This window comes from Helianthus annuus, chromosome 6, assembly GCF_002127325.2.
Source record: "Helianthus annuus cultivar XRQ/B chromosome 6, HanXRQr2.0-SUNRISE, whole genome shotgun sequence".
Taxonomy (NCBI): Eukaryota; Viridiplantae; Streptophyta; class Magnoliopsida; order Asterales; family Asteraceae; genus Helianthus; species Helianthus annuus.
This window is the reverse complement of record NC_035438.2, coordinates 73549129-73621217: the sequence shown is the minus strand read 5'-3', so window position 1 is coordinate 73621217 and position 72089 is coordinate 73549129. Positions and strand designations below refer to the sequence as shown.

At 36.6% G+C, this 72089-nt stretch overlaps 1 protein-coding gene across 1 annotated transcript; it reads right to left on the bottom strand.

Moving 5' to 3' along the window:
* Positions 1 to 52618: 52618 nt before the first annotated feature.
* Positions 52619 to 58646, bottom strand: LOC118479584. The gene is made up of 10 exons (XM_035974186.1): positions 57978 to 58646; positions 57649 to 57676; positions 57478 to 57543; positions 55729 to 55908; positions 55428 to 55532; positions 55102 to 55338; positions 54776 to 54980; positions 54558 to 54668; positions 53520 to 54463; positions 52619 to 53448 (listed from the first exon to the last, which is right to left on the bottom strand). The coding sequence occupies exons 1-10, from the start codon at positions 58644 to 58646 to the stop codon at positions 52619 to 52621; spliced, it is 3375 nt and encodes a 1124-aa protein (XP_035830079.1).
* Positions 58647 to 72089: the final 13443 nt, after the last annotated feature.

Here is a 72089-nt window from a genome sequence, read left to right as displayed (position 1 = left end):
TCGGATGAAAAAATGTAGGTTACGATCAGAGATGATAGAAGTTGGCACTCTGTGCCTAGCAAGTACTTCTTTCAAGTTGATTGTTGCAAGTTTTGAAAAATTGTCGGTTTCTTTGATCACAAGGAAGTGCACAGACTTGGTTAAACGGTCTATGATCCCCCTAAGGGGCCTTGAGGTCGTGCTGCTTCTTGTTAGAGCCGGGATATATCGAGTAGCAAGACTTGTGTGCTTCGTCGATCACAAGCTCTCGGAGATTTCCGTAAGATGGAACCCAGATACGTTCCATGAAGTAGTAAATGTCATCACCTTTAAGTTCGAGCGGCTTTTTCATGCCCCGCATGGATTCAGCTAGAAGGTTCTCCGCATTCAATGCTTCGATTCGAGCATTTCAGATTTGGTTAGGGAGGTTCGAGTGAATAGTAAGCTGAAAAGCACATACCTGCTTAGGTTTGGTTTCTTTCCTGCTGAGGGCAGCCACAACATTTGCTTTTGCCCAGATGATACTTGATTGCGTACCCGTAATCGTTTAGGAGTGGGCGTTGGTCAGGAATATGCTTGAGACTCTTGTAATCAGTGTAAATCGCGCATTTGGTACCGTACAGGTAATGTCTCCATATCTTGGGTGCAAAGACTACAGCTCCCAGCCCTAGGTTGTGCGTAGTGTAATTCCTTTCTTGCACTTGAGTCGTTGGGTGGGGGGCATAAGCGATGACTCTCTCGCGTTGCATCAACACGTGACTGAGTCCTTGAACATTTCTTTACTAATAGACGATACTCTTTCGAGCAAAGTAGTAAGGGGTTGGTGCACGCAGTCGAGAACAATAGGTCTCATGAAGTTAAAAGTCGCATATTTGAAACTTAGCGTAGAGTCCTTCATTTCATATGAGTTTCCAAGGTAAGGCGTATAGGTTGCTTGGGTTCCTGCTGGCTCTTACAGTAGATTCCAGGGGTTATTAAAGAAACAAGTGACGAACTCGTCAAGGTAGGGTTTGCACAAATGGGTTGTGAGTTTTATGAAGACCGTAGGGGCGTCAGTTAATTCAAACGTCATAACTAGAAAATCATTTGTTCGAGATACCCTCATCTCCGAGGCATTCATGGTTCATTGCTCCCTGAATAATGTACGCAGGGGAAATTCATTCAAGCAGAATTTCAAGAATGATGTCAGACAAAACGATACTTTTTATGAAGCGTAACATGGTAAGACATGGGAAACATTCTAAGATGTAGTTAGATTCAACGCGTCCAACTCGATGTAGTATATAAAATCTTCAGGATAAGTAACAATGGTTTTTCCGATATCGCGGATGTAGTTGGTCGTACGCAAGCAGTGTAAAATAGAAGTGAAGGACACTTTTTGTCGATATAAGTGTCGCGTCAATGATGTTGATACAACAAGAATCAGCCAAAGGAGAATGGTTGTAGCACTAGCTTGTAATGTTAAGATTCGCTGAAATGCCTGTCAAGGTTTTCAAGTTAGGTCGTGCACGAGAGAGGGTTAATTCACCTTTATCCATGTTCTTGGATGAGTTTGCGGTTTATCAAATTGGGAAGTAATCAAATTCTAAGGAGTTGTAGTAAGTCGTGCGAATGAGTTTGAAATAACGTGTGGGTCGCTAAGAGGTTCCAATGCGAGAATGCAAAAATAGTTTTAAAATGGCAAGTTTGCATCCTCAACGCATCGCCGTAGTCACTGTCTGAGAGATAATAACCAATGGCCGGAAGTCAAGCTTGTCCAATCCTCACAGCTAGAATGGAACATCGGTCGATGTAAAGGCCATCGAAAAGGTCCACATATTACGAAAAGGAAATAGTGCAGGTATATTTAAAACAGTTCTAGTCGATCAGTAGAATTCTAGGTTATTCAATCGAACAAAGGGAACGAGTCTCTCCTTCTAGGTTAGGGAAAGGGGTATGTGAACAAAAGAGAGTAAATGATGTCGTCAATACTTCACAACTTAGCTTGACGCTTCGCGTTTCACTTTCAACTCTTGGTTTGCGTGCGGGGATGTCGTAACTGCTTCGCATTCCGAACACCGATGCCTTCAATTACTCTGTGCACGTGGTCAAGGTTATAGTATCCTTGTGCTACAACTGTTTGTTTTTCCTAATAACGCACAATTTAGGGATGACTCCCCCGCGTCGTTTCGCTTTTGTAGTCGCTTTCTGTGATCCGTAGCAGGCTCCCCACTAGTAGGTATTTTGAGTAAGCGTTCATCGCGTCGATTCGTTCTTGTCCAGGGATAAGATATGTGGACGAGGGTTAGGAATAACTGGTTCCTTGCCCACAACATGTCGTGACTTCGAATTAAGGTTAGGAGAATTCACTCCTGCTTAGCGCATATCATGTTTGCATAGTTTTTGTTCACATATGAATCACAGGGTTGAATACTAAACATACACTTACATATTTATATATATATGCTAAATATACACATACACATTTACACATATATGTTATGCACAAGTAAATGCCGATAGCTTACAATTACCAGGTGAGCATCTGAATTTGATGAACCATGCAATCCGGAGTATGGTGTCGTTGTGGTTTTTATTAAAGAACGGTTATAGTCTAGTTTTCATATAAAAATATTTTACGTCTCAAAACATTTTATATCTTAAACCTAGTTCACTATAACCAATGGCTCTGATACCAATCTGTTACACCCTCAAAATCCACACGCACAGTACTACCGCGAGGCGTGTGACTGACCAGGATCCTAACCACTAATCATGTTGAACCATTTACGTATGTTATAAAATGTTTCTCAATTAACACGATTAGTTTCTATGTTTAAATATCCAAAAATGCAATTTAATTTAGCAGCGGAAATGTAAAGAAAACCCATCATAATTTAAAACCACAAGTTCTTTCATTATGCGTTAACTTGAAACTTACAAACCACACATTCCAACCGATTGCAATGTCCGTCCAAAGCTGTAACGAGCAACCTACAAAGCATGCAGTAGGGTGTCAATATAAAGTTGCCGAGTTCATGAGTTCACAGTTTACCAGTTTTATTTCCAAAAATTTTTGTTGTTTAATTACTCATTTATACCATGCCATGGGGAGCTACCCCATATGTAAGTTACTAAACTGCGTGATACGGAATACTTAGCGACTTCATGTTTCGTTGTAGCCCCGTTTGTTAATGTCTATCATCATTGGCGGTTTGCCAAGGTCTATTAGTTCACGATCGATCCTCTCCAAGCACGGTGTGAGGTCGGTGAAACCTAAAGAGCGCTATCAACTAATAACCCGTTCACCAGGCTGTTGGTGCAGTCATCTGTCGACTATGTCTAATGTCGAGTCCAGATTGCGATGCGGATCTGATCAAGCATGATGTCATCATGTTTAATAATGACATCATGTGACATCATCATAATGTGGATATCATCAATACAAGTAATCGACAAAATCATGTTAGAATTAAAAATATGAAAGTAGCCATTTGTTATTATTGGACCTTTGGATGGTCCAATGAGCATCCACCAATTGATGGTCCAATGAGGACTCACCCTTCAAAAGATCCAATGAGATGCAAGCACAAGAGTCAAAAGGATGAAAGGCAATCATGTGATGAATCACTTTTACGGCTTCACATGGATCGCTTATATGAACATTTGTCAGATCGCTTTTATGAACATGTGTGAACCGCCTTTATGGTTATGTCATATGAGCGGTTCTAGTTTACTATAAATAGGATCATTTGTCATTTCATTGGTAACAGAGTTCAGAATTGATACCGAGGTATTGCCGGTTTTTCCTTGTAATCGAAACGTTGTAAAATCAATCTACAAGAGTTTAAAGTGTGAATCTAGCTGTGTACGCATCCGTTTCTTTGTTTCCGCCTCTGAAACGGAGTTGAGCTCTTCCAAACGACTCGTTTAGGTCGGAAATCGATCCTACAATTGGTATCAGAGCTAAGGAGGAGGAGATCTCGCATATACAGCTCGTTTTTCATCATTTTTCTGCTTCTACACTTTTCTTTTTCGGAAAAACTAAACATTTTACGGTCTAAATTGCTTCAAATTTACACATTGTGTGCAGAATCATGATTTAACAAAACCTGGAAATTTTCAAAATCTAATTCGGCTTAAAATTGATTAAAATTGAAATTTTGTTCAAAAGCGGTTCGTGTTTTGCTGACATCACATTTAGAACCGCTCCAAAATTAATTGTTTAGACCGCTTATTTGAACATGTTGGATCGCTCATTGGGTAACAGTTGAACCGCTCATAATACATTTTTGGATCGCTCATTGGATAACAGTTGAACTGCTCATAATACATTTTTGGGTCCGCTCTTTTGTCATTATCTACACATTAATTACCTGATCAACTAAAAGAAGTGGCCCAATCACATATTAAAGTTGTCGCATGTTATTGGTTATAGTTGCCGGCCCCATGTGCCTTGATATATAGGCCAATCTTGATGTTTGTTTCATAAACCATTGCCGCCCATTTGATCACAGCCGAAGATCTACTCACAGACTTTAAATCACCGCTCCACTCATATTTGACCATTAGAAATATTACATCGATCCACGTGTTGTCAGTCCAATAGTTAGTCATTATATGAATTTCATTTCCTATATGTTTCATTAGTTTGAAAATTCATTTGTATCACTTGTTTTGTTTGAGAGGGTTACTTGTTTACATAACGTGTTTGGAAATCCAAGTTGTGTTGTGAATCAGGTGTGTTCTGTCGGCTTAAAAGTTTGTTCCAATTCGTCAAGTGTGTTTTGGTCGCGTGAAATCGTGTGGAAGGTCACATTCGCTTGAACGTCAATTCTAGTTCGTACAGTTTGGAGTTCAAAAGTCTTAAAAGGCTCAGTTCATTTGAAAGATCGTCAGTTTGTACAAAAAAGTGTTAAGTCATCTGTATTTGATCCAAGTCATATCAGTCTGCACAGTTTGTCAACCTTCTGTCCGCAAAGAAAATTCATCAGTTCAAGTATTTCCCTAAGTATAATCTGTTATTGAAACATGGATAGTGATGATGATACTGAGTATTGGGCGAGAAAATACAGAGAAGATATGAAGTTGCTTGCTGAGAGTGATAGTGAAGACGAAAAAGTCAAGAAAGAGAAGAAAAAGAAGAAGATCAAAACGCCGGTGAGTAGTGATGATGAAGAAGTGCCAGTGATGAAAAGGCAAACTGTGAAAGAAGTGCCTAAGTTCAAAGTTGATGGAAGTGTTGATGCGAAAGAGATTCCGGTAAAGTGTGAAAACTGTGAGATTGTGAAAAAGCAGAACAACGAGTTGATGCACAACTTAAACCGTCTGAAGGAGTCTTATGATGTGCTGAACAAGGCAATGAATCAGTACAATCAAACTAGTGAAGAGCAAGCTGTAGCAATGAAGACTCTTCAGGGAGCATTTATGACAAAACAAAAAGTTGTAAACAATTACATTGAAAAATGTGCTGCTTTAGAACAGAAGCTTGAGCTGCAACGAATAGAAACTGAAAGAGTAAATCGTTTATTGAAAAGTTACTCATGTACTTCCTATGTGATTGACAGGATTTATCCGACTGTTGAGAGCATGAAGGCCTGGGAAGAGGATGAGGTAACTGAAGAAAAAGCAGCTGAAGTCAGTATTGAAGAAAAGATTGCTGACAAGAGGAAGAATGACAAGAAAAAGGATACTGAAAAGGCTTCATCTGGTAAGAAGAAAGGTGTCAGTTATAACAGATGTCCACCTCCACTGGAAAACGGATATTTGCCTAGACATCCTAACGATGAAAGAGTCAAAAAGGCTACAAATTTACAGTGGGAGTCAGAGTCGTCTGTCAATCTTCCTGAAAATATTGATGTTGTGTTTACATCATCTGACACTGATCAACAGTCTCAATTGATGAAGATAGTCGTGGATCATGTGTTAGATAGTGATGACAGTGAAGAGTCAAAGTCGGAGTCCGCGTCAGAATCAAAATCTGAGTCAAAAGCTCCGAGGCAAACAGAAAAACAGGGAAAATTGGTTTATGATAGAAAATTCCTGTTATCAAAATCTAATTTGGATGATGGATTGTTTAAAGTTGCTTATACTTTGAATAATTCGGACAAATTATATTCTGATGAGGAATTTCCATTAAGGGGTGTCAAAACTGAATTGATAAACAAGGTTTTCAAACTCACAGAAATTAATATTTCTGAAATTAAAGACTTATGTCTTAATGAAAAACCTAAAAAATACACCTCAAGAGTACAACATAGATTAAACAAGAAAAAGAATTACAGTTCTGGTTCTGGTTTCCAAAAGAGATCAAACCATAGCGGTAATTTCAAAAAGAAAGGATTAGGTTTTACTCCTACAGAAAAACAGAAAAATGAAAAATATGTTCGTGATTTTCAATCCAAGATGTCATTTGTTTCAGGTACATCAACTGATGAAGAAGAAAAGACAAGTTTCTGGAGGGAAAAGAACAGTGAATTTTGGAAGAAGAAACAAGCTGAACTAAAGAAAGACTCGAGAACTTGTTTCAAGTGCAACAATGTTGGACATATCGCCAAAGATTGTTCTCAGGCGATACAATCAAAACAGGGAGTTTTTCGCAAAATCTCAGAAAAAGTGTTTGCGTTCGAATCACCACTTGATAGAACAAAATTGTTCAAAGATTCTATTTTTGAAATTGGTGAGAGTTCAAACAGGTTTTACAAGAAGAGAGCCAAATCTAAAAACCAGAAATGGGTTGTGAAGAAGGGTAGTGAAAGCTCTAGCGATGATTCTGATAGGTCGAAATCAGAGGAGCTATCTTCAGGCGATGAAACTGATTCCACAAAGTCAGTTGAGCCACAAGTTGTATCAAAATGTGAAGCTGATGAAAAAGTTGAGAACTCAGTTCCGAGTGTTAGTGATGATGAGTTTCCATCACTTAGTGCTGAAAATTATAAAAAGAAAATTGGTAAAGTTGAAATTTCTAACCAATTTTATCATGATGAACAGGAATTTGATGCTGAAAAGGTCTTTAACCCCAGTGTAAAACACATTTTTGGCAAGATGATTGATAGAAAAGTCAAAGGGGTTAAGGAATTTTACGAGAAGAAAACAAAGAAAGAAAATGTTGAACCATCCCTGGTTTGTGACTGGGATGGTACATATTATGAACAGTAAGTCTCAGGACTTGCCGGAGCTCCCAGGTTGGTAAGCGTGGAGCATGAATCGGCATCTTTCTTAGAGTTGTATTCGGTAACGTCATTCAAACGGTAAAGAGGTTTGTTTGTGTATTTCTTACAATTGGTACAGAGGTTTCTGAAATGCAAATGGTAAATCAAGGACATTAAGTTGTACTTGTATTTTCCTACATTGGTCGAAAGACAAGATGATGAACCACAACCCCGAACATTTGTTGGATATTTCTACAAATGATAATCTACAATTGGTAAAATCAATCAAACTTATTTTCCGGAAAAACCATTTTGATTAAAACAAACTTAAGTGTTTTGAAATCTAAATGGGAAAATAGTTTGTTGATAGGGGGAGTTCTGATTGTTTTTGCCTAGTGAATGGCGAATTGAGGAGATTCGATATCAGTTGTCATGTTCTGTATAGTTTGTTTTCAATTTTCATTAGATGTATTTGAATTTTAGGGGGAGTAAGAATTTTTAGAGAAAATCCAAAAACATCAGAAAATTTGAAAAAAGTCAAAAACATGATAAAATCAAAATTGAGTTTTTGTTGCGAAAAAGAGGAAATGATAGTACATCAGTGGACTATCACGGCACGCTAAAGAAATGTAAAGTTAAAATGTGATAAACGATCTTACTGCGGATGTGTCGGTAGATTTTCGCACATTTAGTAAATTGAAACGAGATATAAACCTAAATCAAACTTGCTTGATTCGTCGGTAACTATTCTTGGATATATGGATAACCCCCGAAATCTTGTTTGAAAGGTCCCGTATTCTGAGATACTAGGTCTTTATGCTCAGTGATATCTGGGGTATTATCTCGGGACTTCTGCTGTATGGAAGTACTGACCTAGTCCCCGGATAATACTTTCTGCAAATGCTTGAAAAAGCGCCGCCCTCAGCATGCTGATGAAACAATAAAATTGATAGTCGCTGCTGTTGAAATGCAAAAAGATCCTCTAAAGGGGACCCACCAAAAGTCGAGCCGTCATCTCTCTACTGAACGGAAGTTCTGACCTGAGCTCTCACGGTTTCGCATTTAACCCCTTTACAGATATCATCTGTGGTATACTCACCTGTAAGACTGAATATTTGGGATCTGGATACGGGAGTATATTCAAGTGGAGTGATACACAATTAAGTTTATGTCTCTAAAACATTAATATCGTATCTCGAATCGATTGAAATTTGTGTGAAGATTTAAGTGGACAAACATGCTGACAATCTAGGTAAATTGTTTATAACTGAGTATGTTTAAAGCTTAACGGTGTTGGTGATTTGTCTCAAAACTGATATGATCCTCTTGCACGAGCTCACAAAAAATATTGTTTGTAAATAGTTTATTTCTGCATTTTAATTTCTTTATTTCAAAATACAAAAAGATTTTTGGTGTGTTTTAGCATAAATTTTTGAAAATTCAAAAAGATTTTCGACAACTGATGTTGAATAGCTGATTTTCAAAATTCCGAGTGCTAAACATGATGAGCAATACTTGAGGGGGAGTGTGTGTGTGAAATTAATTGATTTCATAATCTAACCTTTTCAAGTGTTTCATCAAAATCTGTGTTTGTTGTGAATGAGAATCTGGATTGGTGCAAGTTCATATGTTTAAAATATGTATGTGAAAGAAATTTACTCTGAGGAAGAGTTTATGCAGGAAAGCCAGACGTCGATCCTGAAGATGTTGCTGAAGATCAAAGGAATGCCAGCAAATCAAGAGGGGGAGTCTGAAGATAGAGAGAGAGAAGCCCAAAGACTGATAAAGACTGAAGTCGTTGAAGACTCGACACTTTAGACTCGTCAACATCTGAGGGGGAGTCTGTTGGTGCAGTCATCTGTCGACTATGTCTAATGTCGAGTCCAGATTGCGATGCGGATCTGATCAAGCATGATGTCATCATGTTTAATGATGACATCATGTGACATCATCATAATGTGGATATCATCAATACAAGTAATCGACAAAATCATGTTAGAATTGAAAATATGAAAGTAGCCATTTGTTATTATTGGACCTTTGGATGGTCCAATGAGCATCCACCAATTGATGGTCCAATGAGGACTCACCCTTCAAAAGATCCAATGAGATGCAAGCACAAGAGTCAAAAGGATGAAAGGCAATCATGTGATGAATCGCTTTTACGGCTTCACATGGATCGCTTATATGAACATTTGTCAGATCGCTTTTATGAACATGTGTGAACCGCCTTTATGGTTATGTCATATTAGCGGTTCTAGTTTACTATAAATAGGATCATTTGTCATTTCATTGGTAACAGAGTTCAGAATTGATACCGAGGTATTGCCGGTTTTTCCTTGTAATCGAAACGTTGTAAAATCAATCTACAAGAGGTTTAAAGTGTGAATCTAGCTGTGTACGCATCCGTTTCTTTGTTTCCGCCTCTGAAATGGAGTTGAGCTCTTCCAAACGACTCGTTTAGGTCGGAAATCGATCCTACACAGGCCCTGACGACTATCGGTATAGAAAGTAGGGACTTCGTGATAGAGTTTCGTTTAGTACACTTGTTGCATCTAATAAAAATAGTAATTAATCGTATTCTAAACTAGGAATAGTAAGCAATCCCAAACCAGGGAAAGTGTTGTTTGTACCGTTCAAGTGTATTCCAAAGCAGGAATAGTAAGCAATCCCAAACCAGGGAAAGTGTTGTTTGTACCGTTCAAGCGTATTCCAAAGCAGGAATAGTAAGCAATCCCAAACCAGGTAAAGTGTTTTTCGTTTCGTTTCCCAACCACCGGGAACACATGCTTTTAGAGAAGTGTGTGAACTCACCTTTGCTTTGCTCGGCAGACAATTTACTTGTGTTAGGTTGGTCAACCACACAACTTGACTGAAGAAGTGAGTAAAGTGTGTTGTGCCAACTGCCCTCTTCCTGCTCTGAGACCCGAAACCAAGCCAAAACCTGACCCGGTTGATTGTTTGACTGGGTTTGACTGGTACCGAGCTTGAACAGGGATCTGAAGTTTGGCTGAATCAAACTCGAGCCAGCTGAAACTAACATCATCCTCGTCACCTCCACGAAGTCGCCGTCACCCCAGCCACTATCACCGGCCGGCCTGAAACCGCCGCCGCTAGCGCCTTCAGCGTTATCAACATCGTCAGTCTATCATCATCGTGCCATCATCACCCTTGTTGTATCATCACCATCATTGGAACGCGGCTGGAGTTATTGCCGACGAGGAGGAGCCGGAGTATAAAGAAAGAGGGGTTAGGGTGTGCGTGTGTGGGTGCTCTCATCAAAAGAGTCGTCACCGGAGTTACTCCGGTCATCGGAGTTGCAGGGAAGAAGAGGTAGAGAGTAGATAAGAGGGTGTCGGCTGAGTTATATGGGTGTTTAGGGTTTTAGATGAAGAGAACGAGGGGCAGGGTGTGGGTGTGCGACGGTAAAGGAACCCGCCGGAATCACTATCTCCAGTGACCGGAGATTTAGAGAGGAGAAGGGGAGTGAGAATGTTATGCGGCTGATGAAGGAGAGAATCTGGGGCTTTTATTTTGAATAAATGGGGTATAAGGTGTTTTATATAGGCTAGGGTTTAGGGAAGTTGGGTTGGGCTAGGCCCATGAGTATGGATTCGCTTAAACACTAGGTGTCTAGCTAAGCCCTATCACCCGATTCAATACACGAATAATATATACGTTTGATTCGGGTTATTCGTTAAACAACTCGTTTCTCTTGACGCGGTTATTATTTAAACAACAACAACAACAACAACAACAACAACAATAATAATAATAACAATAATAATAATAATAATAATAAAATATCCTTCTCTCGACGATTAGGGTCGAGAGTACGGGCTGTCACAATAACCCTGTCGAATAACTATATCACTTAACTAGTACATTCCCCTTTTTGATGGAAATGACTACTATTTGTAACATTCTGCTTTTAAAGATGGAAATGACTACTATTTGTAACATGTGGCACGTCAGCCAATATTATTCACAGTTCACATACATATTTTCACATCCCAAGTGGTGAGTTTCCAGAAAGTCACCCATCATTGAATATTCTTCGTTCAAACACGTTGAACTATGTCGTTCTCTTCTCATCCACAATCAATGCACCCAATACATGTTAGTGATATTTGAGCGTAGAATTATTTATACCTAGTGTCTCTTTTGTGGACGGAACAATGCGTGATTTTCTTCGTGATCACACATTCACACTAGCACTCCATGTATGACATGGTTATTAGTTAGATGACACCAAACACTGCTACTCGGTTATTAGATGGAACCGAACACTATTGTTACCGTTATTAAGATGTAATCGAGTTCTATTGTCTAATTTTCTATAAGAGAACTAAAAGACTTATTCTCATATAATAAGTTGATAATTTATGTAAAAAGGTTTTCAATATTATATCAAATGACAAGTTTCAAACTAAGTTTACCAAATGTATTAAAACAAGTTAAAGCGAACCCGCGCGTTGCGGCGGGATGTTGGTTAAATCCTAGTCGGATTTTAAACCCAAATCACTGCGCATTATCATGGGGACGCGATGGAAATTTGATTGGTATTAGTTCAGCTTCTTACGATATCGACACATATTAAATTGAGATAAACACAAAACTCCCACAATTTCTTACATTACAAACGTATCCTCATTTACCATCCTCTATCCCTCTCTCGGATCCTCTTATATTAAATAAAAAAATAACATTACACAAATTTACAATATTACAAACCTTAACCTTAAGCCGAAAATTCTTATTGGTTAAACTTTACATATTGAAGCAAATTAAGTTTTTGAACCACCGATATCAAGGCATTAATCTTTAGCTTTTGAAAATGGCCTTCAGCAAGAAGCACCATCAACAAAAATATATGCTTTGAACCACCATCAGCAAGAACCCACTCTCGCAACAAACTGGTCGTCACAGCGACATCTATATACATCAACATCTATGTAAAATTGTAGAACATACTTATTAGCCAATGGTGGCAAATATACGAACAACAAAGAAAATTACAATATCTTTTGGTCAAACTGTATTCATGTTTCAACTTCATCTCTATTGAAATCTAAACACACAAACAGAGGATCATGATATGTTTAAATATATGTTATCAAATAATCATGTAACCCAACAAAATAACACTAACGGGTTTAGCAAAATCAATCTTCAAAGCATGACTGTGCAAAACGATGCCATGCAGATTATTCTTCGCCCTCATTGCACCCACCGTATTCTTCAAGTACACAAACCCGTAATCCGCAACAAATAACACATCACAATGCTCACACCACCATGAATCTCAAAACATATTCACATATACGTACTGTATAAGTTATTTATATGTAAATTGTTCCTGAATCTGTGAAATCTCCCCAAGTTATACGTATAAGTTATATGTTTCATGACAACATTTTAGAAAACTACCCAAGAATTTATATATATCTACCAGCGCCAAACCAACGCCACCACAACCACAACACGACCACTGAACCGCTGCTACGCGGCACCACCACCAAGCTATTGCCATAACGATTATCTACCAATTTTCGAAATGATTATGTTTCAGACTTTCCTTTCATCGATAACCGTTATATGTAACAAATCATCAATGTACACTATCAGATCTACAACATTTAATATCGCAAAAATTACAGACAAAATAAGTTTCAAAATCGACTAAAAATCATAAATAAAAAACCTGATTCATCAAATCTAAGCGGTTGCATTCCAAAAGATGTACCAACTAAAAATGAGACATGTAGATCAAATAAAAACTACATTTTAAATAGTTGCACATCAGAAACATACTCTGCTTCAGCGGAGGCGGCGGCAACGGCAGGGGCAACGTCATCTACGGCTTCATTCGATTAGCACAAACAAAATCTCATGTTCTCCAATTACATAGTTCTTATTAAAATGATAATTCATTCCCATAAATCACACCATAACCAAACTCAAATATGAAGAATTCAATTGAAAACGATGGAAGGGAGTGATGGTATACATGTGATTCCAATCCATGGCCGGCGAAAACGTCATGGCCGGAGATTTTTGGGTGGCGGTGGGCTTATATAGAGGCGTGAAATGGTGACAGACGATGGGGAATCGGTGTTGGAGGAGACGAACGACGCGGCGATTTGGTTGTCAGTTGTAGAGTGTCGACGGTTTTTTTTCAATTGTGTATACAACTTTTGTTTGAATTTTTTTTGTCAACGCACCATTTGAATGGAACGGGTGCGCTGTTTGGATATTTATCTTTCATTTTCCTTTGGTAATTGGAACATGGATTGGGGCATGACGGTCACATAAAGATTTTGAATTAAACGGTGTGTTTGTGTAGGACATGACGGTTAAATAAGGTGTAGCCCTGTCTTTTTTTAGTGTTGTATAATTTATTAAAAGGGTGTCTGTATTGGGACATGTTGATTTAGGTTGATATAATATGGTATGTGTTTATTAATGTAAGGCTATTATTTAAGAGACACAACTATTAAGTTAACCTAAGATGCCCCAAGTTACTTTTTGTAGGGTTATATAATATAATAATAAAATGAAAGGGTGTGATTAAAATAAACTAAAAGTTGTGACTTTTAAACAAATGACACATACCCTAAGTTGGTAATTGTATAAGGGTATAATTAATATGTTTCTCTATTATAGTAAAACTAATAATCAGTTTTAACGCTCGCCATGTTAAATGACAAACAAATAGCTCATCAAGATTTTTACCTTAGCTTATCAAGTTGTCATAGATGATGATATACATATGCGTGTCATATGTGCTAATAGTATATATGGGTTTGTTTTAAATCTTGCAACTATTTTTATATAAAAGGATACATGGTTTTATAAAACTGTGTATTTTCAATAATACAACACTTTCAATATATTGACTATACATATTTTATTGCAAACAAATAAATACAAACACTTTCAAAAAAAAAACATTAAGGTAGTGTTTGGTATGCAGGAATGAGACGTGGAATGGAATGGATGATTACGAGGGAATGAAGAAAAGGGTGTTTGGTTGGTTAATGGAATGGAATCACCCATTCCAAAAGACATTCCATTCCCTCAAAATCATTCCTTCCACCCCCCATGTTTTTTTTCATTCCATCTCCTCTTGCACCATTCATCAATAACACCACAACCCACCACCTTCGCCACAACCCACCACCACCACCACCCACCACTGACGCCATTGCCGCCACCCACTGCCACCTCACCCCGACAGCTACCGCCGCCGCCGCCGCTACCCACTCGCCACCGTTATCACCCACAGCTGCAACCAACTGCCAACGCCACTCACCGTCGCCGCCCACCACCATCGTCGACGCCACCACCACCAACCACCGTTGCCACCAACCGCCACCTATGCTGTCACCCACCATCAACGACCACCTTGCTGCCACCGCCACTCGTCGTCACCACCGCACCGCCACTCTCCGCCACCACCACCACCACCCATCGCCGCCACCGACACCTATAACCACCCACAATCACTACCACCGACCACCACCACAACTCACTGCTGATTTTTATTACTCTGTTTTTCTTGCCTACCGAACAATACACAATAATAATTATTCCATTCACATGGTAACCAAACAAGACATGGAATGGTAATGATCCATTGCATTCCCTCGTCCATTTCATTACCTCGTCCATTCCATTCCTTTGTTCATTCCATTACCCCATACCAAACAAACCCTAAGTACATGCTTAACTTACTTGCATGTACTTATTTATATGAATTTGAACTAATATTTGCAACTTACACAGATTTTATATTTATGGCTCAAACGCAATATGTATTGATTTTATCCTAAAGATGTAAACGTTATGTAAATAATGTAAAAAACGCAAAATATTGTTATTTTTTCAAATAATAAGAATCATAATCATATGAGATCTACGACAAACATGTTAGGATTTGAGTTTAACTTGTATACTTTAAAGGAACAAATATAGATGTAATTTAAAGTATAAATGGAAATACGGAATTATATGAGCGTACAAGAGTGGAAAGTTATATCAAAACTGTTTTGCATTAATAATCAAGGGAATACAAATTACAGTAATGATTGTACAAACTCCCCCTTAGTCCGATCACACAACTTTTCTGTTTGTACAAAAGGAATGGTAATTGATAAAATAGATCTCTAACACATGATATCTATTTATACAAGTACTAAAGGTCTGCTTGCAATCGGCTGACATCACACTGATAGTGACATCTAACATTCCTAACAGAAAAGATTTCTCATATGTTAGCAAACATCTGCGAAAATCTAACATCTAATCTATTACATAAAACATTCGTTCTAAGCATTGTAATGTTACATTGATCTAATCGGTGTTCTTTAAACCGTTGTTGACTTGTATCAAACATTTGTTTGGCCAAAACAGACGTTTGGTCTGCATGATCATTGCTTGTCTTCAACAGGGCTTTGGCCATCAAACAGAGGTTTCCTCTTCTTCAGCAGGTGTTCCATGCCTTCAAACAAATCTTTACAATCTTCAATAGATGTTCTGATTAGTGTTCAATTTTCATTATCTTTGGGAGGAGAATGTATCGTTATATATGTTTATTTCTTGATCAGGAAGTCATGTTTTGGCTTTCGTAATCATCTGTTCTTTCGTATGTCCAACAATCTCTCCCAAGAATAGATGATACTAAAACAGATTTTTATTTGATCAACTTTTATTCCTCATCAACCTATCCCTAATTTGACCCTTGAATTGGTGTTCAAATTTCATAGAAAGATAGTCATCTGGATCCTTTTCGAGTTCAAGCCCTAGAAGGACTTGCAGATCTTCATTTTTTAGCCAAAGGCACTGTCCATGGAGATCTTTTCAACTTCTCCATTAGCCCTGAGCAAAGTCAATTCATGACTTGTCCTATCAGACTTCCATTTGAGAATTTTGAGGCTAGATGAATTTATTGGGATAAATGTTATTTGATGAGTTGGGGAAAGTTGTTTTCCAAATACTTGACCAAGTAGACCTTCTGAATTTGCATCTGGATACCCATACATTTGTTCATTCCTGATCACTTCTTTTCTCATTTCATCTTCATACATGTTTATATCTTCAGCTGACATCTCCTTTTGCCTTTTGAGGTAGCTTTTTAGAGCTAAGGAGATGTTCTTTGCTGAAGGAAGTTCTAAGGGATCAACTAGAGATTTGATATGGAAGTCTTGCTCATAGACTAGCTTTCTGAGGACCGAGTGATCTTGTTCTCTTAAAATTTCTTACTTTTTGTAGTTCTCTAAGATTGTTGGCTCATCCTATCTTGCCATTGATTTCTTGATAAATAGAATCAAATGTCATAGTTCCAAAATTGGCTGCAAGCATTTCTTCTTCATCCTCTTCAATGATAGAACCTTTTTATCATTAGGCATTCTTCCTGCTCTAAAGTTAGGAGGTGTTGGTTTTAGCTCTGGATTTAACTTTAGCTTTTTTATCCTCAAGACTTCATCATGTATGGCCTCTGTTGACCATCCTGTGAATTGAGCTCTGGTTGCTTTGTAGGGATTATTTTTCATGATGTATTCCATGTAGTCTTCTCTTAAAGCCCTTCTAAGATCAGGGTCATCAACTGGACCCTAAGAAGCTTTCTTGCTGACATCCTAAGCAAATTCTTTCAAAACATTCACTTTAGTGAATTCTTCAGATAAGATCTGCTGGGCTATTTTATCTCCATTTCCTTGACTTCTTTCTACTGCAATCATTTTAGCCTATTTTAGCTTCAGCTCCAAGTATTCTTTGACATTAGCAGGCTTTGGATAATTTTGAAGAGATGTAAATGAAAGTTGGCTTGGGTCTGTTGACGAGTAGAAAAATTGTATTTCTTTTGAAAAAGTTTCTAACTCCAAAGGATATGCTAATGTAGTTATGGCTGCAGTGGTTGATGAGATAGATGTTGTGGTAATGATGGTGAGTTGAAGTGACGTAGACGTTTGAGTGGGCGAGTTTTGAGGGGTTTCTTCATCATCGTTTGGGATGATGAATTTTGTTTTTCTTAATCTGGTTTGAGATGTAGGTGTGTTTGTTGGTGGTGAAGGGGTTTTGGTTGATAGTCTGAATATAATTCTTTGAGAATTTGAGGGGATACATTAGCAGTAGCTTCCTCAACACAATTAGTGGAACTTTTGGGATCAAGACTTTTCATACTTCCTACACCAACCCTTTCACAAACAACAGTTTGTAGGTTAGTTGCATTCTCAAATCATTTTTAGTATATTTTTCTCCAACAGTCATTTCTTCCTTGAGTTCACTTTCTCCTGCAATAGAATCAAATGCCATAAAACAATAATTCACAGATTCATCATTTGTCTTTGTCAAAAGATCAAAGTTTTCATCATTTAGGTCCTCAGGTACTCAAATCAACAAAGCCATGTGTGGAAGCTTTATTGTTTAGTCTCTATCGGTGTAGGGGTAGGTTTAGTTAGAGGTGCTTGAACATGTGTAACATGCATTTGGACATATTGGACATGAGGTGCAGGTGCTTGGACATATTGCACAGGGACATGACTTAGGGTTTAAGCAAAGTGTGCAGTGTTCTGCACAACTGGTCCAAAGTTATTTTTGGGATTTTAATAAAATTATTGTTTATTACTAGATTGAGGTCTTTCGTTTGGATAGGTTATTATTGGTGTAAAGTTGTTTGTTTGACTTCTACACTCCCTAACAAAATGACTAATCTATTGCACTTAAAACATTTTATCTTTGACTTATCCAATCCCACCCTTGATCTCCCATTAAGTCCGGTCCTGGATATTTTCTACCAGTTTTCTTTTAAAAGTTGTTTTCTCTTATACTGAGTAGGGCTACCTGGTGCAAAACGACCATTTCTTCTAAGTCAATGGGATCAACATGCTTTAGATCATCAAGAACAAAAGATAGATTATTAGGGTTTTGACTGTCACTATTTATTGTAAAAGCAAAGTTTGAGGTGTATTGATCAAAGTTTATCTGAGTGGATAATCAATGAAATGATATGTTGTGTTTTTGTCAATAATATAAAAGTACAAATACTATATAACCAAATACTATATAAAACGTCAACTGCTAAATTTGCAAGCTATCACATTAGTCGGAAAAAAATACTATATAACCAAATACTATATAACCAAATGAAAATTCTTTCAAACGAAACATTCACCCATATAATAACTAAAAAAAGAAAATATGGATGAACAAATTGTTTTGAAAACCATGTAACATAGGTTACAACCACTGTTGTTGAGCCCACAACTCCTGATGCCCACAGTGTACAACACACCACTATGGTACCCTACATTAGAAATTTCCAAAAAAACCATCCCATTCCTATCACCAAATCAAAAAGAAAACCAAAAAGAGGGTATCTCCGGAGGATAAGATGCTAGAGGACCCTGTTGTAACACAAATGTAGCAAACATTTGTTGTTACTTCCTCACAACAAATGGAAACATCTTCACCCAACTAAACTCCTCACATATCCTCACAAAAGAATAGTGTTGTAAGAACAATGGAACCAAATCAAGAGTTAGATGATTCACTTGAACATCTATTATCAAGCCCCCTCCCAGGGTTGCTTCTCTTTCAACTCCACCACCCACAAATACAATCTCCACTATTTTATCCACCATAAAACCATTGCTTGATGCAATTGACCAAAATAACTTGGATATACAAATTCCACCCAACCACCTATAACTTGGAGCATGACACAACAAGTGATTGGGTCAAGTTCTGTGACTGTAAGCCCACAAGCAGAGGAGGCAATACCTCTTATTTCACAAGTGACACTTGAAGGTTTTTCAAGTGAGGCAACCACTACAACTGTAGAGACAACATTCACATAGTTGGACAATGGTTACATATCTAAGACCTCCTTGAAGGCAATAACTATTGAGTCTACAATAATACACTCTTTAGTAGTTGGAAGTCCCCAAAACCAAGAAAAAGGGGCACTTGTGTTGGTGCATGTTATGTGACAACAACTTTGGATTGGTCTTTGGATATTAAACAGAAGATTGGATCATGAAGGCTTAAAGAAAAACGAGTTCTATGAAGCCCAATCAAGTCCCAGTTTGTATTAAGTCTATAAGGCCCAAGTTTATGTAATGGTAATATGGGCAAAGCCCAAATTCGCAGAGCTGTGTGTATATAAACAGCCTTAGTCTTGAGTTTTAAGTGTAGACACTTAGACACTTGGAAAGACATCTTAGACATAATAGACACTTTAAGAGAGCATTCCAGTTTGAGAGGTTAAGAACAAAACAGAAATCGGCTGTTAGGTTCTTGGAGATCTTAGTGATTGTAAAACGTTTTCTAAAGGTTTGATAATCACAGAAGATCAGTTGGAAAAGCTTGTATGTTTGTGTGTTCAAGTTCTTATTCTTCTACATATTCTTGTTTCTGTATTCGAAGGTTTATCAAGGGGATTCCGCACCCTTGATAGATTAACAGTCTTGTTACGATCCATACGGGATACGGGGACTTACAATTGGTATCAGAGCTTTTGCTCTTGTGCGTGGTTCAAGACTGATCGAAGGATTCAAGTTTTTTTGGTTGAAGAATTTTTGGTGTCTCATTCATAATCTTCGTGAAGAGCAACAAGAACAAGGAAGAACAGTTCAAATTTCGTATACTTTGATCTGTTTTGGTTATTGGCTGTTAGTTTGTTTGGGAAATTTCGAGTTAAAATTCTGGGTTTTTACGAAGAACAGGAAGAACAGGAAGAACAGTTGAATAACACTTTAAATTCGCGTATTTTAATCTATTTTGATTATTGTTTTGACTATTTTCGTGTTTGTTTGAAGCTGTGCTTGGATTTCGTGTATGGAAAGAAGTGCTGATTGAGACTTTGCTTGAAAAGTTTCAAAAAGGAAGCAATTTCATGTGATCAGCTGCTGCTGTTTCGTGATTGGGTGGCTGGGTGGCCCAATCAGCTCTTGTGCGATCATTAGATATTCAAAAGTTGAAATTTTGAACCTTGTGCGACCCAGATTAGCTCTTGTGCGACCCGGATTGTTCTTGTGCGACCCGTTTCAAGCTTGTGCGATCAGAGCTCAGCTTGTGTGAACAGAGCTCAGCTTGTGCGATCAGAGTTCAGCTTGTGCGATCAAAGTTCAGCTTGTGCGATCAGGCCTATTCGGTGACAGATTGGCCCAAAGTTAGTGGATTGTGCGATCCAGAAGACATTGTGCGATTCTAAGGGTCTTGTGCGATCCTATATTGTGCGTTTCACTTGTGGTGGAATTTTGAGAGGCAAGCGTAGGAAATTTTTCAGTGTTTCGAGTTTAGAGAACAATCTATAGCTCATCTGAAGAAGCCGTTTGCACCGTTGAACTCGTGGGATTTTTAGGACAAAAAAAAAATTAAATGAACTCTTAAGGATGGAGCATGAGGTTGGCACAACCAACAAACCACCTAAGATGATGAAGGTGGAGAACTACTTGACATGGAAGGATAGGTTTCAATTCTTCATTAAATATCAGGACACACGAATGTGGATCTGTATCGCTGATGGGTACACAAACCCTACACATGACTTTGAGGGCAGACCTCGTGTCACAGCCTATGTGAACATGCAGGAGAATGATAAAAAGATGTATGAGGCTGAAAAGAGAGCCTTGGCTGCTATCAAGATGTCTCTACCTGATAGCAATAAGCAGACCTTTAAGAAGTCACTTGAAGACATCATCACTCGATACTACCATCTGATGTCAGAACTGGATAATTATGATATAGATTGCTATACTGACATTGAGAAAAATGACAAGATGCTTGATGCTTTACCTGCTAAATGGGATATCTACACTCTCATGATTAAGGGAGAAGCAGATTATGACATAAAGGAATTGGAGGAAGTAGTTGGAAAGCTAAGAGCTTATGAGCTCAGCATGAAGAAGAAGGACACTGGATATGATCAGGTTCAAGATCCAGGGATCTACAATGGGCTTACATCTTCTTCATCTCATGATGCTTCTAGCGACTCTGCAACTGCATTTCTTTCGTGTGATAATGAGCAGGTCACAGTGAATGAGGATGGTGATGTGTGTTTTGTAGCTGCTTCAGGAGGATTAACAGGAGTTAAGAGACCATCAGCTTCTAAGCAAACAAGCAGTGCAAAGTCAATGCCTATGAGTGTGAAGTCTGCTGAAGAACATCTTGCTCTACTTGCTTCTTTTGTTGCGTCATATGAGAACTACATTCAGGGGAAGATATCTGATCCTGCCACTTTAGATGAAGATTATGATCATGTAGGATCGGATTCGCGACCTGAATGAGTCGTTTGGAAGAGTTCTTATTCGTTTCAGAGGCGGGAACTAAGAAACGAACTTGAAAACAGCTAGAAAATCACTTTAATCCTCTTTTTCATTCAATAAACAACGTTTACAATGAGAGGAAATACCGGCAGCACCTCGGTATCAAATTTCCGAATGGTTACAAATGACATCGTTTGAATGAAATATATAGTGCATGACCTGACCGTTTGAACATGCTCAAACGGTCACTAAACACTCAAACGGAAGCCTTCAAACGGCCAACTCAAACGGACATGACTTTCAAACGGATGACTTCATACGGACATGTCTTTCAAACGGAACCCTTTCATTCAAACGGTCAGCCTTCAAATTTCTTGTTTTATCTCTAATCTGATCTGCAATGAATCCGAGACTCGACATAAGACGAAGACGACAGATGACTGCACCAACAGACTCCCCCTCAGATGTTGACGAGTCTGAAGTGTCGAGTCTTCACAATCTTCAGTCTTGATCTGTCTCTGAGCTTCACTTTCAGTCTTTTCTTGCAGGTCTTCAGACTCCCCCTTGCGATATGCTGGCATTTCTTCAGATCATCAGCATCATCAGCTTTAGGATCGTTGTCTGGCTTTCCGACTAGCAACTTTTCATCCTATCCTGCAAAAGCTCTACCTCAAAGTAAATTTCTCTCATATACATATTTCAAATTTAAACACTCGTACTATTCAGAATCTCTATCAAAACAATTACAGATCTTCCAACCAGATGAACCATTTTAGGGTTAGATTATGAAAACATTAAATTCCAAACAAACATTCCCCCTCAAATATTGCTCATCATGTTTAGCACTCGGAATTTTGAAAATCTGTTTTTCAATATCAGTTGTCGAAAATCTTTTTGAATTTTCAAAATTTTATGCTAAAATACACCAAAAATCTTTTTGAATTTTTTAAAAGAAGTAAAAACAGAAACAAAATATTTACAGACACTATTTTTGTGAGTTTGTGCAAGAGGATCATATCAGATTTTGAAACATATCACAAACACCGTTAAGCTTGATTACATTTTAAGTTCTAAACAATTTACCTAGATTGTCAGTATGTTTGTCCTCTTAAATTTTCACACAGATTTCAACTGTTTCGAGATACGCAATTAGTTTCTTAGATACTTAAACTTATCCGTGTGTCCCACTACTCGAATATACTCCCGTATCCAGATCCCAATATTCAGTCTTACAGGTGAGTATACCACAGCTGATATCTGTAAAGGGGTTATGTGCGAGGGCCGTGAGAGCTCAGGTCGATACTTCCGTATACGCAGAGAGATAACGGCTTCGACTTTAGGTGGGTCCCCTTTAGAGGATCTTTTGTTACAACAGCAGCGACTATCAATTTTATTGTTTCATCAGCTTGCTGAGGGCGAGCTTATATTTCAAAGCTTTTTGCGAAAAGCGTTATCCGCGGACTAGGTCAGTACTTCCATACAGCAGAAGTCCCGGGATAATACCCCAGATATCACTGAGTATAAAGACCTAGTATCTCAGAATACGGGACCTTTCAAACAAGATTTCAGGGGTTACCTATATATCCAAGCAGTTTTGTTAACCCACAGAATAAGCAAGTTTGATTTTAGGTTTATATCTCGTTACAGTTTACTAAATGTGCGAAAACCTACTGACACATCCACAGTAAGATTGTTTATCACATTTTTGACTATACATTTCTTTAGCGTGTCGTGATAGTCCACTGATGTACTATCATTTCCTCTTTTATGCAACAAAAACTCATTTTTCAGTTTTATCATGTTTTTGGCTTTTTCAAATTTTCTGATGTTTTTGGATTTTCTAAAAATTCTTACTCCCCCTAAAATTCAAATACATCTAATGAAAATTGAAAACAAACTATACAGAACATGACAACTGATATCAAATCACTTCAATTCGCTATTCGCTTGGCATAAACAATCAGAACTCCCCCTCACAACAAACTATTTTCCCATTTAGATTTCAAAACACTTAAGTTTGTTTTAATCAAAATGGTTTTTCCGGAAAATAAGTTTGATTGATTTTATCACTTGTAGATTTATCAATAACAAGTTCGGGGTTGTGGTTCATCATATTGTCTTACCAATCTTGTGAATGATAGTTAATTCAAGTTCAATTTAATGACCTTGATTCAACAACTTGTAAGATCAACCTAGTTCAAATTCTGAATCACTTATAACAATCACCAACATACAACTCAAACCTGTTTCTCAACCAATTACCATCAGTTGGTTGAATTCTCAAGGTGCCGATTCCTACTCCACGCTTATAAACCTGGGAGTTCCGGCAAGTCCTGCAAAAATTTAAACACAGATTAAGAAAGATGCCGATTCATGATCCACGATACCAACTTGGGATCTCCGGCAAGTCAGGTTTTTATTCTTTGAAAAATATGTCCACCCAAGCCTGACCTTCCTTGAGTGTAACAACATCTTTTTCATCTTTTCTTTCAACAGACTTGTAAACACGTCCTTTGGAAGCATAAAAATCTTCAATACTTTTGGCCTTACCATTGACCATTTGTCCAAAGATACATTTCACATTGCCGTTGAAAGTCTTTTCAACATCAAATTTCTTCTTGTCAGAATAAAATTGATTTGAAATTTCAACTTTTCCAACTTTCTTCATAAAATTTTCAGCACACAACGGTGGAAAATTTTCATCATTCATAGTTGGAACTGATCTTTCAACTTTTTTCTCAACACGTGGCTCCTCTGATTTTATGGAATCAGATTCATCACCAGAACTATTACCTGAACCTTTCACAACCCATTTTTGATTTGGCATATTATCTTTCCTTTTTGAAGCACTCTTTGAACATTCTCCTTTCTCAAAAGTTGAATTTTCAAAGCCAGTAAACTTCCGGGTTGACAGTTCAGTCTTCTCGAACAATCTTCTCTTTCATTTTACCAGAGATTTCCTGTTTTGGCTTGAATGTCTTTGGACAATTTTAGCAACATGACCAACATCTTTACACTGAAAACAGGTTCTGGTTTCTATCTTCTTCTGAACAACATTCTTCTTTAACGCTTCTTGCTTCTTGGCAAGGAATTCCTGATTCGTCTGCTTTCTAAATGATTGTTCTTTTTCAGCTTCTGACGTTTTCCCTGAAACAAACATAGTTTTTGATTTATACATTTTTTCATTTTTATAGTTTTTCGGTGGAACAAAACCAAGACCTTTCTTTTTGAAATTACGATTATGGTTTGGTTTCTTTTGGAAACTATAACCACAATTGTAACCCATTTTCTTGTTAATTCTTTGTTGAACTCTTGAAGTGTATTGTTTAGGTTTTCCGGAAAGATTTAAATCTTTTATTTCAAAAATATTAATTTCTGTTATTTTGAAAACCTTTTGAATCATTTCAAATCTGACACTTCTTATTGGAAAACTCTCGTCAGAATATAATTTGTCAGAACCTTTCAAAGTATATGCCACTTTGAATGATTCATCATTCAAATTAGATTTCGAAAATAAAAACTCGTTATCATAAACCCGTTTGTCCTTTTTATTTGCCGGCTTTGACATATTTGACCCAGACTTTGACTCGGATTTGGACTCCGGTTTTGACTCTCACTGTCATCTTTGTCTAACACCTGATCTACCATACTTTTTATCAATTTTGACTCATGATCAGTGTCTGATGACGTATACGTAACATCAATACTTTCTGGCAAATTATCCGACGGTCCAGACTCCCATTTCAAATTGATTGCTTTATTGACTCTTTCAGAATTTGGATTTCGAAGCATAAATCCATATTCGACCGTGGGCGGACATCTATTATAGACCACACTTGATTTCTTACCAAAAGATTTCACTTTTCCTTCATCTTCAGTCACAGCTTTCTCTACTTCAGACATTTTCATTTCTTCAAACGTCTTCAAATTCTCCACTACGGGATAAATTCTGTCAATAACAAAAGAAGAACATGAGTAGCTATCTAATAACTTTTTAACTTTCTCAGTCTCTATCTTCTGTGTTGCCAGCTCCAATTCTAAATCAGCACATTTTTTGATATGAAAGTTAGCATCATCCAGCTGTCTAAGATATGCTACTTTCAAAGTATTCATCGCCATTGCTTGTTCACCACTCGAATCAGTATATTTGTTGATTTCTCTGTTCATTGTGTCATACGATTCTTTCAACTTGTGAATATTGTGCAACAACTCATTGTTTTGTTTGATTAACAAATCACAGTTCATGCACTTTTCAGAAACTTCAACTCGTTCTGCATCAATCTTCACTTCATATTCTGGAACTTCTTTGACACTTCTGTTTGATTGTAAAAACTCAGCTCTTCTCTTCTTCTCAGCTTTTGCTTCAGCTTTCAATCTCTCTTCCTCTTCTTCTTCTTCTTTGTTCTTCCTTCGTCTTTCTTCAGCAGCTTCCATGACTTTTCTGCATCTTTCTGCACATTTCAAATCATAAGCATTAGCAAAGAAAGCATGAGAAGTGTTTTTGGACATCTCTTTGGCCATGAGATCTTTATCCGGACAAAAATCATCCCAAGTAAAACCTTCAGCCAACTTTTCATCATCTTGTTCAACCAAACACACTTTGTTGTCTTTCGGAAGATACTTTTCCCAGGTAAAATTATCATATTTTCCCTGACTAACAACACATGCCTTTCTATCAACCACATCTCTCCCATTAGCTATTTGTGCCTGTTGCTGTGCTGGTGGTGTGATTTGATGATAGATGGCCTTCTTGTGATAGTCGTTATTTCCAAAAGGGTTCTGGGCTCCGGTAGCTTCACGGTTTTTGCACTCCCTCTTGAAATGCCCCTTCTCCCTGCAACGAAAACATGTAACTTTAGATTTATCAAAACCCAAAGCTGAAACGTTTGCATCATGAAAATCATCACGGCCTGTAATTTGTTTAAACTTTTCAGCACGTCTCATCACACTCGCCATACACCATTTGATATCCATCAATTCCATTTCCTCAGCATCGATTTGATCGTAATCCTCTTTCGTGAGCATTGGATTTCCGATCTTTCCTGCAACAAAGCAACTATAAGACTCTAAAATCATCCCTAACAAAGACATTTGATTTTTTCCAATTTCTTCAGTGTAGTCTTGATCATTTTCAAGGCTTAACACAATGTTACACTGAAGTTTTCTACCATTCTTTGTTACAGAGATGTTAGGATCGTATGATAAAAATCTTGTGCTGTTTGATCCTTGAGATGCCTTCTTCTCAGGAGAATCTTTAACACTGTAAGCAGTTTCGATCTTTGGAGAATACTTTGTAGAATCAGTAGCACCACTCTTATAGTACAAACTGATATCCTGTTCTCCATCATAGTTTTTCATTCTAGCGATCTTCCTCTGCTCCATCTCCTGAGCTTCCAGATGCTTGATAAAATCTCCCAATGTCATAGCTTTGTAATCTTTTCTGTTAGATCTTAGCATCATCAGAAATGTTCCCCATGTTTCGTGTGGAAGCACATCTACAAGTTTTTCAACTAATTCATCAGTATCTTTCTTAATACCAAGTTTTGTCATATTTCTCACCAAGTTACAATATCTATCAGTAATCTGCTTGGTGTTTTCAGATTTTAAACCACGAAACAAATCGAATTCTTTCTTCATGAGAGATTTCTTATTCTTAAGCATATCATCACTTCCAATAAACTTTGCTTCCAATTCTGACCATATTGAATATGCAGTTCCATCATGTTGAAGCAAGATCAGAATGTCTTCTTTTATTGCTTGCTGAAGCAGACTCACCATGAGTTTTTCATCTCGGTATTTCTTTTTGTCATCTGTACTCATTTCTCGAATTGTTTGCTGCACACCATTTTTAACTGGTCTAACATATGGCTCTTCCGTGTGTTCCCACGCATCTAGATGATAAGCCTCGACCCAATTTCCAAAACTTTCAGACCACACGTTATAGTCATCAATATCCATGAGTTTGGGTGGTTTCTGAGATGTTCCGGTTTCATTTTCAATCATAGCACTTTGAGTCACTGACATCAGTGTTGCAAAAGCGTTATAAAACTCAGAATCCATATTTAACACACTGAACAACTTTCAAATAAAGTTTCAAATGGTATACTATTTCAAACGATCAGTTCGCTTTCAAACGGAACAGTTTCAAACGGTAATGATCTGTTCAAACGATAGGATTACTTTTCAAACGACAGGATGTCTTTCAAAAGGACATCACCTTCAAACGATCGGACAGCAGCTTTAAACGATGCTTCAAACGATTTGACGGTTTTCAAACGATAGGAACCTGATTTCAAACGAAACAGTCTATGACATCATCATTTCCCGAACAGTTTCAAACGGACAAGCAGTTTTCTATCAGTTTACTTCGATTTTCAGTCTGAAACTTTTAAGGCTTTGTTAAAAGTCAATTCCGAACACAGTCTGAAGATTTGAGCTGATTTTGACCGTGGAAAGTATCGGCTTTGAACAGAAGGTGTAGAAAACTAGATTTCCAAGCTGAATATGGCAAGAACTCCTCGTCCTGAGCTCTGATACCAATTGTAGGATCGGATTCGCGACCTGAATGAGTCGTTTGGAAGAGTTCTTATTCGTTTCAGAGGCGGAAACTAAGAAACGAACTTGAAAACAGCTAGAAAATCACTTTAATCCTCTTTTTCATTCAATAAACAACGTTTACAATGAGAGGAAATACCGGCAGCACCTCGGTATCAAATTTCCGAATGGTTACAAATGACATCGTTTGAATGATATATATAGTGAATGACCTGACCGTTTGAACATGCTCAAACAGTCACTAAACACTCAAACGGAAGCCTTCAAACGGCCAACTCAAACGGACATGACTTTCAAACGGAGGACTTCATACGGACATGTCTTTCAAACGGAACCCTTTCATTCAAACGGTCAGCCTTCAAATTTCTTGTTTTATCTCTAATCTGATCTGCAATGAATCCGAGACTCGACATAAGACGAAGACGACAGATGACTGCACCAACAGATCAGATTGACCCTGATGATCTAGAAGAGATGGATTTACAATGGCAGATGGCCATGATTTCGAGACGTGTGAAGAGGTTCATGAATAGAAGAGGAAGGAAGTTTGTGGGGAAGAGTGTTGGTTTCGACAAGACCAAATTCAGGTGCTTTAACTGTCAGAGCTATGGTCACTTCGCTAGGGAATGTCAGAAACAAAAGCATGAGACTGCGAGTTAGAGTTCAAACAACAGAAATACATCAAACAACTCGAACTCAAGGGCGTTGATATCTACTGCAAGAGAAGGTTCATATGACTGGAGTATTCACTTAGAAAATGATGAGAATGTCACTCAAGCATTCATGGCAGAGATCACTCCAGTCGATGATGGTGAAGCTACAGTAGATGAGGCTAAAGTTGAGAAAAAGAGTGAAGCTGAGGAAGATAAGGCTGATCAGACAACAGATGCTGAAGAGGAAAGGCCAGAGTCTGAGCATGTAATGGAAGCTGAAGCAAAAGATGAAATCATCAAAAGAATGGAAGCTCAACTTGCTGCTCTCATGGCCAACTCAGACAAATCGACAGGAGAGGTATGTAACTCTGCTACTTCTGTTTGTTTAAAGTGTCGTGAACTACAGGGTGAAGTTGACAAATTGTCAACTCAAAACAAATGTCTTGTGAGCGAAATGTCTAATGTAAAAGAATCAAATTTCTTTGCTAAAAGAAACGAGTCATCATATTTGAAAAAGATAAAAGGCTATGAAGCTGAAACTGAAGCTTTAACCTGCAAATTAAATGAAAAACTTCAAGTCATAGACTTAACTCATGACATGATGGCTGAGAAAACAAAAGAGATTTCTGATAAAAACAAAGAGTTGTCAGATGCACAACTTAAAATTGTTGAACTTGAAAAGAGGTTAGGTCAATTCAGGGATTCTGCTTTTGTTATGAAACATATGATGGGTGGGTTAAAGAAGAGTAATGACAAGACAAGTGTGGGATTCCAGGGCTTTAATGAAGTCCCACCTCCTCTTAGTCATGACTATTCCTTCCTACCTGATGAGGATGAGCTTACAGATTTTCTGTCAACATCACCAAGTAGTTCCACATCCAATCAAGGTGATGTGTTTTAAGATAATGATGCTAAGAAGGAAAATAACAGCAAATCTGTTTTGAAAAGGAAAATTACACCATCTAAAAACAATAATCAAACTTTTGTTAAAAAGGTTAATTTTGTTCAAGGAAGTGATATGAAAACCGAAACAGCTGTTATCGAAAAGGAATCAAATGTAGAGTTTGCTAAAAACAAAAACATAGAAAAATCTGAAATTAAGCAAACTGAACAAAATCCTTCAAGGCATCATCATCAAAACCAGAATCTAGTTCAAAGGCTTCAACTAAGACGTCTTCGAAAAAGAGATCGTGCTTCAAATGTCACACAAAGGGACATGCAGCTAGCTGCTGTCCTAATAAAAAGGTTGAAGCACAAGTTAGTGAGAAACAAAGAGGGAAGTCACCAGAAAAGAACGGTGATAAAAAGGAAAGAGAGTCTAACTCTCCAAAGAAAACTGCTCCAAAGCAACAACAGGGTGTTGCTAGTGGTGTAGATAAGGCTGAAAAAGGAACTCCTCAAGTTCCTCGTTTTCAAAGAAATCAACCAAGATTTCAGCCTGCATCTACATCAGGCAGACATGAGAGACCTAGAAGTAGTTCACCAAGAATGAACAACCAAAATTCAAATAATTTCAGAAGTCAAGGTCAATATCAAAATCGATACCAAAATAATGGTGGTCGAACTTTTTATAACAATGGCTTTAGAAATTACAACAATCAAGCTTCTTGGAATCAAAACTCAAGATTTCAAAGGTCACATAGTCCAAACACATATAGGAACCCTCAGGACCAGAGACCTTATGGAAATCATACCCCATTTCCATCAACAGGTCCGAGATCCAATACTCCAATTAGGGGTGATGGATCTTGGATGGATGTTCAAGTAGTTGGTGAATTTGGACGACCCAAGACCATTAAGGCTTGGGTCCCCCAATCTAACTAATCTTTTGGTTGGTGGGTGCAGGAGCTGCTAAGGAGGATTGTCAACTTATGGTATGTTGATAGTGGCTGCTCCAGGCACATGACGGGGGATGCGAGATTGTTTTCTGAATTTGAAGAATATGATGGTGGACATGTAAATTTTGCTGGTACTAAAGGTGGAAGAATTACTGGACGAGGAAAAGTGACGAATGGGAAGATCACATTGGACAAAGTGAACTATGTTGAGCAGCTTAAACACAATCTGATGAGCGTGTCACAAGTCTGCGACAAGGGTCACTCGGTCCATTTTACCAAGTCTGAGGCTTTGGTGTTGAAACCGGGTTTGGTCATTCCGGACGATTGGATAGTGATGCGTGCACCAAAGAAAAATGACACTTATGTCATGGACATGGGTGCCAAGGATCCAACTGCGGCGGTGGCGTGTTTACTGTCAAAAGCATCTGAAGCTGAATCAATGTTGTGGCACAGACGCATGGCCCACATTCACTACCGCAAAATGAATTACATTATTAAAAATGAGATAGTGAAAGGGGTTCCATTGCTGAGGTTTCAAGTGGAAGATAAATGTCCTCCATGTCAAAAGGGAAAACAACACAAGAAACCTCATAAGTCTAAAACAGTAAATTCCATTAATGCCCCTTATGAATTACTTCACATGGATTTATTTGGTCCAGTGAACGTAAGGAGCATAGGTGTAAAGTACTACTGTCTTGTTGTCACTGATGATTACTCACGTTATTCATGGGTTTTCTTTTTAGGTACAAAAGATGAGACAGCAGAAATGCTTATTGATCTTTTTACAAAATTGGAAAACGTTCATGATGCAAGGATCAAGAGGATAAGGAGTGATAATGGCATGGAGTTCAAGAATCGGATTCTTGATCTCTACTGTCTTCGAAAGGGAATTGAACATCAATATTCCGCTCCTTACACTCCTCAACAAAATGGAGTCGCTAAGAGGAAAAACAAGACGTTGATTGAATCCGCTAGGACGATGCTTTCAGATTCAAAGCTACTAGTTCTTTTCTGGGGAGAAGCTGTGAATACAGCTTGCTATGTCCTAAACAAAGTTTTAACCGTTAAACGTTTTAACAAAACTTGTCATGAGTTGATGTTTAACGAAAAACCAAACTTAACAGGCTTTGAACCATTTGGATTACCCTGCACCATTGTGCGAAACAAAGATAAACAAAAATTCGGTGAGGTGGCAGATGAAGGCTACTTTCTAGGCTACGTGCCTGGCACACCGAATAAAAAGGTTTTCAATCTAAAAACTGGTAGAATTGAGGTTGTTTTCAATGTAGAAATTACTTCTTACAAACCTCAACAATCAACGAGTGGTCCTGCTATATTATATGATTATGACAGTGTGTTTAAATCATTTAATATTCCAGAGGTTTCTGATGCAGATGCTTCTCAGCTGATTCAAACAGTGATTGGTGAAGACGATGAAGGCGAATTTATGCCTAGATCGAATGTAGATATGTCAGATGCTCCGGAAGCTTCTCAAGGTGCTGCTGATGATGATTCAAGTGATAGTGAACCCGAACCCAACCAGGGGAGGATTTCATTAATCCGTTTGCTAATCAGTATATTCAGGGGGAGGTTGGATCAAACTTGGGTGATAATCTAGAAGTCGATGTTGTTGCTACTACACGAGCAAATAGAGATCATCCAGTTGACATGATACTTGGAGAACCTACTGCAGGTGTTCAGACTAGAAGTAGCATAGCAGTGAATTCTGGGTTATTTGTTTCGATTGAGAAGACTGGGATAGTGAACGAGTGCTTGTATAGTTGCTTTATTTCTCAAGAGGAGCCGAAGAACATTCATATGGCTCTTAAAGACAATTCATGGGTTGAAGCTATGCAAGAGGAATTGGCCCAGTTTGCTAAGTTGAAGGTTTGGGAATTGGTGGACCTTCCTAAAGGTGAGAGAGAGATTGGCACTAAATGGGTATTTAGATGCAAGAAGGATGAAAGAGGTATTGTCACACGCAACAAAGCTCGGTTGGTTGTCAAAGGTTTTAATCAGCAAGAGGGGATTGATTACAATGAGGTGTTTGCACCAGTGGCGAGGTTGGAGGCAATTCGCTTGTTTCTGGCTTTTGCTTCATTCAAGGGCTTAAAAGTTTACCAACTAGACGTGAAGAGTGCATTTCTTTACGGGAAAGTCCAAGAAGTGGTGTATGTCTCACAACCAGATGGGTTCGTTGATCCAGACTATCCAGATCGAGTGTACAAACTTGATAAGGCATTGTATGGGTTACATCAAGCTCCCAGGGCGTGGTACGAGACACTGTCTACACATCTGCTCAAGAATGGTTTCTCGAGATGTTTGTTTTATAGTATACAGATTGAAGCAGTTTGTTGATGCGAAGTTGCTGTGAAGAGAGGAGGAGTTTGTTGCTGCTTGGTAGAATCCTCCTTCTACAATGCAAAATGGATGTTGTGAAGACTTACATGGAATGTTGAATCAAAACTTGGAAGATTTGGTGATTGGATGCATCAGCTTAGGGGGACTCTTCTGTTGCTGACAGAATTCATGTTGAAGCTGACGCTATCCAAAGACCAAAGACTGCGAGATTCTGAAGACTAAAGTTTCCTTTGCAAGCTATTGTCAAGGGGGAGTTTGTTGGTGCATGTTATGTGACAACAGCTTTGGATTGGTCTTTGGATATTAAACAGAAGATTGGATCATGAAGGCTTAAAGAAAAACGAGTTCTATGAAGCCCAATCAAGTCCAAGTTTGTATTAAGTCTATAAGGCCCAAGTTTATGTAATGGTAATATGGGCAAAGCCCAAATTCGTAGGCTTTGGCTGTGTGTATATAAACAGCCTTAGTCTTGAGTTTTAAGTGTAGACACTTAGACACTTGGAAAGACATCTTAGACATAATAGACACTTTGAGAAAGCATTCCAGTTTGAGAGGTTAAGAACAAAATAGAAATCGGCTGTTAGGTTCTTGGAGATCTTAGTGATTGTAAAACGTTTTCTAAAGGTTTGATAATCACAGAAGATCAGTTGGAAAAGCTTGTGCGTTTGTGTGTTCAAGTTCTTATTCTTCAACATATTCTTGTTTCTGTATTAGAAGGTTTATCAAGGGGATTCCGCACCCTTGATAGATTAACAGTCTTGTTACGATCCATATGGGATACGGGGACTTACAACTTGGTTCAAAACCAAGTACAATTACTTTTGGTGGGAACTCAGATGATGCTATTAACTTAGGTGATGGGTTAAGATATCAAGAATTGACGGAGAGGATAACCAATTAGAGTCATCACTAGATGAAATCAAAGATATGCTGTAGACTTTGGTGCAAAACTCCAGAAGTCCACCCACAAATGTAGAAATTGCAAAAGAAATATGGACTCATGCAAGCATGTATCTACAACTTCAAAAGTAATCTGTTGATACAACTCATAACATGCACATGGAGCTTATCAAAAACATGGTGGAAGATAGGTATAATGATACTTAAGTAGAGACTAGGGCCCTTAAAGGCCATCTTCTCCAAACCACAACTACTGCTCTCTCTCCCCAAATACACAGACGATGATGTCAAAAAGGGGGAGAATGACATCATGGGAAAACTTCCTCCTCTTGTCAAGAAAGCTCAAAAGAGACCTAGCACATCTATAGCCAAAAAGGCTAAAGCAGATGCACTTGGGTAAACCTTTATATGGTGGATTTGGGTAAAAGAAGTTTACATGTGGTTGATCTAAATTTGGTTGATCAGTGACGACGATGAAAGTTTGCATGTGATTTATATAAACGTTATTATATGTGTATCTCTAACGTTAGTGTTCTTTCTATAAAAGTTTACATGTGATTTGTTTTGATTCTGAATTTGGTTGATCAGTGGCAATGATGATGATAAGTGCAAGAATCTCGAAATTCAAAAACCCTAAATATTGTTAAAAGTTTCAATTGAAGCTCATACATCAAGGTATATTATATGTGTATCTCTTACAATATTTACTTGTTGAAATTGAAATATGATGTCTTACAATGAAGCATAGATATCCATTTTCGATTTAAATCAACAATTATATTTGTGTGTGCTTTGTGGTAGGCACTGGTGGCTGAAAATGATTGCCTTGTGTTATTTTGATTTCATACACAACTATGCAGTTTCATTAATATGTGCTTCTATAATTGTATTTTTATATGAGTTGGGGGTTTTGTTGATAACAACTTTATAATTGTTATGACGTTTCGGTTTGAATATGTGTTGGATACTTTTCTGAATAAGATGCATGTACCTTAAAGTTTGTAGTCAACATACAACTATAAGAGAATCTATGAAAAAACCTTTGAATACAATCAACAGATTTTGGCGCACTTCATAAAACTCACATGAATCGTTTGTAAACGTTTAACATCTTTCTAAAAAGTGGGTTAGAAAAATAATTAAAAGGACTTATATTGATGAGTGTACTCATTTTATTTCTAAAGAACGTGTTAGAAATGGTTTAATATATAAAAACCAAATATTTTGAATGTTTGTTAAATGTTAAGTTCATATGAGCACATTAGAATCGGTTATCTTAAAAGCTACTATTTTTAACAATTTGTAATCGCTTATTTTCTAACAAGCAGGTTTGAAATGGTTTGAATATGATAAATCAAATATTAAAACAATGTGTATTCTTTTTATTTTTCGAACGAGTGAGTTTGAAACTGTTTTATTTAATAAACTATTATAAGGTTTATTGTCTTAACGTGTAATGAAAACATAAATGTATATAGTTTCATTTTAAAACACTTGCAAAAATGTGAAATGTTTTGAACGAATAAAACATGTCTTTGCGATTTATAAATGGTTCGATGATTCCACGAAAAGTATAATGTCTAGAATCATATAATAGTCCCGGAAAGACTATTTGGTGGAAAACAACTCGATGTTGTTATGTACATAATAAGTTGTTTAACCACAAGTGAGTAGTTAATTATAAACAACTTTATATTTTCGAAAACTTGTGATAATTCAAGCGTAGAGTTCCAATTTATGTGTTTTATTGAGGGAGTATCTCAAAACATGACACAAAACTAATAGTCCCGGAAAGACTATTTGGTGGAAAACAACTCGATGTGGTTATGTACATAATAAGTTGTTTAACCACAAGTGAGTAGTTAATTATAAACAACTTTATATTTTCGAAAACTTGTGATAATTCAAGCGTAGAGTTCCAATTTATGTGTTTTATTGAGGGAGTATCTCAAAACATGACACAAAACGATATAATTGCGATTATTTTGGTCAAAAGTGTTGAAGATAATGATACTTTAGTATTTGATGTTTAGATATCATTGGTCTATCCATTTTAAATATGTTTGCATTTTATTTTATCATTGATGATGAACTATATTTTAGGTTTATTTCACATAAACAAGGGGGTCAAAAGATAAATATATAAAAGAATTGCAAGAAGTATATTTATTTGGACTACTAATAATTTGGCAAATTAAGAAAGGATACACATTTTGACGCAAAGTGTAAGAAATGATTTACGCAAACACAACGAACGGGTTGTGATCATGACTTATGCAATAAGTCATAAATAAAACATCAAATGTATGACGACATCATGGTGAGTGGTTTGAGATTAAATACATGAAAGAAATATATGTTATTATTGTAAATAATTTTAATATTATCAAATTTATTATGGAAAATCACAATAGTGATGGACTTATAGATGCTTCTATCACCATACATGTTGTTTGAACTATGTGGAGGATTTGTCCTTAAATTTGGGAGAGTATCCCATTACATGGTTTTCAAGGTAACAACAATGAAAATGTATAAATCGCTTTAGGAAAACGGGAATGCCATTTCCTTGAGTGTCAATATAGCTGACTATATTATAAGACTTTAGTGATCTACACAAATACCATTCATCGTGTTTGGTGATGAATGTGTTCTATAGAATGACTTGGATTAAGGCTTATGTATAAAGTCCTTATGAGTCAATAGCGCAGCCTTAGAGATTAAAGGCAAACAAGTTGTGATCCTAACAGATGAAGTTAACTATGGTTTTCGAGACCTTCCTAGAAACCGAGGTTTGGAAGGTAAAATAAAATTTCATTATAGTGTCTAAACTAAGAAATGAATGTTCATAAGAGGTAGCGAGTTATCTCTTAAGGTTGTGAAGAATCAGAATGATGCATCTTCTATTCGCATGCTTGAGTATTGTGGTCTAAAACATTCTAGACTAATACTTGTTCATTTAGATGCTCGACGGAGATTAAATTAACTTTTAACATTCAAAATATGTTATAACATAAGAATGAGTTTTGTGCTTAAACCAAACTATAAATATGACTTCACTTCAGTCCAAAGGAATCAATCAAACTTGTTCAAAGCGCAAGCGATGCGGGAGGGGGTGAGTGCCATTTAAGAAACAATCCTTTAGGGTATGTAGAAATGGTAGTTGAGAAGTTGTCCCATACTTGAAATGAAAGGGAGAACCTTTCATCACCCTATTTGGATGTTATGCAATAACACTTAAATGTGGGCGGTAACTTGCATTTGAAGGTTTATCAATATGGAGTTTACAAATCCATATAGATATTATAAACACATGACCAAGTGGAGTACACAATGGTTATATAGTCAATCGATTTGATTGGACTCGAATGCCAATTGTGTTGGTGCATTTCATCTGTTGACTTCGTTTTGAATCAAGTCATAGTATTAGAATGTTAGATCAGGGCACGTAGTACGAGAAAATAGAAGATTGTATAGGTTTTTAGGAGTAGGTTCGCTCATTTGGACTTGTGTGGTTCGCTTATTTGTCAAACAGTGTGGTCCGCTTATACTACCAAGGTTGGTCCGCTTATTCAGACATGGTACCTTGGGGCAGACCAGCTTGCCTATATATAGCCATATGAGCGGTTCATTTGTAACGATTAGTCGAAACTCGTACCGAGGTGCTGCCAGATCGAGATTGTACTAGAATCTGTTATATATCAATAGAAAAGGTGTTTAAAGTGATATTCAAGCTGTTCCTGAATCAAATAGTTGTTTTCCGCACCTGTATTTGATAGAATTACCTCTGATCGACTCGTTCGGGTCGCAGAACGATCCTACAATTGGTATCAGAGCTTCAGGAGGAGGAGTTCTACAAAGAATAGCTGAGATTCTTCAAAATTTCTATCTTCTACACCTTCTTTCTCTGATTCAGACACTTTCAACGGTCGAAATCAGCTCAAAATCTCAGGGATTGTGCGCAACTACACAGAGACAAACCCTTGAAAGTTTGGTGTCGAAACTCGAAGGAAAAATGGGTCAAAATGATGTCCGAAGTAGGTCCGCTTTTCTGAACAGGTCATAGGTCCGCTCCTGTGAACCCCACTGGTCCGCTCAAAGTGACAGTTTCAACCAGGTTCGCGCCAAAATTTGTGTCTGGTCCGCTCTTAGGTACAAAATTCAGGAGGTCCGCTTGAAATTTCTTGTCAGGTTCGCTCGAAGTGACACTGGGATACACATCCGCTCAAAGGGTTTAGTTTGGTTCGCTCTTGTGACCATTTGTTAGTCTGGTTCACTTTTATCGACTGAATCTGGTCCGCTCATTTGTCATTTGGTAGATCTGTTCAAGTGAACTTGTCTGGTCCGCTTTTCTGTCTAGCAAAGGATTCGCTTTTGTGTACTGCTTAAAATACTTGTTTCGCTTTTACGGCTGTTAGTGAATTTTTCGGAAAAGTTCGATGGACGAGGAATTTTTCAACGCATTCGCTACCCCGGTAACCCCAATCACTTTGGCACAAAATACGATGCTCGAGAACGAAATGGGCACGATGCAAAAACCACCAAGACTCATGAACATTGAAGAGTATAAGGGTTGGGAAGGTCGGTTTGAGAACTGGGTTCAAGCAAATTATCTTGATGCTTGGGAATGCGTGGAGACAAAATATGTTCGACCTTTGAATGACGATGAAGAACCTGTTCCAATCAAAGATCTTTCTGCTGACGCTAGGAAGAAGTACAAAGATGAGAAAATGATGCTTAGTCTTCTTCAACAGGCAGTGAAGGAAGATATCATGGTCCTTCTACAGCATAATGGAACTTCGTATTCGATCTGGAAAGCGTTACGGTCGAAGTTTAGAGGAAGTGAGGAGATGGTGAAGAGCAAGAAATCACTTCTAAAGAAAGAATTTGATTTGTTTCGAGGGCTAAAGAATGAGAGTACGAGAGAGATTATTGAACGTTATTGTAATCTGCTTGCAAATATGAAAAGGTTAAGTATTGAGAAGAGTACTGATGAGCTGATTGAGAAGCTTGCTGATGCATTGCCTTATGAGACGTGGGGCACATATTTGATGATGCTCAGAAACAAAAAAGGTTTCAGCAATCTGACGCTCAGTAAGTTCATTGAAAAAATAGAGGCTCAAGAAATGGAACAGAGAAAAGTTATCCGAATGAAAGATTTCGATGGTGAACAGGACATCGGGCTGTATTATAAGGCAGGGGTAAATGAGAAGAAATCTTCAAATCTATCTCCTAAGGTTGAAACTGCCTACAGTGCCAAGAATTCGTCTGGGAGTCAATCATCTGGGTCCAACAGCAAAACCAGCTTTACGTCATTTTCATCATATAATTCAAACATTTCTGCAACTAAAAACGGGAGAAAATTACAGTGCAACATTGTATTAAATCTTGAAAATGATCAAGATTATTCTGAGGAAGTTGCTAAAAATCAAATGTCACTATTAGGAATGGTTTTGGAATCTTATACTTGTTTTGTTGCAGGTCGTATCGGCAATCTAATGCTAACTAAAGAAGATTACGACCAGATAGATGCAGAAGAAATGGCGCTGATGGACATAAAGTGGTGTCTGGCTAGTGTTTTACGGAGAGCTGAGAAATTCAAACAAATCACGGGGAGAGATGATCTTCGTGATGCGAATGTCTCTACTTTAGGTTTCGATAAATCTAAAGTCACTTGTTTTCGGTGCAGGGAAAAAGGACACTTCAAGAGAGAGTGCACAAACCGAGAAGCAAGTGGAGTTCAAAATCCGTTCAACAACAACAACGATTACTATCGAAAAGCCATCTATCACCAAGTTGGTCAATCATCTCAACAAAAACATCAAGCTCAAACTGCACATGGAAGAGATGTGATAGAAGATTCAGGAAAAAGAGCATGTATGGTTAATCAAGATGGAAAGCAGTCATTTAACTGGGATAAATATATTCCAGATAATAGAAAAGCTTGTTTGATTGATCAAGAAGATGAAAAGCTAGCAGAGGGTTTTAGCTGGGCAAATTTCACTTGGGATGATTACATTCCTGATCAAACTACAGCTTACACTGCTTTTACAGCAAAGATTGTAGATGATAGTGATGATGATACAGAGTATTGGGCTAGACAATATAGAGAAGATATGAAGTTGGTTGCTGAGAGTGATAGTGAAGATGAAAAAGTCAAGAAGAAGAAAAAGAAAATCAAAACGCCGGTGAGTAGTGATGATGAAGAAGTGCCGGTGGTGAGAAGGCAAAAGGTGACAGAAGTGCCTAAGTTTAAAGTTGAAGAACAAGTTGATGCAAAAGAAGTTCATGTAAAGTGTGAAAATTGTGAAGCTGTGAAGAAGCAGAATAGCACCTTGATTTACAACTTGAACAGCCTTAAGGAGTCGTATGATGTGTTGAACAAGACAATGAATCAGTACAATCAAACTAGTGAAGAGCAAGCTGTTGCTATGAAGACACTTCAGGGAGCATTTATGACAAAACAAAAAGTTGTAAACAATTACATTGAAAAGTGTGCTGCTTTAGAACAGAAGCTTGAGCTGCAACGAATTGAAACGGAAAGAGTTAATCGTTTATTAAAAAGTTACTCATGTACTTCCTATGTGATTGACAGGATTTATCCTACGGTTGAGAGCATGAAGGTATGGGAAGAAGATGAGATAACTGAAGAAAAAACAGCTGGAGTTGTTGCTGGTGAAAAGATTGCTGACAAGAAGAAGAATGACAAGAAAAAAGACACTGAAAAGACGCCATCTGGTAAGAAAAAAGGTGTCAGTTACAATAAGTGTCCACCCCCGCTGGAAAATGGATATTTGCCAAGATATCCAAACGATGAAAGAGTCAAAAAGGCCACAAATTTATAGTGGGAGTCAGAGTCGTCAGTAAATCTTCCAGAAAATATTGATGTTGTATTTACATCATCTGACACTGATCAACAGTCTCAATTGATGAAGAAAGTCGTGGATCATGTGTTAGAGAGTGATGATGTTGTAGAGTCAAAGTCTGGGTCATGCACACAGAGTCAAACAGAAAAACAGGGCAAATTTGTTTATGATAGAAAGTTTCTGTTATCAAAATCTAATTTGGATGATGGATTGTTTAAAGTTGCTTATACTTTGAATGATTCTGACAGATTATATTCTGATGAAGAATTTCCAATAAGAGGTGTTAAAACTGAACTGATTAAAAAGGTTTTCATACTCACATAAATCAATATTTCTGAAATAAAAGGCTTATGTCTTATTGATAAACCTAAACCTTACACCTCAAGAGTTCAACAAAGATTAAATAAGAAAAAGAATTACAGTTCTGGTTTAGGTTTCCAAAAGAAATCAAACCATAACGGTAATTTCAAAAAGAAAGGTCTTGGTTTTACTCCTACAGAAAAACAGAAAAATGAAAAATATGTTCGTGATTTTAAATCCAAAATGTCGTTTGTTTCAGGTACATCAACTGATGAAGAAGAAAAGACAAGTTTCTGGAGAGAATCAAATAAAGAGTTCCTTGCAAAGAAACAAGACGAACAGAAACGAGATACAAGAATCTGTTTTCGATGCAACACTGTGGGACATATTGCAAAAGATTGTTCGAATGCGATAAAATCAAAACAGGGAGTATTTCGTAAAATCAAAGAGAAAGTGTTTGCATTCGAATCACCACTTGATAGAACAAAACTGTTTAAAGATTCTATTTTTGAAATTGGTGAGAGTTCGAACAAGTTTTACATGAAAAGAGCAAAATTTGACAACCAGAAATGGGTTGTTAAGAGTGTTGGTGAAAGCTCTAGCGATGATTCTGTTAGGTCGAAATCAGAGGAGCTATCTTCAGGCGATGAAACTGATTCCACAAAGTCAGTTGAGCCACAAGTTGTTTCAAAATGTGAAGCTGATGTAAAAGTTGAAAAATCAGTTCCGATTGTTAATGATGAGGAGTTTCCATTACTTCGGGCTGAGAATTATAAAAAGAAAATTGGTAAAGTTGAAATTTCTAACCAATTTTATCATGATGAACAGGAATTTGATGCTGAGAAGGTCTTTAACCCCAAGGTAAAACACATCTTTGGCAAGATGATTGATCGAAAAGTCAAAGGGGTTAAGGAATTTTAAGAGAAGAAAACAACGAAAGAAAAGGTTGAACCATCCCTGGTTTGTAACTGGGATGGTACATATTATGAACAGTAAGTCTCAGGACTTGCCGGAGCTCCTAGGTTGGTAAGCGTGGAGCATGAATCGGCATCTTTCTTGAATTTTATTCGGTAATGTCAATCATACAATCGGTAAAGAGGTTATAATTACAAGTGGTTAGATGTTTTGATTGCATATGGTAAATCAAGGACATTAAGTTGTACTTGTATTTTCCTACTTCTGGTTGGAAGTCAAGATGATGAACCACATCCCTGAACATTTGTTTGATAAACCTACAAGTGGTAAAATCAATCAAACTTATTTTCCGGAAAAACCATTTTGATTAAAACAAACTTAAGTGTTTTGAAATCTAAATGGGAAAATAGTTTGTTGATATGGGGAGTTCTGATTGTTTATGCTTAGTGAATGGCGATTTGAGGTGATTTGATATCGGTTGTAATGTTTCTGTACAGTTTGTTTTCATATTTTCGTTAATGTGTATGCATTTTAGGGGGAGTAAGAAAATTTCAGAAAATCCAAAAACATTAGAAAATTTGAAAAAGTCAAAAACATGATAAAATCAAAAATGAGTTTTGTTGCGAAAAAGAGGAAATGATAGTACATCAGTGGACTATCACAACATGCTAAAGAATTGGAAAGTCAAAATGTGATAAACTATCTTACTGCGGATGTGTCAGTAGATTTTCGCCCATTTAGTAAATTGAAACGAGATATAAACCTAAATCAAACTTGATTCATGGGTAACTATTCTTGAATATATGGGTAACCCCCGAAATCTTGTTTGAAAGGTCCCGTATTCTGAGATACTAGGTCTTTATACTCAGTGATATCTGGGGTATTATCCTGGGACTTCTGCTGAATGGAAGTTCTGACCTAGTCCCCGGATAATACTTTCTGCAAATGCTTGAAAAAGCGCCGCCCTTAGCAATCTGATTAAACAATAAAATTGATAGTCATTGCTGTTGTAAAAAAGATCCTCTAAAGGGGACCCACCAAAAGTCGAGCCGTCATCTCTCTACTGAACGGAAGTTCTGACCTGAGCTCTCACGGTTTCGCATCTACCCCTTTACAGATATTATCTATGGTATACTCACCTGTTAGACTGAATATTTGGGATCTGGATACAGGAGTATATTCAAGTGGAGTGATACACAATTAAGTTTAAGTCTCTAAAACATTAATATCGTATCTCGAATCATTTGAAGTCTGTGTGAAAATTTATGTGGACAAACATACTGACAATCTAGGTAAATTGTTTAGAACTGAGAATGTTTAAAGCTTAACGGTGTTGGTGATATGTCTCAAATCTGATATGATCCTCTTGCACAAGCTCACAAAAACATTGTTTGTAAATAGTTTATTTCTGCATTTCATTTTCTTTCAGAAAAATCCAAAAAGATTTTTGATGTGTTTTAGCATAATTTTTTGAAAATACAAAAAGATTTTTGACAACTGATGTTGAAAAGCTAATTTTCAAAATTCAAAAGTGCTAAACATGATGAGCAATATTTGAGGGGGAGTGTGTGTGTGAAATTAAATATGTTTTCATAATCTAACCTTTTCAAGTGGTTCATCATACAGATAGAGAATTGAGAGGGAGTTAAATGTTGGTGCACATGAGAGAGTCTAAGTTGGTGTATGTTTATATGCTTAAAAAGTTTGTCATAAAACTTATGTTTTGTGGTAGAGTGTATGCAGGAAAGTCAACATCTGATAGAGAATATGTAAAATGTGAGGGGGAGTACAAGTTGGACTTGATAAGCTCAAAAGTTGTCAATCTCACTGTGAGGGGAAGTATGTTGATGAGAAGAGAAAGAGATGAAGATAGAGAGAAAAGCCCAGTGGCTGATCAAGACAGAAGATTGAAGACAGTGTGATATGACTCGATGACACTCCGTTCGATGGCACTCCGTCAACATCTGAGGGGGAGTCTGTTGGTGCATTTCATCTGTTGACTTCGTTTTGAATCAAGTCATAGTATTAGAATGTTAGATCAGGGCACGTAGTACGAGAAAATAGAAGATTGTATAGGTTTTTAGGAGTAGGTTCGCTCATTTGGACTTGTGTGGTTCGCTTATTTGTCAAACAGTGTGGTCCGCTTATACTACCAAGGTTGGTCCGCTTATTCGGACATGGTACCTTGGGGCGGACCAGCTTGCCTATATATAGCCATATGAGCGGTTCATTTGTAACGATTAGTCGAAACTCGTACCGAGGTGCTGCCGGATCGAGATTGTACCAGAATCTGTTATATATCAATAGAAAAGGTGTTTAAAGTGATATTCAAGCTGTTCCTGAATCAAATACTTGTTTTCCGCACCTGTATTTGATAGAATTACCTCTGATCGACTCGTTCGGGTCGCAGAACGATCCTACAAATTGGTTAGATTAAAATCTAGTAAAATGTCAATTATGACACACCGAAGGCATGATGGAAACATGTCTAGCCATGTGTTTCATAACTAGATCCAAGTTGTGATTAAGAGTTATAAGTCTTACGAATCGACCAAAAGGCAAAACTGACTAGTCAAGAACACGTTAGAACAACTGATCTTAATTTTAAATTGTCGTTGGTGACCTAGTGAAGTCAAAAGATAATTTTGGATCCAACAACTAGTGAGTTAATAATAGAACAAGTTGTAGAATGAAACTAAAGCCCATGGAAAAATGGACATGAGGGAAACCTAACCTAGTTGACTGGAGATCCTAAGATCTAGATTTAATAGGACAACTTAATCATGAACCGAAGGGTAGTCATTATGGGGGCATAGCTAATATGTATATTTATATATAAGCTGTTGTATAAGTTTATATATTCCCCTAAACTATAAAAGGGTCTTTAAATACATCCTAGTCCATTCCTATAATATTCAGTGACATTGATGTGAAGTTAAGCATATGAGGTTAATGATTTGAGGAAATCAAATAACCATGATGCTTTTAATGATTCATGGGAATCACTTGTGTGAGAGATAGGTAGGGTCACTTTGCATGGCATTGTGGGATGTGCTATCCTAGAGCTCTCACAGAAACAGGCTAGTGTTCCAGGATCATAATAGGACACGATAATAAGGGGATGGCCTAGCGAAGGAAAGTATTGTGTGAAGTGTATTGTCGTTTACACAAATGGGATTCTTCAAGGACAACATGTCTACAAAACCCTAATAAGCAAAGTATGCTTCATAAAGGAAGGTTCAAAGGAAACACCTACCTATCCTGCAATACTTGATTGTCGAGGTTTCATCGGGAAATTTTGAGTGTTTTAATCGATCTCCATTCATGTGGGGGGTTGTTGTAAATTTTAGTGAAAATGGGGTTTTCACTAAATATTTTGGAGCCCAATAATCTATTATCTATTATTATTATATATAATAATGAAAATAACTAGGGCTCGGTGGTAGTATATCAGAGCTTCCTAGATGGTGTTTTGGAGGGAATTCATATAGTGAAGCCCTGTTTTACATAAGCACACCGTAAATATCAATCCGTAAATATCAATCGGATAATTTATATATTCCTCCTTCTTTCTCATGATTCCATTTTCTCACAAACCCTAAATGGCTAAACCTTTATTGTTCTTCTTCTTTAATCCTAGTGGCGACTTCTAAAGATCAGACGCGTCTCTCCATTGATCGTGACGGATGGTCCATAGGACAACCCTTAATGATGTTAAAAGATGAGTTTATCCCTCAATTGATCGCGTAATTATCTTAAATTAGATGACTACAGTTGCTTATGTTTCAGGTACACTTTGGAGCTTAAAATGGATAAAATGTTGCTTTGGAGGGATTGGAGAGGAACGGGTCAAGCATGGAAGGAAAGAAGAAACAAAACACATATTTCAGGGGTCCACCGTAACTTACGGTGGCTACCGTAAGTTATGGTAGCCCTGAAATCCATATTTTTCCACCGTACCTCAGTAGCAAACCACCATAACATTTTGAAGTCCACCGTAACTTACGGTGGGTACCGTAAGTAACGGTGGAGGCGACGGACAAAAGTGTAACTGCTCATTAAAACCGTTTTTGGAGGTGCCTTTTCACATTATCTCATCATTGGACGTTTCTTTGGAGATTGGGGGTGAATTTGGCTAGTTCTTGTTGGTTCCAAACATTTCTAAACATTTGGTTTTGGTTTTTAATTCGTATGAACTTGAACTTTGATGTTTTGATGATCAACCGAACAATGTCTGGCTAAATTTGTGGTGATCATCTTAGGTGAAGGTTTCTCTAAAAACTCTTGTGTGTTTGTTCCTGTATTTCTAGAATGATAACTTTGTGTTTGCTTTGATTATCATGGTGTATGAATATTTAATTGTAGCTTGTTAATTGATATTGCAATTCTAGTCTAAACCGTACGTTCTTGGTGTCGTTGACAATCGTGATATCACGGGAAGGGTTAGGGTTGGATATTGGTTGATTGATCATCGAGAAACAACCTAACATTCATATAATCCGAGTACTTTGTTCCCTTTTATCACAACAATTGTTTATACACGAGTTATGTCTATGTAACTCTTTCTAGTTGGAATTTCGCACAAGTGTTAAAAGAAACTGAATCCTAAGATGGTCATTGTTCTCATAATCTGAATTAAAAATCCAAATCATTGATCTTTAATTTCTGCATTTTAGGTTAAATGTAGTTTATTCACTAAGCTATAGAATCAACAAACTTTCCACAAACTTCCTGTGTTTGATACCCATTTACTGCTATCTACTAGTTGTAATTTAGATTAAATTTGATTGTGACCACGACATCACGTCAAATTTTGGCGCCGTTGCTGGGGAGTAGTGCGCAACGTGTGTTAGTTTAATAGTTTTGCTTTATTATTTTCGGGTTTATGCTGGTTGTGTTTAGTGTGCAGGTACTACAGGTGTATGCATACTAGGGGCTCTCACAAGTCATCACCGCTATCGTTTGATCCGAAAATTGAAAGAACGTTGAGGCAAAACCGAGTCTTGTTAAGATAAAACAGAATTATTGGTTCACCCACTTCACCCATCACACCAAGAAACATGATGCAAGAATCTCAAGTACCACCCACAACGGGTCAAACGACCTCATCTTTCATACCTACTGCCACACAACCATCACCAAACACCACCATACCTAATACCACTACCGAACCTACTCCACCACTTGAAGTTACACCAACCAATACCGTGCAACCGATCACTACTCAAGTTGAACCCACTATTACCTTTAACCCTTCTACCACAATTCCACCATTTTCCCATTTCTTTCCCCCAACTACGGGTCAATCATCCTCTACTTACTCAATAACACCCAACTCAACTATCGTTCATGCTACTTCATCCTTTAGACCACTAAACCAATCGGGTTTTCAATACTCAACTCTTCCCTTTGGGCAATCTTCGGGTATTCAAGGGGATGGATACGATGATGGTTATGAAGAAGATTTTAGAGGGTATGAAGAGGAAGGCTTTTATTATGGAGGTGATGGAGGATACTTGGGACCTCAAGGAGGAGCGGGTCAACAAAGTCAACCAATTCAGTAGTTTCAAGACACGAGTAGAATACCGGTTGGGGTGCAACACATTAGACCACAAGGGCCACAATTGCAACGCCCTACACCACTACATCAAGTGCGGCCTCAAAATACGCAACCTCAATTTCAGCGGCCGATTCAACAACAACCATCAATGCATCAATACCAATATCAACCACCGTTTGCACCTCAAGGGCCTATGCAAGGGCAAATGGGTCAACCAAGAGCACCATTGGGTGCCCCTCAAAGACATCATCGGGAAGTAGTACGGGGAATTGAAGCTCACTTCCGGCCTATTATCATTAACAATCCTTCACCGGTAGTGATTCCTCATCATGCGGATGGAAGAACTTTTGAAGTTAGAACAACCGCCCTCCAAAGTCTTCCAAAATTTAAGGGGTTAGCAACGAAAGAACCTTATTTTCATTTGGAGACATACGATTCTATTTGTAACACTATTGGAGGTCAAGCATTCTCTTCGGATGATGTCAAGTTGGTTCTCTTCTAATTTTCTTTGGAAGACAAAGCAAAGAGATGGTTTCACACTCTACCCTCCGCATCAATTTTTACACGGGCCGATATGCAACAGATTTTCTTAGATGAATATTACACCTCTCAAAAGACTAATGATGCAAGTAGAGGTTTGAGAAGCTTCCAACAACAATCGGGGGAGATGTTTCATGAAGCCTTCGAAAGATTCAATTTGATGCTAAGGAATTGCCCTCATCATCGGATCCAACTTTGGGAGTTGTTGAACGCGTTTCACGAGGGGTTGAGTTCGGAGGATGAATGTGATTTGCTGTTGATTACTAATGGCACATGCGGTACGAATTATGAACATGTTGATTGGGCATTTTTAGAGCAAATGGCAGTGAATTCCAAGAGAAGGCTCAATCTTCAAGACGGGCAAGGCATGTGACACAAAAGCCACAAGTGCATGGAGTAGAGAGTGGCAACATGCAAACTACAAATCAAGTGTACAACGTGTGCACTAATTGCAATGAAATAGGCCACACGGTGGAAGTTTGTATAGTGGGGGTGGTTGATGAGCAAGTAGAGGAAGTGAATGCAATTCAAAGGGGTGGTCGAAATTTCAATATGAACTCCAACACATACCACCCCGGGTTATGAAATCATCCTAATTTCCGTTATGGGAACACGGCGAACCAAGCTAACCCAAACTTTCAAGGAGCTCAAGGTAACTTTGCACCTCGTTAACAATACAACCAAGGCAATTATCGGGGTGGGAACAACTATGGCTACCAAGGGCAATTTCAACAAACGGGTTAAAGTGGTTCGGGTCAAAATTCGTCAAGCGGGAATGAAGTCATGGATATGCTTCGGGCTATGCAACAAGATATGCAAAAACGGAATCAACTTGACGAAATCCGAATGCAAAAGGATGAGGTTCGTGACAAAAGTATTCAATCACTAACAACCCAAATGGGTCAATTGGCGACTGATGTGGCGGAGTTGAAGAAAAACAAAGGTCAACTTCCTAGCGACACCAAGGTAAATCCTTCACATGGTTCGTCACGAGGTAACAATGTTAATATTAGTCATGTTAGTGTGTTGAGAAGTGGCAAAGAGTTTAAAGCAAATTTGTCACCGGGTTTGGTTGAGAGGGTAGTTGAGGATGTCACGGGTAATGAAAGTGACGATGATGAAGTTTCACCGGTTAAACCTAAAGAATCAAATGTTAAAAAATCGGGGTTGGGTGAAAATGAGAAAGTAAAAAAGATGAAGGTGAACCGAGTCAAGTCCCGTTTCCATCGGCTTTACTTGACCCGGGTAAGAAAAATTTTATTGCATCAAGAGGTCCCCAAAAAGAAGAATTATGGGACATGTTTAAACAAGTTAAAAATAACCTTCCACTCCTTGATGAAATAAAACAAGTACCCGCATACGCTAAATTTTTAAAAGAATTATGCACACAAAAAAGGCAACAAAAGAAGAAAATGCCTAAGCGGGTAGACTTGACCGGGCAAGTAAGTGCGGTTTTGAATAGGGAGCTTCCTCCTAAGCTCAAAGATCCGGGTACGCCGTTAATAAATATACAAGTTGGTAATTTTAAAATGGCAAAGGCGTTACTAGATCTTGGAGCCGGGGTGAGCATTTTACCGGGGGGCTTATATGACCAATACGATTTTGGTCCGTTAGCAAGGGAGAGACAACGGTTCTTTTGGCCGATTTGTCTCATAAGCTACCTCGGGGGAGGGTTCAAAATGTGATTGTGAAAATTGATGAGTTTTATTACCCGGTTGACTTTTTAGTCTTAGACTACTCATCGGCGGACCCAAAGCAACAACAAAATGTCATTTTGGGTCGGCCATTTTTGAGCACCGCGCATGCTGTGATCGATTGTAGATTTGGTACAGTCGATATGACTTTTGGAAACCGGAAAATGCGTTTGAATGTTTTTACTAACAATTCTAATGTTGTTGGTGTTGATGAGTGTTTCATGGCAGATTTAGTCGACGGATGCAACCCGCATGAGTATGAGGAGGATGGCATAGATGTTTGTTTGTGTGATTTTTCTGAACAAGTACATGCGTGTGCACTACGGGGAGAAGAAGAAAAACAGGATGCTATGGCTTTAAAGGAAGGTCGACCGCCATGGACTCATCAATTTGAAAGCTTGCTAGTGGAAATTAGCTCGGGTACTAAACCATCATTAGAAGAACCACCAAAGTTGGAGCTCAAAGACTTGCCAAGCCATTTGAAGTATGCTTTTCTAGGGGATAATGACACACTACCGGTCATTATTGCCTCTAATTTAGAGATGGCGCAAGAACAAGCTTTGTTGGAAGTCTTGAAAGAGAACAAAGGAGCTATTGGATGGACGATTGCCGATCTCAAAGGAATTAGTCCATCAATCGTCATGCACAAGATCATCACCACCGAAGATGCAAAACCGCAAGAGAAGCTCAAAGGCGATTAAATCCGAACCTAAGGGAGATAGTAAAGAAGGAGGTAATTAAATGGCTGGATGCGGGAATTATCTATCCGATTTCGGATAGTGCTTAGGTAAGTCCTACCCAAGTTGTGCCTAAGAAGGCCGGTATTCAAGTAGTCAAGGATGAAAATGGTGAACAAATTGCCACCCGACCGGTCACCGAGTGGCGTGTATGTATTGACTACCGCAAATTGAATACCGCCACTTCTAAGGACCATTTCCCGCTACCTTTTATTGACCAAATCATTGAAAAATTATCGGGTCAAAAATATTACTGCTTTTTGGACGGGTACTCGAGTTATAATCAAATAGCAATACACCCGGATGACCAATACAAGACCACCTTCACTTGTCCATATGGCACCTTTGCCTTTCAGCGAATGCCATTTGGCTTGTGCAATGCACCGGCAACTTTCCAACGATGTATGATGAGTATTTTCTCGGACATGGTTGGAGAGTCGCTTGAAGTGTTTATGGATGACTTTTCAATTTTTGGCACTAGGTTTGAATCTTGTCTCAATGAATTACAAAAAGTTTTAAAAAGTTGTGTTGAGAAGAATTTAGTGTTTAGTTGGGAGAAAAGTCATTTCATGGTGCAAGAGGGCATTGTGTTAGGCCATGTAATATCGGAAAGGGGAATGGAGGTGGACAAGACAAAAATACGGGTAATATAATCTTTGCCAGCACCGAAAAATGTTAAGGGTGTAAGGTCATTTTTGGGACACGTGGGTTTTTATAGACGTTTCATTAAAGGTTTTAGTGTTATCACGAAACCTTTATGTAATTTGTTGTTAAAAGATGTTCCATTTGACTTTACTGACGAATGTTTGCAAGCATTTACTGTTTTAAAGGAACATTTGGTCAAAGCTCCCATCTTGCAACCGCCTGATTGGTCAAAACCATTCAAAATCATGTTTGACGCAAGCGACACTACAATTGGTGCAATTTTGGGTCAAGGAGTTGATAAAAAGCCGGTGGTAATCTACTATGCAAGTAAGACTTTATCTGAAGCGCAACTGAATTACACCACAACCGAGAAGGAATTACTAGCAGTGGTGTATGCTTTGGATAAGTTCCGTTCGTATATTTAGGGGAGCAAAGTGGTTGTTTACTCGGATCATAGTGCGGTCCAGTATTTGATGGAGAAAAAGGACGCGAAGCCCCGTTTACTCCGGTGGGTGTTGTTATTATAAGAGTTTGACTTAGAGATCTAAGACAAAAAGGGGAGTGAGAACGTAGTGGCGGATCACTTGTCTCGGATCCCGGTGGAAGGGATTGACGATTTTGGTGAGATAAATGAAAGGTTTCCAGATGAGCAACTCCTAGCCGTATCCACTTTTGTTGCACCGTGGTATGCTCACTATGTAAACTACTTAGCCACGGGTGCCATCCCAAATCATTGGACCAAGAAGCGAAGACAACAATTTATGGTCCAAGTGAAGCAATACATTTGGGATGAACCAGATCTTTTTAAGATCGGGCCGGATCAAGTCATTAGGAGGAGCGTGCCCGAAACGGAGGTGTTGGAAATCTTGACTCATGCCCATTCATCCGCATGTGGAGGTCACTTTAGCGGGCATAAAACGGGTTATCGGGTTCTCTCATGTGGGTTTTATTAGCCCACAATTTTCAAGGATGCATGTGAGTTCGCAAGAAATTGTGTAAATTGCCAAAGGATGGGAAGCATTTCAAAGAGGGACGAGATGCCATTACAACCAATTTTGGTTGTGGAAATATTTGATGTATGGGGCATTGACTTTATGGGTCCCTTCCCAAATTCCAACGAGTTTTTATACATTTTGGTGGCGGTGGATTATGTCTCTAAGTGGATTGAAGCCATTGCAACAAGAACAAATGACCACTCGGTTGTTTGTAAATTTGTTCAATCCAACATCTTCTCCCGGTTTGGTATTCCGAGAGTTATTATCAGTGACGGTGGTTCACATTTCAAGAACTTTAATTTCGGGAAATTGTTGAAGCGATATAGCGTGAATCACCGGATTGCCACACCTTACCATCCGCAAACGAGTGGACAAGTTGAAGTGTCCAACCGTCAAATAAAGGAAATTCTCATGAAGACAGTTAGAACGGATATGAAGGATTGGTCGAGCAAGTTGGATGATGCATTGTGGGCGTACCGAACAGCCTACAAGACTCTGATTGGCACAACACCTTACCGGATGGTGTATAGAAAGGGTTGTCACTTGCCAATGGAGTTAGCGCATCGGGCACATTGGGCAATCAAGACGGTAAATGCGGATTATGATGAAGCGTGAAAGATTAGGAAGTTGCAATTGAGTGAAATTGAAGAAATTAGAGACGAGGCATATGAGTGTGCATCGACTTACAAAGACAAGCTCAAGAACATTGCATCCAAGACAAATGTTAGTGTACGTGCAACGGTGTCGTTAGGATCTTGATTACGTTGCATCCAAGACAAAAACATTGATGAGTTCACAGATGGCTTGTTTAGGACGTGATTAATATCTTCATCAGGACCGAAATAAACTGTTTGTTGTCCAGGAAGATGGAAAGGCAACCTCATAACAGAAGGACTCCTATAATTAACTTCATTCGAAAAAATCCTCCAAGAGGCTTCACAAGCCGATATATACCTACAATCATAATACTCTTTAATTTCATCATTTTCTGCTTGCTCGTCTTGATTATTGCTCGGAACCACAGCAACTGTTGCTCTATCAGGGCCTTTATTAATATATTTGAACAAATACTTTATTGACGCTGATTGGTTGCACCATTCAACGTTTATATGCGCCTGATACCTTTTCAAAAGTTTTTTGTTGTAAGGTACAACACTTCTGTTGTCTAACTCAATTTTATTTTTTAAAACGAAAGCACCGTCATCTCTTCTTCTGTATAAGGGAAATCCGTTAGAACCCAAGGTTGACTGATCTTGAAATTTCTTGGGAAAACCTTTTGAACATTTTCTATCAACCATACATGGAGAGCTCATTCTAGCGTTACCACATGGACCGTGAATCATATGGTCTTTCACAAGCGTATATAGTTCCGGGTCTTCGTTTATATCAGGGATTTCTGCAGAAATAAACTGATCAACATGGTCTACAGTTGGAAGTTTGTAATCATTTTCCATGAATAAGCACATATGCGCATGAGGCAATCTTCGCTTCTGAAACTCAATAGTGTAAACAACTACACAAAAAAGTAAAAAAGTGTTACATATCATTGAGATCATGTTTAAAAAGGTAAATTTAATAACATACCAGCTGCAGCTTTTCCAAACAAATGACGGTCTTTCAAATCTTTGCAAATTGCATCCAGCTTTATTTTAAACATTCGCGATAGAATATCAGGCCTATCCTCCGGATTAAGATTTGTGTCCTTAAGAAACCTTTGAACCTCCGGCCACTTGGGATTCCAGGTAATGGTTATAAAAAAGTCGGGATAACCATACCATTTACAAATAGCCATAGCATCTAGATAGTTTTGCATCATATATCGTGACCCGCCTGTAAACGAAGATGGAAGGAAAATACGTTTTCCAACCTTAGACAAATCTTGTTGGGCGTTAGATCTTAGTTTGCAGATACTCTCGTATGTATCAGACCTGAGATCATGGTGCTGAAATCTTATAAAGTTAAGTCGCTCGCTCTCAATCATCATATAAGCATCAACCAAGAACTGTTGGAATAACCGTCGAGAATTTAGAATCAATGAAAACTGGTTACTACGATCTTGTACACGATACGCAAAGAACTCTCTCATTGTACAATTCGGACGTTTCTTGTTAGTAACATCAATGACACCCCTATGGGGTATGTCAATTCTGTAACCGTCGTCTCCATATGGGAACAAAATAGGATACTGAAGTGCAAGATAGGAAGGATGCAACTCACTTATTCTTTTTAATGACCCCGTTTGTGTCTCGAAAACGATATCTCTATTCTCAAGAGTGTTATCAATATCTCCAACAATAAGAGCGGCAACCTCGGAGGAAGTAGGTAAGTTATAAGTCCGACCATCTTGTTCTCTTTTCCCAATAAGGCGAAGCTTCAACGTAGTATTAGGATTCTCTTGGAAGCAATCTCTAACCATCCTATAAATTTTCACAAGCATATTGTTGGCATCCAACATTGCTTTGATTTGTTGTATCAACTTATTATCAGTTTCGTTTGAAGAAGTTGATGAGGAAGCATCGTCTAAACACCTGTTTCATAAATTGTCATAGTAAGTAAATATATAGTTAAAACAAATGTTATAATAAAAATTAAGTTTTTGCATGGTACCTAAAAACTCATTGCCTGTTTGCCAACTCATTTTCAGTATCGTATATGTATAACTGACAAAATTTAGGTTTCCCTCCGTTTTCTGGCAAAAGACTACCAATCGCATGATAATTTTCACCACTAATTCTGTAGCAAAAGGAGCATTACCAGTATTAACGGTGTGGTCAACCTTACCACCCATTGACGTAAACGCAAACATAGAATTGTAACGTCGAATGTTCTTTAAAAAGTGCCTGCTTTCGTTATCATTGGACATGAATAGACTTTTATAATAAGGTGTCGCAGATTTGTAATCAGGTAACACAACTTTGGCATAACCACAACATAACATATGAGATATTTTGCCACCCTCTTTTCTTAAGTTTCCTTTCTCTGCATCCCATAAGTTTGCATAACAAACTTCACAAGTAATAACTTGGTCACCATGATCCAAATAATCTATCAAACATACAACTTTTGAGTTATGTATACAACATTCATTAAAATAATAATAACAACAGTCATATTTATAAGTTTATATTTTTTACATTATGTAGCATTACTTATAAACAAACCAAACCTATAGAAACACCTTTATAAGGATCTCGTTCTACGGTTTCCTCGGTGGTCAAGTCGATCATTGGTATAGGAGATGAAATACGTGGTTTGCATACCAACTTACGTTTCCCAGATGATAGCCTTGGCAAATTACAATTCAAAGATGATGTGCGGGTGGTTGATGTGATGTCAGTTGAAATTTTTATTTTAAAACCATTTGCTCTCGTTGTAAGATTGCGCGTAGTACAACTAATGTTACCTAGTATAATTAAAAAAAAAGCATAGTAAACATATCGATGCAAAACAATAGAAACATAATAAAATATATAAACATTAATAAATACTTACTTGTTACCATACTTAAGAGACTTGGAGTAACATTATTAGCCACATCAGGAGTGGATTCCAAATTGTGACAACCAATAACTTTGACTATGTTATCCGATGTAACACCTATGGTAGTAGATCTTCTTTTGTCAATATAGATCCAGGTAATCGCATGTTATCTCTATCCTTGTTTTGTAGAATTCGAGTCACTAATAGAAAATATTAAAGAACAAAAAAAATTCATTATCACGTATTTATATAAAATTTTATTGAAATAATATATAATAAATTAAATAAAAGTATAGCTTATAAAATAACATACCATCAGGTGAAACTGGACGATGTTGTGTAACACACGGAGTGGAAGTGGAATTAATATTGGTGGATAAAATATTGAGGGATGACGATGTAGTTCCTCCATTTGATCTCTTATTATCCAAGTATAATTTCCTTAATTTCCTTCTATGAAAAGCCTCATCTTGAGTAACAATTGGGAGGACAGCTAACAGAAAATCGTATACATATTCACATAATTATAATAAAAAAAATCAAAATAGTTAGTTGTAAATCAAGAAAGGATAATTTTCATTTTCTTATAAAAATATATAGCTAAAATAATACCATTGGTTATGCTTGATAAAGGTCTTCTGCCTCATCGAACTTTGAAGACACATTAAAAAAATGGAAGAATAAATAAACAATTCGAGCATAATAGTTAGCTAACTAAGTAGGCGTAAAAGAATAGAAATGTATAATGAAAGAATTAGTGTTATACCGTTAACAATGTCGGTGGACGTGTTTCCATTCCGGTGAACTGCGCATAAAATATATATATATATATATATATATATATATATATATAGGGAGAGGATCATGAGAAAACTAGATATAAATGAGAAAACTAGAAAACTAACTAAAATCCACTAAAAGGGAGAGGGAGGGAGACTTTTAATGAAGGAGGGGGGACTTTTAATGAAGGAGGGGTAAAATTGGAACAAAAAATATATAAATTTTCAAACATTTCCCATTTCTCCATACGTTATCATTTTAAAACAAAAATGGCACCATAAGATCACAAATTTTCTTATCTTTCATTCAAGTATATTCGAGCATATTTTTTATGACATAAAAAAAGATTTATGGTGTCGTCTTGTTTTCTCCACTATTATTATAGTAGTGCACATGTGCAATGTAACATGTACTACAATTGCATTACATGCTTAAAATTAGCTTTTTGAGTCTAGTTTAGCTTTTAGGGTTAGTTTTTTTGGAGGTTTAGGATTAGGATTAGGTTTTTGGGTGTGGGGGGAGGGGGGGTTTAGGTTTTTTTTGGGGGTGGGGGGGTGGGGGGTTTAGGTTTTTTTTCGGGTTTATGTTTAGTGTTTAGTTTTAGGTTTTTGGGGGGTGGGGGTGGGGGGTTTAGGTTTTTGGGGGGTGGGGGGTGGGGGGGTTTAGGTTTTTGGGGGGTGGGGGGTGGGGGAGGGGGGTTTAGGTTTTTTTTTGGGGGGGGGGTGGGGGGTTTAGGTTTTTTTCGGGTTTATGTTTAGGGTTTAGTTTTAGGTTTTTGGGGGGTGGGGGGTGGGGGGGTTTAGGTTTTTGGGGGGTGGGGGGTGGGGGGGTTAGGCTTTTGGTGGGAGGGTGAATTTAGGTTTTGGGGGGTGGGGGGGGGGTTTAGGTTTTTGGGGGGTGTCGGTGGGTGGTGGGTTAAGTGCTTTAGTCTTTCCGTATTAGTGCACATGTGCAGTACAACAAAATTTTTTTTTTTTTTTTTTTTTTTGAAAATTTTTTTCCATACATATAAAGTAGCGATTTTTTATTAAAAAATTGTAAAAAAAAAAAAAAAAAATTTTGGTATTTTTTTTGGTTTTTTTTAGGTTTTTTTAGTTAGTTTTTTGGTTTTCTCATTTAAACTAGTTTTCTCATGATCCATCCCCTATATATATATATATATATATATATATATATATATAATCAATAGTTGTTAAAATAATTATCATGTGCTAGCTAATTTTAAAGTTATTGTTTTTTAGGAATGAGTAGGAAAAAAGTTGAAAAACTTTAAATAACTTACCATCCTGAGTGTTTTCTTTATCAATGTCATTGTATACGGAGTTAGTCTTTGGTCGTTTAGGCATTGCTGGCAATTTAAAAAAAAAAAGTGTTACAATAAAGAATTGATATGTTGGATCACATGTTAAGTAATATTTAATCAATGCAGATTCAGATATAAACTCTAACTTACCATTATGGTGGTAATTGTCTACATCGATCTATATTTTATACGGACTCATAAATCATAAAATTTATGTCAACGGATATAAACAAAAAACGGTTACACACCAGTCTATATTAACAATGGAATGCATTAACATTAATGAACAAAAATTAATATGAAAAACATCATAATTTACTAAAAACAAAATAAAACCAAAAAATTCTTATATAAAGTAAGTACTTAGGAACAATAAAACATAACCAAAACAAATTATATAAGCTCTAACTAAAAGGAGAAATAATAGTCTCTATAATTAATGCTCCGTTAACTCCGTTAAATGTATCAACATCTTGTACATATTCAATATCTTCGCCAGTTAGTTTAACGGTAACCATATGTCCCCATTCACTCATTAAAATCCATGTGTTGTACTCCATTATATGTGGTTGGTGCCACCTACTTTGGAAAGAAACTGTTTGAGAATTCTGAAAAGATAAAACCTTATGCCATACTTCACCTTCGAGTTTGAAGAGTTCAACAATAAGCACTTCAGGTTCGGAAACAACAAACATGTGAATCTTCCGGTTTAATGTGATAAGATGCCCTTGGCTAGGAATAAAATCTTTACTCAAAGGAAAATTAATAAGTTTGAATGTTTCAGATAAAACATCAAAAGCAATTATAAACTTCTTTCCATTTACCCACCAAGATTGTGAAACAAAGAAATATACGGTCTTAGCGGATAGTGTTCCAACAGACCACGCATAAGAACTTGAACCAAAGTTAGTTGCATTCAAGAATTCGACATCTCTCCATATACCAAAACGTCGAGAATAGACACTTGCAAATACATTATTGTATCGACGTTTGATGTGGAGTACTTTAAGGTCGTTAGATTGATCGTGGTAGATAGCGCCAGTATCATATTGGTGATCGTATCCATGTTTAGGGTAGTCATCAGATAAAATAGTATACCAATTAGTAGTTGGATTCCAAAGGATAAGTTTACTAATACAGTTTTCCATGAAAACTAATAAAAGTCCGTCGAGAGAAGAAAGAAAACGTAATAATAGTGGTGGAGTCTCGAAAGGAAAAGATATACTTTTCCTTGAACCGATTTCAATCTTGCCACAGATTACGTTATCAACATCTATTGACATATCATTCAAAGATATTAGCTTCCGATTTTTAGCTTTATTAAGGCATACACAATGCAACATGGCAAACTGATTACTTGATAATTCTGTACACCATGCTTTACTAACACATTTGATTTGACAAATTGATTTTGCAGGGAGCCTAGACAAAACTTACACGACTAATGTGTCAAAAGCAATAGCTTCCATGATCTGAACTACATCGGAAGAAAAAGATATGAAATACATAACAATGATGAATTGTGTATAACTATATATATATATATATATTAATATAAAGAGACATCCTAATCCAAGCATGTAACTTAAGTGAATGCTAATACGCAAAAACAACTATTCTGAAAAAAAAACATATAAGTTCAAATAAAATGAAAAATCATTAGCATCACAATAGATTCATATACAAACTAAACAAACTAACCAAGTTGAAAGGTTGAATCACCAGGAGCAAATTAGCACCGGAACAAACTTGTTTTGATAAATTCTTATTGAATCAGCCTATAAGAAATCAAATGGTGATATAGAACTAACACATTGAAACCAACTCTATATCAATATATAGAGATACATGCTAAAATAAAATGGAAATATATTTATGTACTATGTTACTTTTGGAAGTTATTAAATTGTAATATAGATTTCCATAAATAAATTTACTTACCTTATATCCAAGTTATACTTAAGGAAAATGAGATTGATCACATCTTTCATCTTTCAAATAAAATTAGAAAATTGTATTGCGAAAATATGAAGATTGTCACTACTTATTAAAATAGATACCTAATTTATGAAAATGAATATAATCTAACGTAAAGTTATAAAGATAAGAAAAAGTTAACATAGTCAGAAGTTAAAAATGGCCATATAAAACACTAACACTATTCAACCTATTACAAAATAAGTTATTTATAAAATTACAAAACATCTACATAAAGTAAACCATAGTAAAGTAAGCAAAGTTTTCATATCCATCAACCCAACCACCAAAATGTATCTATTTAAAAGACTAACCAACAACTTACCAAACCATAGTTGTTTTAAACAAAATGTATACCAGTCTTCCTTAGATCGAGGTTACATCATTCAACACAATCTTCCTCTGTGAAGTTACATATGTGAAGTGCAGCATGTGTCCAAACTCCAACTGGTTATCTGCCATGAATTTCCTCCAATTATCAACCGCGTAACGTAAGGTACCACCGTTTAACTCAGTCTTTGTTTCATAAACTTCAACATCACCATTCATGTTTTGCACAGATAGAGGTTGCAAGTTTTCAGACAGGCCTGCTCTATTTACAACCTCAACAGGAAGCCGCTAAATGCGTTGAAAGAAAGCCAAAAATAAGTGAATAGAAAAAATGAACAAAAATATGATGGTAAATCATGTAAAAAAAACATACCAGCCTATATTTTCCTTTACGACTAAAGTTGAAGAATTCAGGATCCATGCCGACACCAGAAACTTTGCGTGCATTACTTGTAACCTTCTTTCGATGCTTCACATTTTGAACAACAGCTAACCTTTTCTTTGTCTTGTTTAAGAAAAAAATATATAGAGGTAGTTAACAGCAAATATAGTATATATTGTACAATTAAAGCTATCTTGTACAAAGACTATTTATGAAATTGGATAACATACGGCTTTGACTTAATTTCAATTATATTACTTAAAGAAATTTACACATAATATATACACTTTGTACGACTTATAAACAATTTAGACCATTGAATCTAAACCTATTCACTTTGTACTAAATTAATACTCATTTCATTCTACTTAAACATGTATCTCAAAAGATTCAAGTTGACCACAAAAATATAAAATATCAAAGATTCTATAATTTGAATTTTAAACATGCTATTCACCAACAATTATGAATTTTCTATCAAACCTTATGAATATGACTAAGCAAACAATGGCAATAAAAACGGATATTAGTGAAATTAATAAAAATACATTAAATATTTAATACCTTGACGGTTTCAGCAGATGGACGATACGGAATAGAATCAGATTTTGTAGAACGTTTTCGGCCTTTGCATTCTTTGTTCAAATTCTTGACTGTGTCGGATCCGTCAGCAAAAAGTTTAGCTTTTCCTTTTCCTTTAACCTGTTGTGAAAGAATAGAGTTAGCACATCCATTATTTTACATCTTATATGTTTTTATAAATTTATAGCTAAAACTATACCGCATCATATTTCATATACAAAATGTAATATATTAAGTAGCATCTATTAATCGGAATAGCATTCAAAAGTAAAACAAAAGGAAAGATAGGGCAAACAAACATGAATAAGCAAGGTTTAAATAAATAACAACTACCATGAAGAAGGAAAACTAATCACTGAAACAATACAACAGCCGCCAGAGATCCAAAAGCCAAAGTTGGTTTTTAAAAAAAAATATTAAACTGGTATAAAAAAACTTTTTCTTTTGACAAAAACGGCTAAAACCATCCCATATCGACTTTCAGTTCGATCTAATCAAGCTGCAATTTCTTTATCTATAATACTAAACTTATTAAATTAATTGTACAATGTCATAAGTATTGAAATACTATTTGACTGGTACACCTAGGTGATCGGTGGAATTTAGGCACACTTTAATTGATATTATTTATACTCTACATGCGTTGATATTGTCACAAAAATACTACTTTGATTAGTTTCTATATGTTGTGGGTTATGAAGATAAAATGTGCTAAAATGATGAATTAATAAAATAGAGTCTCTACAAAGTGAAATATCATTTATATTATGTGAAATAGAGTTTTCTATTATAATTAAATGCCAGTGATAAATGCAATTAATTGTTTATAAAATGAATTCACTCGTATGATGGAAATGATTAATGGGGATGAAAAGAATTACGTAACATCATTAAATGAGTTTTGAGAATTTAATCTATACTATATAATAAAAGAAACCTCTTTAGGGACACTTGTCATCATATTAGGCCATCTCTTATAAATAATTATTATTTTAATTTAATCTCATATAATTATTTATAAATAAACAAACCATTGATTTATATAAACTGTTTGTTTAATATCAATAATATATATGACACGATCAATACTTATATATTAAATACTTATAAATGTAATTAAACAATACATATTATCCATATTTATATCTAGGACCAAATTAACCGATTGATTTATATAAACTGTTTGTTTAATATCAATAATATATATGACACGATCAATACTTATATATTGAATACTTATAAATGTAATTAAACAATACATATTATCCATATATACAAAGTAACTAATATATTAATCAAAATTAAAAGAATATTAACATTATGTAAGTTAGTATTTCAGATGCTTTAATTTTAATATAACATGAATATTATATTGATAGTTTGATAATGATATTAGTTAGTATTTCACATGCTTTAATTTTAATATAACATGAACATTATATTGATACTTTGATAATAATATTATATTAATATAATAAACATGGTATTATACCAAAAATGTAATGGTATATATAAACTTTGAGAAAGACGATTTTGTTTGATTGAGTTTAGTTTGTAAAAACAAACTAAACTTTTAACCTTTGTATTATTTATATGTAAAATTATACTTATTTAACCCGTGCAATACGTGAGATTCTTTAAAATATTACTTTTTTATTATTTAGTATACAAATTACTTTTCTTCAACCCATTTAATACACAGGGTTTTTAAAGATATATTTTTTTTTATTATTAGGTATACAAAATTACATTTATTCAACCCGTGTAATACACGGGGTCTTTAAAGATATAGTTTTTTTTATTATTATTTGGTATATAAAATTATATTTATTCAACCCTTACAATACAAGTAAATAATTAATTAATATTAAATCTTATCTTACTTTGAATGTCGGATAGAATCATTCTATTTTTTCCTAATAATATATTAATTTCAAATTTATGTTATAAATTAAAGATATTTTTTAAGTTATATTACAAAACAATAATCTTAAACTTCAAAAAGCAATAATACGCTCATATAAAAAATTTAAAGTACAAACAAAATATATAACATAACTTATTAGACATCAGATCAAACTTTAAAAAACACTAATTAGGAAGAGAAGCTAATAATATAATTCTATTTTTTATTCGAATTAAATCGAACCAAATTTATGATTTTTAAACGAATCCAATAGCTTATTATTTACTATACAAAATTACATTTATTTAACCCGTGTAATACATGGTGTTTTTAAAGATATAACTTTTTTATTATTTAGTATATATTCGCCCCGCTTGCGGTATGCGTATATAATATATATGTGTGGACGCTCGGATGACAAAAGTGGAATTGCACTAATTTTAACGTTATTTTACTAAGTTCGTGAAAATAACGTTAAAAGCGACGGACGGTTAATAATGCATCATCATGTGGTGGCGTTAATAACAGAAAGACAAAAGGGAACATGCACTAATTGGTCTTTCTCCCGATTGCTAAGTGTTATGTGCCTTATGTCCAAGGCTTGATGCAGAACTACTATCCAGGCGGGGGTCTCACTGAAAGCAGCCTCTACATCTTACCCTCCTCAGACCCTACCTTAGCTTTGCTATTGGTGGGATTTACTGAGTATGATGATGGTGATGATGATTTAGTACATATAATTAGATTTATTCAACCCGTATAATACACGAGGTTTATAAGGATATAACTTTTTTATTATTTAGTTTATAAAATTACATTTATCAAACCCCAGTAATATACAAGGTTATAAAATTACATTTATTTAACTTGTGTAATACACAATGTTTTTAAAGATATAACTTTTTTTATTATTTAGTATAAATAATTAGATTTATTCAACCCGTACAAATGACGAGTTTTTATTATTTGATATATAAAATTACATTTATTCACTACAATACATGGGATTCTTAGAGATATAATTTTAATATATAAAATTATATTTTTTTAACCCGTGTAATAAACGAGCTTTTTAAAGGATATTTTTTTAATTTAGTATATAAAAGTACATTTATTCAGCCCGTGTAATACACGGGGTTCTAACCTAGTTAAATATATTAGTCAAATTTGATTGTTTGTGAAATTACATGGCATATTGGCAGGAAGCAAGTGTTCTAGAGATTGGATTCAAAAGTCAAAAGTAATCTAATTGGGCTCGACTTCTATTGGACACGCACACAAGGTGACTTGAGAGGATTTTTTTTGGGCGGCTGACTTGAGGGTTTGGGCCGACATCATCACATCATCAGCCATTATTCCGTAGACAATTCTAATTAACAGCCATCAAGATCGAACATCAAGAGACGAATTAGCGTTACTTTTTATTATTCTTCTCCAATCAATTATTCAAGCCAAGCAATGAAGTCGGGACGATTCGGGATGACAACCGGTGCCGTAAAGACAAACATGCGTGGCTAAACTTCTCGTGACTTCCGCCCGGGTGAATGTTTACGCGGTTGACATAATTATTTGTTTTTCTGATTCTTGTAAACTGGTACAGCTTGACCACTTGTGTTGGATTATTGGTAAACGTTTTTTGTGTTTGAATTACTTGTCGTTTATTAAGCGTATTGGCAACTTTCTTGGGTTGTTAGAGGGTTGGTAAATTGGTGAGTAATTGACACAATCAGACGGGTTATTAGGTTTCATAGTGAATCTTAAAAACTATCCCTATTAACTAATCAAATCATTAATTCCGAGGCCATGTCTATGTGGTGTTTTGAATCAGAAAACGGATTTTTATATTAAAACGGGTATTCAGGATTCCGGGTGGAGGTTACTTCTTCTTAATATTGATAACACTTTTCGTGACAAATTGTGTTTTCTTTTAAATCTACAAACAAAACCCCAATTTAGATAATTTAGTTTTAATTAATTTCTTTAACGCTAACCACAAATTCCCCGTGGATACGATACCCTACTTACGCTATCTACGTAGTTTAATTAGGTTTTTGCATGACCCTTACGACAGTCATCAAAACGGCGCCGTTGCCGGGGAATTAGTGCGCTTCGTGTTAGTTAGTTAGTTAGTTAGTTGTTCTTGTTTTTAAGAAAAAATCTAAAAAAAACCCAAAAATATTTTTTTTTTGTTTTATCTGGTTTGTTCGTGATTTACGTGGGTAGTTGAGCTGTGTTGTGCAGGATGACAGATCTTACTATATTTTGCGGCTCTTCTACATGCAAGTTGTGCGGGGAACCACTTCACCCATGTATCGGTTGCCACGAGGCACGATTTAGACGGGAAAAAGCGAAATTGGAAGAACCACCGATGCCTTGCTATGAGAATCCTTCCTATCCACCATATTTCTATGATTCTGATATAACGGTGGAGGATAGTTATTACTCTGACGGATGGGATCGGGACGAGGATGTTTGTTATGAGACAAGGACGGATGGACGATGTTTCTGTTGCGATCGTGATCATACTTATGATTATGATGTGTGTGCGGTGTATTTGGAAAATCCGAAGTATTGGAATAAAAAAATGAAGGATGCGTACATCTTAAAACCGTATCAGGGATATCGACAATATCATCCCAAAGAATATTCTGTGCTCGAGGGTATCTATACTTATCAGACCGAGGAGGAGAAAAAGCTTGCTATGTTGGAAGTGATTTTGTCCAACCTCGAGCAGTATTTATCAGCACCCAACCTTTCCGATGAAGATCGAATCAGCTTTCTAGTTTCCAGGTGTCAAAAGTTAAAGATGAAGATAGAATTAGAAGAGCGTCTTTCACCATTACCTGATGATATTAGAGATTATTCTCACATGGAGGAGGAGGTTGTGGAGGAATCCTTTATCTGATGAAGAGTCACTGGTGGATCAGATGGTGTGTGAGGATGATGAGGCAGAGCAGTCTGATGAGATGAATGTGTGTACCAAACCTCTTCCCATATCAATCATTCCAATTAACAAGTGTGGGGAAGAGGGTTTGAGGAAGAAGATGAAAAAGGCGAAGCTACAAGACATCGGTGTATATCTCGTGAAGTGGATCAGCCAAACCCGCATGTGCTTTCTAAACATGCCAATTATACTGACGAGCTTATGGAGATGGCATGTAAAATTCCGGGCATTCATTGGAAATACAAGGGGTAAATGTGCATTAAAACCACCGTAGCGCATATCAGGTACGATCTGGCTGAAGATCTAAAACTTAGCGCTCTCGGGAGGCAGCCCGAGGATGTAGAGTATTGTATTTTTGTTTTGTTTTGTGTTGCGTGTGTGTTCTTGCAGGTTTTAATTATCTTCACGGATGCGTTTACCCAAGTGTGGGGAAGTCTGAGGAGGTGAAGATCACTTTTGTGCATACTCAATCTCCATTTGGATGAAAGTGATTCGAATAATTTCAAGTCAAGTGTCCCGTGTTGAAGCAGCCGCGAATGAAATGCTATACGGTTGTGGTGGAACAAAGCTCATAGGAATTCAACCGCGTCAAATCAGGGGAGTCTGTTCCATTTATCTTTGTATATTTATTTATATTGGTAGTTGTGTCGTAGATAGTTTCTCGCTCCATTGAGAACAATGAAGGGATTAAGTGTGGGGAGGGAAGACTAGCGTCTGTCTAGTTGTGTCTTAGTGTCATGTCGTGTCGTAAATATAAAAAATTTAAAAAAATGTAAAAAAGAAAAATCCAAAAAAATTGAAAAAAATAGAAAATGTTTCGAGAAAGTTTTTGCAATAAATGGAAAATGATAGGTATAGTTGGATAGTTGGCATTTAATTACTATATATAAGAGATAATGAACAATCGGTCACGTGTCTAACTTAGAATATGTGGGTAGGCCCAGCCGGTTGAAAGGTTCCTTAGGCTTGATATAAAATAACTTAAAATAGGAGTCTTGTGGGTTCCCGCCTTAGGAGCTATGGTAAAACTGAAACTGTAGAGAGTATAAGGGGTACGTCATAAGTAAAAAACTTATAAGTTTTCTGATTAAATTGGCACACCTGTTTCTTTTTGTGAAAACAAATCCAAAACAGTGTGGCGCCTAAAAAAAATATTACATCCATCCATTTGAGCACATGTTGAAAAAAAGAAAGAAAACAAAGCCTATGGCATTGCCGCGGGGATAGCGACTCATGCGGTACATACCCTCTAGGTGGAGTTATAAAAAAAAGAGACGTGAAGTTTATGGCATTAACCACGGGGATGGTGACTCGTGTGGCGTATGTCCGCTGAACTGATCGTATGCAAAAGCATGTAAGCTCACAATATCATCCATTCATCCATCATAAAGTTTAATCGGCATAATATAAGAATTTTTTATATAAGACAGTAGATTATATATCTTTTAATCTCATAAGCTTGAAACGGGAATAGGTGGAATCGTAGTCTTTTGAGAGTGGGATCCATAGATGTCTATAAATTACTTGAACCTAATGGATCGAAAATAAGGACTTGGGAACCGGCGGTTGGGTTTAAATGGACCGTATACCTGCAATCTTGGTTACCGTGTGATTTGATTTGTTAATAAATTAACTGAATCTATTAGATGCCAATGTTTCTGATTGTGATTCCATTGCAAATAATTTTTTTCGGGACGAAAAAAGATAAGTGTGGGGATTTGATCGGTGGAATTTAGGCACACTTTAATTGATATTATTTATACTCTACATGCATTGATATTGTCACAAAAATACTACTTTGATTGGTTTCTATATGTTGTGGGTTATGAAGATAAAATGTGCTAAAATGATGAATTAATATAATAGAGTCTCTACAAAGTGAAATATCATTTATATTATGTGAAATAGAGTTTTTTATTATAATTAAATGCCAGTGATAAATGTAATTAATTGTTTATAAAAAGAATTCACTTGTAGAGTTAAGTTCCTGTAAAAATAAAATTATCGTACGAAACGTACGAAGTGAAAGAAAGTCAAAAAAGTGGCGGTGGCATTTTGGTAATTATCAGCAACTTCAAAATTACTCTAGTAGAGTAATTTTGAACTTCTGTAGGGTAATTTTGTAAAAGTTCAAGTAGAGTAATTTTGGTCGTGTAGGGTAATTATCAAAATTGTAGGGTAATTATCAAAATTACACTAAACCCCCCCCCCCCCCAAAAACCTAAACCCCCCCCCCCACCCCCCAAAAACCTAAAAAAACCTAAACCATTGTAAAAGTTCAAGTAGAGTAATTTTGGTCGTGTAGGGTAATTATCAAAATTGTAGGGTAATTATCAAAATTACACTAACCCCCCCCCCACCCCCCCAAAAACCTAAAAAAAACCTAACCCCCCCCCCCACCCCCCAAAAACCTAAAAAAACCTAAACCCCCACCCCCCCCACCCCCCAAAAACCTAAAAAAACCTAACCCCCCCCCCCACCCCCCAAAAACCTAAACCCCCCCCCCCCACCCCCCAAAAACCTAAAAAAACCTAACCCCCCCCCCCCAACCCAAACTAAAAGCTAAAAACTAAACCATAAAGCTAAACCCCATAACTAAATGCTAACAAAATTACTCTACAAGACATTTCCCAAAATTACCCTACAGAAGTCAAAATTACTCTACTAGAGTAATTTGATAATTACCCTACATTTCCTAAAATTACTCTACAGATGCTCAAAATTACTCTACAGAAGTCAAAATTACTCTACCAGAGTAATTTGGAAGTTGCTCATAATTACCAAAATGACACCGCCACTTTTTGCTTTTTCCCTTAATGCGTACGTTTCGTACGTTAATTTTGTTTTTATTTGATCCTTTACCTTCACTTGTATGATGGAAATGATTAATGGGTATGAAAAGAATTACGTAACATGATCATTAAATGAGTTTTGAGAATTTAATTAAATATATTAGTCAAATTTGATTGTTTGTGAAATTACATGGCATATTGGCAGGAAGCAAGTGTTCTAGAGATTGGATTCAAAAGTCAAAAGTAATCTAATTAGGCTGGACTTGTATTGGACACGCACACAAGGTGACTTGGGAGGATTTTTTTTTGGGCGGCTGACTTGAGGGTTTGGGCCGACATCATCACATCATCAGCCATTATTCAGTAGACAATTCTAATTAACAGCCGTCAAGATCGAACATCAAGAGACGAATTAGCATTACTTTTTATTATTCTTCTCCAATCAATTATTCAAGCCAAGCAATGAAGTCGGGACGATTCGGGATGACAACCGGTGCCGTAAAGACAAACATGCGCGGCTAAACTTCTCGTGACTTCCGCCCGGGTGAATGTTTACGCGGTTTGACATAATTATTTGTTTTTCTGATTCTTGTAAACTGGTACAGCTTGACCACTTGTGTTGGATTATTGGTAAACATTTTTTGTGTTTGAATTACTTGTCGTTTATTAAGCGTATTGGCAACTTTCTTGCGTTGTTAGCGGGTTGGTAAATTGGTGAGTAAATGATACAATCAAACGGGTTATTAGGTTGCATAGTGAATCTTAAAAACTATCCCTATTAACTAATCAAATTCATTAATTTCGAGGCCATGTCTATGTGGTGTTTTGAATCAGAAAACGGATTTTTATATTAAAACGGGTATTCGGGATTCCGGGTGGAGGTTACTTCTTCTTAATATTGATAACACTTTTCGTGACAAATTGTGTTTTCTTTTAAATCTACAAACAAAACCCCAATTTAGATAATTTAGTTTTAATTAATTTCTTTAACGCTAACCACAAATTCCCCGTGGATATGATACCCTACTTACGCTATCTACGTAGTTTATTAGGTTTTTGCATGACCCTTACGACAGTCATCACTAGGAAATAAAAAATCTAGTTGTAAACCTCTAATACAACTAATATAAGCATTGAAACTATTTCATATACCTTACGTATCCAGCAAATTGATTTAACAATGTGTTTGTACAAAGAAACAACCAAAAACAGACTATAACACTAACGATATAGATGCAACCTTAGGTTTCAAATCAGTACTAAAGTTCGTATCATTTCATTCAAGCTTGAATTTATAAACATGAGTTTTCATACGCAATTATCATAAATAAATTAATATAAATATATGTTAGTGGTGATAAACTTACATCTTGCATTGTCTTGAAATGTGAAGCATCACCTTTTTTTTTTGGTTAAGGAGGACAACACCTCTGGTAAATTTTATTACTAATAAAAAATATTTACAACCAAAGAAAAAGAACCTCACAAAAAACAGAAACCACAGTCCCTTGCCCAAACTATACAATCACCAATACAAAACATCAAACCCAATACAGATCTCAAAACTCAAAAACCAAAACATCAAACTATACCAAATCAAAACTATAAAAACCAAAACCAACAAAATTCTTCAAACCCACGGACTTCAAAGCAACATCCATGATATCCAGCTCCACACTGACTAGCCAATCCCAAATCACTATGCCCCAAACTCCATACCAAATATCATTAAGCCTCCAAAACAAATTAGCCCAACCCATCAATCCACTAAAAATATACACAGCCCAAACATAAAGAATCACCAACACCCCAAAAACTCTATTTCAAACTAAGCCCAGCAACAACTCTACTCCTATATCCCTATTCATGCATATCCAGAAAATAACCTCCTCATCACACATCCTACCCTCCAATCAATACAAACCACTACAGCAGACCCACTATATTTTGCCCAAATAAACCAAACATACTCCCTGCAATAAACAAAACTGCCTCTACCCATCCAATCCCTTAACAACAGCACCCAACACCCTACTAATTCCAAACAGACCAATAATCAAAAACTATCCTAACAGCAAACTTGCCATGATCCACTGCATACCCTTCAGCCAATATAATCCCTTTACACCCAAATCCCTAACCCAAACCATACCCACGAATAAATATTCAACCCAATCCATAATTGCAACCAACACCCTTCCAACCTCTTAACCAAAAAGCAACTGACACAAATTAAAAGCAAGAAAAGGTTTAAAAAAACCATAGACACCATAAAAACCAGGATTGGTCGCCACTGTATGGAACCTTCTTTCAACATGAACCTTCTTTGGTGTATGTGACGGGACTGTTCCTGCCGGTAGACTTGTTGATGTCTTATACAAAGTAAGAAAATCATTAACACTATGAATTTAAAAAATCATAAAATTTAAATGAATTTAAAAAGCACTATTGTTTGGATATACTTAATTAACTACCTTACTGAAAGATGGACTTTCATTAAGAATATAAATATTGTCATCCTCTTCTATGTCCTGGAAAACATCATTTTGAAAAAAAAAAGACGGGTAAAAATGGATACAAAATGTATTACTTAATAGATATGAACCTTCAAAAGCGTTTTAAAGTAATCGGCCTTAGAGATCTGAAATACATCATCATCGGATTCAACCTTCTTGCTCAACCTTATCTCTATCTCGTCTCGATACACGGTTAAGCCAAATAAAACATCATCAAGTTTTTCAAATACCAGTAAATCATCTTCTTGAATGCCAAGATCGTTGCAAAGTTGAGGCCAACCTTGTGAAAATACATAGCTTGAATTAAACTTACTTGTTGACACAGTCCACGAAGAACCCTTATAATTTATTTCATATGAGTCAGCCACTACATTGTCTTCAAAACATTCTTGAACAAAAGAATCTTCAATGATCTACATAATATGAAACATAATACATTGAGTTTTCACTTGTAAGTTAGATGATAAAGTGCAAAAAACATGTTAACGATAAAATGTAATGAACAAAAAATGAGATTACGTACCGTAAAGCCCAATCTTAGATAACGATTAATTGTGAAATAAGATTGACCACACACGCCGTTAACATAAGATGAAAGATGGAGACCAAAATGGTTCAATGGAAGAAAGGTTAGCAAACAATCCTTTTGAAGATTAAGTTCTGGAACAACTGTTTGCCAGCCGTCAGTTAAGACTGGCATAGATTTTACTCGTTTCAACATTACGACCCCTTTTTCCCCACTTGAATGATAGATACGCAGCTTCCTCTCGGCCCAATTATCTCGATAGAATTGAGTAACAAAGGTAATAGGTACATCCTATATATATATATTAATATTTAGTATATTTAGTATTATAAGTTTTAAACATAAAAATACTAAATAATAATACTCAAAAAAAATGAATTATACGTAACATAAAAAATGCTTACTATACTCAATGATTCAGAAGACAGAAGATACTTTACAAACGAAGTACACATTTTCAAACCTGCAACAATAAATATGCTAAGAACAATGATTTCAACAAACAAAAAATATCACATTCTCGTAGTTTACCGAATACTAATACTTACAATATCATAAAAAACACTACGGACAGAATACTGATTCGACTATACATACTGAATATTCACATCATGCAAAACCAAAGTTAAATGGTTC

Bases quoted from the DNA above. Each gene is read 5' to 3' on its own strand.
- LOC118479584 (XM_035974186.1), bottom strand. From the start codon at position 58,646: ATGGAAAACTGTATTAGTAAACTTATCCTTTGGAATCCAACTACTAAT. The intron at 54,981-55,101 runs GTTTGGTTTGTT...TATGTTTGATAG, and splicing joins TTATAAAGGTGTTTCTATAG to ATTATTTGGATCATGGTGAC. The intron at 54,669-54,775 runs GCACTTTTTAAA...CTTTTGCTACAG, and splicing joins TCCAATGATAACGAAAGCAG to AATTAGTGGTGAAAATTATC.